This window comes from Suncus etruscus, chromosome 14, assembly GCF_024139225.1.
Source record: "Suncus etruscus isolate mSunEtr1 chromosome 14, mSunEtr1.pri.cur, whole genome shotgun sequence".
Taxonomy (NCBI): domain Eukaryota; kingdom Metazoa; phylum Chordata; class Mammalia; order Eulipotyphla; family Soricidae; genus Suncus; species Suncus etruscus.
Genome location: NC_064861.1, coordinates 79,594,363 through 79,666,024, shown reverse-complemented (window position 1 = coordinate 79,666,024; position 71,662 = coordinate 79,594,363). Strand labels below are relative to the sequence as shown.

General features: G+C 51.1%; 1 protein-coding gene across 1 annotated transcript; it reads right to left on the bottom strand.

The window, feature by feature from the left end:
• Positions 1-18,422: 18,422 nt before the first annotated feature.
• CHST8 (carbohydrate sulfotransferase 8) lies at positions 18,423-69,874 on the bottom strand (the record flags this gene model as incomplete). The annotated part of the gene is made up of 3 exons (XM_049787448.1): positions 18,423-19,802; positions 20,861-20,898; positions 69,727-69,874. Coding segments are annotated over 3 exons (1,269 nt in total), but the record flags the coding sequence as incomplete, so codon positions are not given.
• Between the last annotated feature and the right edge of the window lie 1,788 nt (positions 69,875-71,662).

Sequence of the window (71,662 nt, the reverse complement as noted above, 5' to 3'; positions counted from 1 at the left end):
TGACTGCTGCTGCCTCCAAGGCTGCCTCTGGGTTCCAAGTTCCATCCCCTCTCACCCTGCCCAAGGCAGTACCCGCCCCCCTCAAGGCTTTCTGTGTCCTCAGGGCAGCAGGAAGGGTGTTTCTAGAGAGGAGAAAAGCTCTCAACATCAATTTGAAGAGATATAAACTCCCCCATATCCTTTGTGTTATAAACAATACTAGTCCTTGCGTTTCTTCTTCATCACTGAATGGAAAACCCCTCCCTACGCCCATCCGCTACCCCTTGCTCTGACTTCAGTGACTACTTGACTGAAGGGAATCAGGGTCACTTTTTTATTTTTTGATGATGGGGGGCACATCCAGCAGTGCTCAGGCTTCACTCTTGGTTCTGTGTTAGAAAGTCATTCCTGGCAGGCTTGGGTAACCATATGGGATGCCAGGGATTGAACTTGGGTTAACAGTGTGCAAGGCACTACCCACTGCGCAATCGTACAGTCCTGGGTCACCTTCTTGACCAGAGTGGTGGTATTTGTCCCTTTAATGTCAAAATCAGACGATGAAGGAGCCAGGAGCAGGCCCATGGGTGCCCCTGTACCACACAGCTTTGCGAGGACTGTGGTCCAAACCCTGCACTCCCACTCGCTACCTCCTCTTGCTTCCCAGGCCTTGGGATCTAGAGCTGAGACAGACCCAGGGAAATATCACAGTCAGGCTTGTGTGGGATCCCTGTCTATTATCGATTTCAATGATATGTTTGTGTAAATTTGTCTGGACCATACCTGGGGTTCTGGGTATGGACCAGAACACTCAGGCCTTCAAGGACAGAACATGTGTCTCATACCTCCAGCTCTCTCCCAAGCCCCTTTATTGATGAAATCATGCACTTTTCTCTGGAGAATAGCCCACTCTCTACGAAAGAGCACTTGGGAGTGAGCACTTGGTCGGCCTGGAACAAGTCCTCCTGCCTCTATTGCCCGCCCAGTTGCCTATACTTCCGGGTCATGGTGCAGCCAGGCCTCGGGGAGAGGTCAGAGAAATAAAAGACAAAAATGTGCCTTTAGTTTTCTTTTTTTTTTTTTTTTTCTTTTTTGGGTTTTTTGGTCACACCAGCAGACTCAGGGGTTACTCCTGGCTCTATGCTCAGAAATCGCTCCTGGCAGGCTCGAGGGACCATATGGGATGCCGTGATTCGAACCACTGTCCTTCTGCATGCAAGGCAAACGCCTTACCTCCATGCTATCTCTCTGACCCCTAGCTTTCAAGGAGCCAGGATAACCTCGGGAGTTAGTGTCTACACAGTTTACATACAGCCAAGCCCCCAGCCAAGATTCTGAGCAGGATTCTCTCACTCCCTTCCCAATCATCTCTGTTATCTAAGTATGGTCTTGTGACTGTTGTCTGAGAACATGATTTTCTTACCTTCTTACCTTCCTTCCTCACCCTTGTTTCTTAGATATGTCTCTTCTGGTCTTCCTCTTTTCTTTTTTCTTTTGCTGCCACGATTGACGCCACTAGTTCTAATTTTCTTATCCCAGTCTTTTCCCCGCCCCTCCCCAACTCCAAACCTCACTTCTTGACTGTGACACTTTATTTTATTTATTTATGTATTTATTTATATATCGGTTTGGATGCCATACTCAGCAATGCTCAGACATTACTCCTGACTCTACACTCAAGGAATTATTTCTGGCAGTACTTGGAGGACCATATGGGAAACCTGGGTAGATGGTGTGGAAGGCAAGTGCCCTGACCACTATACTATCACTTTGGCCCCTTGACTGTTAAATATTTAACAGATATTTTTCCTCTATACTCTAAAGAGATTTAAGGCTTCCCCCTTCATTTTCTCCCCCAACACCGTAATCCAGACCCAGTGCTTTGCCCACCTTTGTCACCTACCTTTGTCCTTTTGGGTTTATTTACTATTAATCCAGAGTATGCCACTGGTAACCTTTCTGATTTAGTTTGGATATTTTGGTAAAATAATCTGTGTGCATAAATGAATAGTGTATTGTGACACCTATATAATGAATAAGTTTCTTTTTTGGGGGGGGTTTGGGCCACACCCATTTGACACTCAGGGGTTACTCCTGGCTATGCGCTCAGAAATCGCCCCTGGCTTGGGGGGACCATATGGGACAGCCGGGGGATGGAACCGTGGTCCGTCCTACGCTAGCGCTTGCAAGGCAGACAACTTACCTCTAGCGCCACCTTCCCGGCCCCTGAATAAGTTTCTTACACCCTTCTCTTCTCACACAAGTTCTGTCTTCCTCATCTATTGCAGTTTTTGATTTTTTTTATTTGGATTTTGGACCACACCTGGTGGCATTCAGGGGTTACTCCTGGCTCTGAGCCCAGAAATCACTCCTGGCAGGCTCGGGGGACCATATAGGATGCTAGGGATTGAACCACATGCAAGGCACATACCATATGCAAGGCAAATGCCCTAGCCTCTGTGCTATTGCTCCAGCCCCAGTTTTTGATATTTTAGACATGATTCATCAGTGCATTATTTAAAAAGAAAATTCTTTCCATCTCTTACCCTGGTTGCTCCTCATCAATATATACATGGACACACTTTCTAAAACCTTTTGTCCTGTTCTTCTACACCCAGCAGTGTTTAGGGCTTGAACTCCTAACTCTAACCACAAGGAGGTTATTCTTAGTGGACTTGAGAGACCATATGGGGTACCAGGGATTGAACCCAGGTTGGCTGCATGCAAGGCAATCAGTCATCTTACCCACCAAAAAGGGCTCCTCCCTTCTTTTCCCGATCAAAGGATCCATCTCATTTATTTCTCAGGTTCTTATATCATTAAGTCCTTTTATTTCTTGTCAATAGCTCTACTATTTACCACCAAGTAGCACCTTAAACTGTCGCAAACCTGTCCCCTTGCATTTTGTGGGTCAGAGGTCAACATCCGGCTTCTTCCTAAGTCTGGGCAGATCTTGTATCCTTGTGTGATCCAGCTTCCAGAGACCTCAGCTGTTCCCTCATTCACCCTCCATTCCAGCATCAGAGCTTCACCAAGGACCTGTGCCAGTCAGGCCTTAGCATGCCTGCTTCTGCTCTGGCACAATAGGGACTGCCAGGCTCAAGAGCTGTAATTGCTTTGCATTTGCACTAAGTCAGTTACCAGATTCACAGGTTCTCAGCATTCACACATGGACATTTAGGGACAGAGAGAGGCGGTCATTTTCCCTTACACATGGAGCAGAGACAATTTCTCACAGATAACCCACATGGCCAGCACTTCTCAACCAGGGGCCAGAGTTGAAAAATCACATAAGTTGGAGGGTGGATGGGGGCAAAGCATGAAATGTAGGAATCAGTAGGAAGGACAAGGGGTCCACAGAAGAAGATAAGTTTAGAAGGGGGTCCTGGTCAGAAAAACAAGCAAAATACGAGCCAGAGTGATAGCACAACGGTAAGGTGTTTGCCTTGCATGCAGCCAACCCAGAACGGACCCCGGCTTGATTCCTGGCTTGATTTCGGTTTGATTCATATGGTCCCCCGAATCTATCAGGAACAATTTCTGACAGAAATTGGCACAGAGCCCAGAGTAACTCCTTTTTTTTTTTTTTTTTTTTTTGGTTTTTGGGCCACACCCGGTAACGCTCAGGGGTTACTCCTGGCTATGCACTCAGAAGTTGCTCCTGGCTTGGGGGACCATATGGGACGCCGGGGGATCGAACCGCAGTCCGTCCAAGGCTAGCGCAGGCAAGGCAGGCACCTTACCTCTAGCGCCACCGCCCAGCCCCCCAGAGTAACTCCTGAGCATTTCTGGGTGTGCCCCCACAAAAAAGTCCCCAAAATAAGTGAATTAAAGCTACTTAAAAAAAAAAGAGGGGCTAGAGAGATAGCATGGAGGTAAAGCATTTACCTTGTATGCAGAAGGACTGTGGTTCAAATCCCAGCATCCCATATGGTCCCCCGAGCCTGCCAGGAGTGATTTCTGAGTGTAGAGCCAGGAAGAACCCCTGAACACTGCTGGGTGTGGCACAAAAACAAAAAATAAAAGAAAGAAAGAAAGAAAGAAGGAAGGAAGGAAGGAAGGAAGGAAGGAAGGAAGGAAGGAAGGAAGGAAGGAAGGAAGGAAGAAAGGAAGGAAGGAAGGAAGGAAGGAAGGAAGGAAGGAAGGAAGGAAGGAAGGAAGGAAGGAAGGAAGGACGAAAAAAATATCTCCCTGAGAATTCAGGCTGTCCATGTTCAGACCAGGAACATTGGCTGGTTTGATAATAGCTCATGCGAAGAAATGCCCCCACTAGTACCCAAACCATCAGGACCTGAGAGGCTGAAATGAAGATGAACCGGACAGAATGAAACTAAATCTGACTCAACTCATGTCTACAATTACATCTTAGCTTACACAGCAGGAATCTTGCCTTGAACGTCCCTCACGCCTGCCCCTACATCTGCTCACACACCTGATCCCATACCGGCTCACACACATGACCTGGACATACTCACACTCCTGATCCCAAACCTGCTCATACAGCTGTTCACAAAATCACCACATTTCCACTCACTCACCTGCTCACACCCGATTCTCACCTGCTACACACCTGATCTCACAACTGCTCATCCATCTGCTCACACAATTGCCATAGAAGGATTCACACACCTGCTCACAAGCCTACAACCATGTTTGCTCACATGACTTATGTACATCTGTACCTATACCTGACACAACACCTGTTCAAACAACTGATCTGCACCTCTTCACACACCTGCCCCCACACCTGCTGACCCACACCTGCTGACACTCCTGACTTCACACCTGCTCACAAACCTGATCCCACACCCACTCATAACAAATCTCATTCACATGCTCACACAACTCCCCCCACCTGCTCATCATGTGATCCCATACCCGCTCACACATATGCCCCCACACAGCTGCTTGTATTTTTTTTTTTTTTTTGGTGTTTGAGTTACACCTGGCAGTGCTCAGGAGTTCCTCCCGGCTCTCTGCTCAGAAATCGCTCCTGGCAGACTCCGGGGACCATATGGGATGCCGGGATTCAAACCACTGTCCTTCTGCATGAAAGGCAAACACCCTACCTCCATGCTATCTCTCCAGCTTGCATTCATTCATTCTTTCTCCTTCCTCCCTCCCTCCCTCCCTCCCTCCCTCCCTCCCTCCCTCCCTCCCTCCCTCCTCCCTCCCTTCCTTCCTTCCTTCCTTCCTCCCTTCCTCCCTCCCTCCCTCCCTCCCTCCCTCCCTCCCTCCCTCCCTCCCTCCCTCCCTCCTTCCTTCCTTCCTTCCTTCCTTCCTTCCTTCCTTCCTTCCTTCCTTCCTTCCTTCCTTCCTTCCTTCCTTCCTTCCTTCCTTCCTTCCTTCCTTCCTTCCTTTTTTCTTTCTTTCGTCACACCCGGCAGTGCTCAGGGGTTACTCCTGGCTCTACGCTCAGAAATCGCTCCTGGCATGCTCAGGAGACCATATGGGTTGCTGGGATTTGAACCAACCACCTTTGGTCCTGGATCGGCTGCTTGCAAGGCAAACGCCACTGTGCTATCTCTCCAGGCCCATCGGCCCCAATTCTTAATATTTTTTTGGGGGCCACACCTGGTGATGCGCAGGGATTACTCCTGGCTATGTAAATCGCTCCTGGCTTGGGGGACCATATGGGACACTAAGGATCAAACCCAGGTCCTGGGGATGGGAAGGAAAAAAAACAAAAAACAAAAAACAAACAGGTTTATCCTGGGTCAGCCACTTGCAAGGCAAACACCCTACTGCTGTGCTATCACTCTGGCCCCAATTGTATTCTTTTTTTTTTTAATAATATTTTATTTATACACCTTGGTTACAAACATGATTGTGGTTGGGTTTCAGTCACATCACCAGTACAACATTCCCACTACCAATGTCCCAAATATCCCTCCCAATTGTATTCTTGATCCCATACCTGCTTGCATACCTGACCCCACAGATGCTTGCACACATGGCCCAACACCTGCACATCCATCTACTTACATAATTGCTATATCCTCACACACCTGACCCCACAACTGTTCATCCACTGTTCATATAATCACCACACCCCACTCATGCCCTTGATAACACACCTAACACACCTGCCCCCCATTTCACACAAACATGCTCCCAGTCCTGCTTACATACTTGCTTCATGCCTGATCACCCACCTTACCCTATATCTGCTCACACACATGATCCTAAACCTGCTCACACTCCTCACCCCACACCTGCTCACTCTGCTAATCACATAATTGCCACATACCCACTTACAGACATTCTCTCACACCTACCCCCAAACCTGCTCAAACACAAACCTGTTCATACATCTGCTATTACAGCTACTCACATACCTGACCCCATAACTACTCACACCACACACCTGATCCCTGGCCTGTTTACAACCTGATCCCACACCTGTTCATCCACCTGTTCACAGCATTGCCCCAGACCCACTCACACACCTGCTAATATGCTTTTTTTTTGGGGGGGGGTCACACCCAGCAGTGCTCAGGGGTTGCTCCTGGCTCTACACTCAGAAATATCTCCTGGCAGGATCGGGGGACCATATGGGATTTCAGGATTCGAACCATTGTCCTTCTGCATGCAAGGCAAACGCATTACCTCTATGCTATCTCTCCGGCCCCAGATGCACCATTTTCTTTCTTTCTTTTTTTTTTTCTTGGTTTTTGGGCCACACCTAGTGACGCTCAGGGGTTACTCCTGGCTATGCGCTCAGAAGTCACTCCTGGCTTGGGGACCATATGGGACGCCGGGGGATCGAACCGCGGTCCGTCCTAGGCTAGTGCAGGCAAGGCAGGCACCTTACCTCTAGTGCCACTATGCTGGCCCCCCCTTTTTTTTCAACTACATTTTTTTTTTGTTTTTCGGGCCTCACCTGTTTGATTCTCAGGGGTTACTCCTAGCTAAGCGCTCAGAAATCGCCCCTGGCTTGGGGGGACCATATGGGACGCCGGGGGATCGAACCATGGTCCTTCCTTGGCTAACGCTTGCAAGGCAGACACCTTACCTCTAATGCCACCTCACTGGCCCCACCATTTTCTAATGGAGGGTGCTCTCAGTTTACTTGGTGTGATGGGCCTGGCAGACCAGCTCATGCTGGACATTGTTCATCATAAACAAGTGCCCAAGAGCAGATGAGCACACACCAACATGGACACATATCTACATGTGCATGAACACACGATGATTTAAACACACACCAATATGAACACATATGATGACACACATTAATACATGCTGACATGAACACACATCTACATACAGACAAATATGAACACGTGCTGACACAGAACACATCTACATGTGGGCACACATCTACATGAACATATGCTGACAGGCATGTTAAACACACATTCATTCCCATTCATATAAAAAGCCGTCCCTGAGATGCATGCTGGGAACAGGGGTGGAGGGAGGACAACATTGGTGGTGGGAATGCCCCTGATTCAAGTCACTATGTACCTAAAATATTACTGTGAAATATTTGTAATCCACTGTGGTCAAAATAAAAATTATTGGGGCTGGAGAGATAGCACAGCGGCGTTTGCCTTGCAAGCAGCCTATCCAGGACCTAAGGAGGTTGGTTCGAATCCCGGTGTCCCATATGGTCCCCCGTGCCTGCCAGGAGCTATTTCTGAGCAGATAGCCAGAGGTAACCCCTGAGAACCGCTGGGTGTGGCTCAAAAACTAAAAAAAAAAAAAAGAGCCATCTCTGAGCTCTTATGGACCAGGCCACTTGGCCACGCTGAACCTGGCCATGTCAGGGCTGGCCCTCACTGCCTCGGGCTCTTGCCTGCATTGTCCTGAATGAGCCACGTGCAACCCTGTAGCCAGCACATTCCTGGTGCTTGGTTATCGGGCCTTGACTGGGGCATCCTGACAGTTGCACCCAACTTTCTAGCCTCCAGGAAGCCTATTTGACAGGACCCTATGTCCTTTCGCACTGCCTCACACCAACTCAAGCACAGTCAGGAAGTGGGGTCTGTCTAAAAGCATAGCCTAGATTTTCCCAAGCTGCTGGAAGCTTCTACACAGGTTTTGTGGCCCCTCCTGGACCTTGAATGAATACTGCACTTGTGCCCCAGAGGCTGTGCTCACGACAAGGGTCTCCAAGTCTAGGTGCCCTAAGGCCTCCCAGCTCGACTCAGCGTGAGACCCACTTGTATGCTCCTGGTCCACCCAAGGTCCACTCTTCACAGTAATGTTGGGTTTGACCCTGACCCACCATCTGGTGGCCAGAAGGGGGCGCAGATGGCAGGAAGACTGCACTGGCAGGCAGAGACCTGCTTTCCTTTCTTTTTCTTTTTATTAAACTTGAATCATTGTGAGATAAAGACTTAAAAAGTTGATTATGGTTGAGTTAGTCATACAATAATTCAACAACTATCCCTTCACCAGTACGCATTTCCCACTACCAATGTCCCCAGTTTTCTTCTTGTCCTCCTATTACTCCTGTCTCCACCCCCATTCCCACCTCTTGATTTTTTTTGATGGGACACTCTTGCTTTTGTGGGGAATTGGATGTCACACCTGGCAAAGTTCAGGAGTGGCTCTTGGCTCTGAACTCAAGAATCCCTACTGGCAGGCTCAGGGGACCAGATGTAATGCTGAGGATTGAATTCAATTATCTGTGTACAAGGCAAGTGCCCTATTCACTGCACTATTGCTCCCGCCCTTTTCTGCACTCTTGTTCTGGAGCCTTATGGCCTGGCCCTTTGCTCTGTGGCTTGAATTGCCCCTAATGACATTTCTTTGTTGTTTTTTTTTTAAAGACTTTTTTCAGGGTTCAAAACACATCGCTCAGCATCGTGCTCCCTTCTGCGGGCAAAGACCATATCCAGCCAAGCCCACTGGGGCAAACACCCACAGGCCCTGGGGCTGGTTTCTAAGCTTCTCCATTACTCCTGCTGTGTATCGCTGGTACCTCAGGGCAGCAGAACTCATCAGATGCCAAGGCCTTTGTTCAGGGAGTAGCTGGATTCTGGTGCCAACTGGTTTGGGGGTTTGCTATCACTCCCATCACTTCTAGACACCAGCATTAGTCACTCCTTTCCCAGAGAGGCCCAGTAGGGCTGTGTTTCTTTCTTTTCTTTTTTTTTTTTTTGGTTTTTGGGCCACACCCGGTGATGCTCAGGGGTTACTCCTGGCTGTTTGCTCAGAAATAGCTCCTGGCAGGCACGGGGGACCATATGGGACACCGGGATTCGAACCAACCACCTTTGGTTCTGGATCGGCTGCTTGCAAGGCAAACGCCGCTGTGCTATCTCTCCGGGCCCAGGGCTGTGTTTCTTCTGCAGGGGTGCCCAAAAGAACCAGTGTCCTTCCCTTTTCTGGTTTCTGGAAACTTCCCTTTCTTGAGGATCTGACCTCTCTGCCTCTGATTTTGACCCTTCTGCTCCCTGCCATGATGATTGTTGGATTACTTTGTGCCCTGCTGGATAATCCAATTATTCCCTACATGCTGTTCCTTTATAAGAGTATGGAAAAATCCCTTAGCATGAAAACATGTATTATGTATGTGTGTGTACATGAGCATGCGTGTACACACAGACACTGGAACATCTGTCCTGGACTCTGGCCCTTTCTGCAGCTATGCTGACTGGTCAGTGGGTAGTGGGGAACTCTGAGTGCAGTAGCCCCTGGAGTCTGGAGCCATCTGTTTTGAAGGGACCATGTGGGCATCAACCCTGCCTCCTTTATCTACCTTCACCTGCAGCCTGTGACCCCAGAACATCAGTAAGTGCATTTCCCTTTTTCTCCCTCACCTCTGTACCTTCTACTCCTGACTCCATTACCATTTCCTCCAGGAGGCCTTTCTTGTGCCAAGCCCCATAGTCAAGGGGTGAAGAGAAAACTGTGCACAGGAGCCTGTGGGGGTGGGGTGGGGTCAGGAGCCACATTGGACCTTTTATTTGTTTGGTTTTTGTTCTTGGGCCACACCTGGTGGTGCTCAGGGCTTACTTCTGACTCTGGGCTCAGGAATCCCTCCTGTAGGTCTTGGGGCACTATATGGGGGTGCTGTTGATTGAGCTCAGGTCAGCCTGTGCAAGGAAGGCAAGAGCTCTCCCCACTGTGCTATGGCTCTGGCTCTTGTGAGTCTGGCTGGATCTATGACTGGGTCTGTGGGGGAGGCAATAGCTTCATGTCTGAGCCGTGTGTGGCTCAGGCCCTGTTCCCACAGCATGGCAGACCCAGGCACAGTGGGCAGGCAGTGCTGTGGTCCTAGTGGGTGCCAGTTGATGGGCTGGTACTGAGCCCAGAGTGCTATTAGTCATCACCAGTGCCAGGGCAGAACCCCCAGCCTGCCTGCTTAAAAAAATTGGTGTCTGGGGCCGGGAAGGTGGCGCTAGAGGTAAGGTGTCTGCCTTGCAAGCGCTAGCGTAGGACGGACCTCGGTTCGATCCCCCGGCGTCCCATATGGTCCCCCCAAGCCAGGGGCGATTTCTGAGCGCATAGCCAGGAGTAACCCCTGAGCGTCAAACGGGGTGGCCCAAAAACCAAAAAAAAAAAAAAAAAAAAAATTGGTGTCTAATTGGCATCCCTTCTTCCTCAGTGCTGGTCTTCTGTACCCTTTCCTTTTCTCTATTGTAGTGATAAGTGGGGGGCAATTTTTGTCATGGGGTCCTCTGTGCCCAATGTCACCACTGCGGTGCCTGGACTCCCAGATAGTTGAGCTGGAAGGGGCTGGGGATCAAACTCATGGCCTCACACATGCAAAACAGGAGCTTTTTACCACTGAGCTACCCCCCATGTTTCAACTTTGACCTGGAAGTGGAATTGTGATACTTCCCTTCTCACAGCACCCCAGTGGTTCCCACTCTTCAGCACAGAGCCACCGCCTCAAACCTGCACCTGAGGATTGCAGGATCTGGGGGACCCTGCTCCCCAGTCACTCAAGGCTCCTCGAACCCCACTGTCACTGTGTCCATGTTCTCACCCCCAGAGGCAGCGCAGTGGGGTACACAGACCTTATCAGGTGCACAGGTGGGGTCTGGAGGCCGAGCCCCATCCTTGAGCTTTGCCCTTGGCCCCCCCCCCCAGTAACCAGCTTGCCCACCTGACCCCATTAGGCCAGCACCCCGTGGCTGTCCCAGGTCGGTCGGCCCTCCCCTGACGAATGATGGCGAGCCCGTCCTGTGCCATTAATCCTCCTGTGACCGTGACCTTCCCCCAGGCGGGCACAGTCGCCTGACGGATGGCGCCTGCTCGGTTGGGGGTGTGGGTGCTGGCAAGAGGACAAATTATCCCATGTTGAGCTGCGGGGGGTGGGGTGGGGGTAGGGCCCCGGACCCTCATCCCAAGGGCAGGGCCATGGGTTCTCCCCAGGGCCCCCAAAGTTTCCCAGAAAGGGTTGCCTGTTTCCTGCCTGAAACCTCCAACACAAATAATTTTCAATTTGCCTGAGAGTTTCAATCGTACAATCCAATGTTAAATAATAGATTAGTGGCCTCAGGGAGAGAAACAGGATTTAAGAAGAAGAAATAAATAAAAGGAAAAGTACAATTCAGCACATGGGCATGGGAGCCAGACACAGACGGCCTGTCTCCTCCTGTTCCCCCTCACCCCGGGGCACCCCAGGAGCAGGTTCCAGGTGCTGGCGGGGCCCTGACCAACCCCCACACCCCTGCTCTGAAGAGTTGCAGTCCCGGAAAAACCCATGACAACCCTGGTGACCATCTCTGGCCCAGGCACCCAGCCAGCCCAACGGTCACAGAGAACTGGACACAGATAGCTGTACTGGATGGGTGGGCACAGACAGTGCAGAGTCTGCTAGGTTGGGGTCCCCTTTCCCCTCTGTGAATTCTGTCCCCCCCATCTCCAAGGTCACCAGCTCCTCATGCCTCCACTCTGCCTCCTTGTCTCTCCCCCACTCTCCTAGTCTCCCCCATTTCTAGCCACCCAGCCCTGAGAGACTGTTTTTGTTCCCTTCCTCTCCCACCCCAGGGCTCCAGTTCTGCCCTGGATGATGCAGGGACACTAAGCAGAACCACTAGGCCAAACTGGCAGGGACTGGCCCCTCAATGTCCTCTGAATGTTGGGTGAGCTTGAGCAAGTTGCCTCAGTTCCTTTTCTGGAGTATGAGGAGGAGGCCCTCAGGACTGAGCTAAGCCCAGTTTAGAGCCTTGGCCTTGCTGTGACAAGGTCATGGGTTCAAATCCCACCGGTCACATATGCACCAGGCGTGGCTGCTATGAGCATTCTGGACTCGGCAGCTGGTTTCTGGTCACATAGCAGCCAGGTGTGTGAGCACTGACTGGTGTGATGCTGCTAAAGAGCAGACACGCCACGGCCTAGAACTGCATCCCCTAGCAAGCACATGCGTGGGTGTCACAGCGCCCCCTGGCGAAACCTGCAAGCAAGACTCCACTAAGAGCTCCGGCGAATACTGAGCAAGTAAAGGAGTGAAAACCCCTAAACCTGGAGTAATAGCACAGCGGATGGGCGTTTGCCTTGCACACTGTGACCAGGGATGGATTCGGGTTCGATTCTCAGCATCCCATCTGGTCCCCCAAGCGCTTGCCAGGAGTGATTTCTGAGTACAGAGCAAGGAGTAACCCCTGAAGGCCACCCGGTGTGGCCCCAAAACAAAAAAGCAAAAAAAAAAAAAAAAAAGAAAGAAATGAGAACCCTAATGGGTGTATAGGCACTATGGCCTCAGGTGTGATCCCGTGGTGAGTGCCAGAGCAAGAAGTGTGTGTGTGTGTGTGTGTGTGTGTGTGTGTGTGTGTGTGTGTGTGTGTGAGAGAGAGAGAGAGAGAGAGAGAGAGAGAGAGAGAGAGAGAGAGAGACTGACTCTTGATCAACTCAACACTCATAACAGCAAAGGGATGGACATTAAAACCCAGTGCGGAGTGAAAGTGAAATGATTAAATGATTGTCTGCTGAGCAGTGGCCGGGCTAGAAATTCAAATGAGAGATTCTAGTCCAGACAGACCTGAAACTGAGCTTGAGTGCTGGCTTTGGGCCTGGACAGAAGTTGAGTGGAAGGCCCAAGGAGACAGAGGAACCCCTCATAGATGGTGAGAGCCATGTGCCTGAAGGGGGGACCTAGGGCCCTTGAGGGGCAGACAGGACCCCAAGGCCCAAGGAAAGAGATGCAGGAATGTGTGAAGAGTCAGAGCCACAAGAGAGGGCAGAGGGGCTAATAGTCAGGGCTGGGGTACAAACTCAGGGAGTATGCAAACAAGGGTGCCTGCCAAACTGAGCACGAGGTCTCACTGGAGATCTGGATGAATCTGTGGGAGTGGGACTGGAAGGCAGATGGGGCCAAGAGGAAAGGTGGGGTGGTGTGGGCAGCAGGGGCTGTTCGGATGGTGAGCAGAGGCCGGATAGGAAAGGGTAGGGGAAGTGCAGGGTGACCCTTTGAGAGGGCAGAGATGGATGAGGGGGCAAGAAGTCAGAGAAAGAGAAGAAATGTCACTGTGAGGTTACCAAGGGCTCCCTGGTTCTTTCCATGTAGCAAGAGGCTCAGTGTTAGTTGCATGGTTTTGCGTAGGAGTGATCATGTGAGCTTGTGTGAGACAGGATGTGAGGACATGTGAGTGCATGGAGCATATGTGTGTGTGTGTACATATAAGTGTGTGAAGGGCCGGAGAGATAGCATGGAGGTTTGCCTTGCATGCAGAAGCTCATTGGTTAGAATCCCGGCATCCCATATGGTCCCCTGAGCCTGCCAGGAGCGATTTCTGGGCGTAGAGCCAGGAGGAACCTCTGAGCGCTGCTGGGTGTAACCCAAAAACAAAATAAAACTAACAAACAAAAAAAAGGTGTGTGAGAGAATATATGGAAGCCTGAGGGAGTGTGTGAGTGTGAGAACTTAAATGTGTCACCTGTGGGTGCAAAAGTGTGAGAATATGTGAGTGTAAGTGGATAAGAGTGTGTGAAAGAAAGCATAATGTGTGAGCGTGAGAATATGAGAGGGTTGTGAGTATCTGAGATTGTGTAGGATGTGTGAGTACCAAAGGCGATGGGAGCATGTAGGTAAGAGTGGATATAAGGGTGTGTGGTGCCACACAACTTGCCTGCATCTGAGTGCATGTGTGGGGTTGTTACCTCATGGGAACGTCATGTGTGTTTGCGAGGAAGAGTGTTGTGGCGTTTGTGGGTGTTGGGACTATTTGTGGGTGTTGTGGCTGTAGCCCAAGACAGCCGATGTCATCCTGGGGACGGAGAACCAGCAGGTTGTCTGTGATGGTGAGTGGAGGTATGAGTGGCCTCTTGTTGGGGGCGGTTGAAGGGGTATGTCTTGTTTTTTAGGGAGACAGAAGAGAAATTCAGGGGCCGGGAAGGTGGCGCTAGAGGCAAGGTGTTTGCCTTGCAACCACTAGCGTAAGACAGACCACGGTTCGATCCCCTGGCGTCCCATATGGTCACCCCAAGCCAGGAGCGATTTCTGAGCTCATAGCCAGGAGTAACCCCTGAGCGTCAAACGGGTGTGGCCCAAAAAACCAAAATCAAACAAACAAAAAAACATTTAAGAAAGGGGCCGGGGGGGCCGGGCGGTGGCGCTGGAGGTAAGGTGCCTGCCTTACAAGCGCTAGCCAAGGAACGGACAGCGGTTCGATCCCCCGGCGTCCCATATGGTTCCCCCAAGCCAGGGGCGATTTCTGAGCGCATAGCCAGGAGTAACCCCTGAGCGTCAAACGGGTGTGGCCCAAAAACCAAAAAAAAAAAAAAGAAAGGGGCCGGGGAGGTGGCGCTAGAGGTAAGGTGTCTGCCTTGCAAGTGCTTGCCAAGGAAGGAGCGATTTCTGAGCGCATAGCCAGGAGTAACCCCTGAGCATCAAACGGGTGTGGCCCAGAAACCAACAAAAAAAAAAAAGAGAGAGAGAGAGAAACTCAGGCCTTACTGTGGGTGAGGACGCACTCCAGGAATGGGTGAAATCCAGTGAGACTCCGGGGTTCCCCAAATGATAGAGGACACATGGGTCATCTAAAATTTGTGGATTTGAGATTGACACCCCTGGTCTCACTGTGACTCTGGAAGAGGTGGAGACAGGAGCCTACAGAGCCCGGGATGCTGAGGTCTCCTGCAGCACAAGGATGCACGTCTTGGAGCTGCAAGTGAGGTTTTGCTGCCACCTAATGGCTAGATTGGGGATAGCCAGGTCGCTGTTCAGGAGCAAGGACTTAGCGTCCCCTGGTGGCTAAGTGTTATTTTTGCCAGGGCCTCTAGCTGGCGCAGAAGTGGTCTCCGGGTAAGTCTACCTAGGGAGTGGCACGGGGACCCCATTCGGTCCGGGATGCAAGCCAGGTGGGCTCCCTGGGCCCCAGGAAAGATGCACCTATGAATTCTGACCCTTCCCCTAGTTGTCATACACCTTTGGTTCCCAGGCTTCTGGCCATTTTGCTTCCCTTGACCTGAGAGTTGCAAAAGGCTTCTGGGCAGCTGAGTGAGAGGTCTGAGTGGAGCAGCCCTGTGGTGGGGTTGTCGCTATCAGTGCTAAAATTCCCCCCACTAGCCCTCTGAATTCCCACCTTACTTCATGTTACCAGTGGGTGGGGACCACAGCTCCACCGTAGCCAGATCAGCTGGGGAAAGCCTCTGGGGAGACACCCCTGGGGTTTGTTCCCCACCCAGGAGATCAACTAACAGGTTCTGCTGTTGGGGGCAGTCCTTCTCCTGCTGCACCCCATCATGTGCCTCGGGACAGTGGTGGATAAGGTTCCAGGTTCTCTCTAAGAACTCCCAAGGATTCTGGGGCACATGGGCCTGAGGATGTCCATTCTCAGGGCAGGTGCCCACTGGAAGTCTGGGGCTGGTAGGTTCTCACTGCAGTCCCAGAAGGCTGGACTAGAGGAACAGAAGGCGGATGCATGGGCCGGAGAGGTAGCATGGAGGTAGGGTGTTTGCCTTGCATGCAGAAGAACGGTGGTTCGAATCCCGGCATCCCATATGGTCCCCCGAGCCTGCCAGGAGTGATTTCTGAGTGTAGAGCCAGGAGGAACCCCTGAGCACTGCCGGGTGTGACCCAAAAAGAAGGTGGGTGCTCCTTCTCCATCTGATGGGCCTGCACCACTTCTTGGGGCCCTGAAGCTCCATTCTCTGTAGGACACAAATGTTTCCTCTAAACAGGTGGACAGGCAGCACACAAGGCTCCCAATAGCCAGGCTCACAGGTATTCATATTCACATATTCACATGCTTCCATGCTTCCGTGAAATTTCACTTTTTACACTCACACATGGCTATATTCACATCAACACTTTCACACTGACATATACTTGCCCATACTCACAGACTTAGACAATCATACCCACATGTTCTCTCTCTCTCTCTCTCTCTCTCTCTCTCTCTCTCTCTCTCTCTCTCTCTCTCTCTCTCTCTCTCTCTCTCTCTCTATCTCTCTCACACACACATACCATTGACTCCAAGACCAGAAATTTATAGACAGAATAACCAAATAGGGGCCGGGCGGTGGCGCTGGAGGTAAGGTGCCTGCCTTGCCTGCGCTAGCCTAGGACGGACCGCGGTTCGATCCCCCGGCGTCCCATATGGTCCCCCAAGCCAGGAGTGACCTCTGAGCACATAGCCAGGAGTAACCCCTGAGCGTCACCGGGTGTGGCCCAAAAACCAAAAAAAAAAAAAAAAAAAAGAATAACCAAATAACCAGCACATTCTCTCTCTCTCCACTCACTCACTCTCTCTCACTCTCTCTCCTCTCTCTCTCTCTCTCTCTCTCTCTCTCTCTCTCTCTCTCTCTCTCTCTCTCTCTCTCTCTCTCTCTCTCATGCACACATACATACTCACAGTCATGGTCTTTTGTTGCCCCATGGCAGAGTGGGCCTCAGTCTGGGATGAGGGGTGTAGTAGATAAGTTTGGTGTCTCTAGATTCAGTTTGAGGGTCACTGTCTGACCCCTTGTTCTTGAGTATCTCCTTGGAGAGACTCCAGGGGTAAGCCCTGGGAGTCCAGTCTGGTTGTCTCTGACCTCACAGCACACACTATCATAATATGTCAGATCCCTGCTGTGCCCATGGTTACAGATCCCTGCAGGCTTCAGAAAAGCCAGCGATCCTACATCCAGTTTTGCAAATGCCTCATCCACTCCCCACTCTCATGGGAGCATTCCTCACTGTCCCTCCCCAGGCCTTCCTGCCTCCACTCTCTGACTGCCTTGCCTGGCATGGCCTGCCACTCTGGCTCTTGGGTACCCCCTAGTGTCCTGTGAGAGAATTAGGCCCCCCAGCTTGTTACACTCCCCCCCCCCTTTCTTCTGGGGGAACCAACCCAGGAGGCCTTCTTGCGTGGGTGAACCCAGCCCCAATGTCCAAAGTATAGACAGGGGCAGGGTGGGGAGCCCTGGAGATATGAGTCAGCCCTGCTTGTTGTTGGGGACCAGTGATGCCTCTCCTGGGACCTGCGGCACTGTCCATAGCAAGAGGAGGAGCAAAGGGAGCAGGAACACAGAGGAAGGAGCACAGGGAATAGGGGCACGGGGAGCATAGAGCAGGAGTCCAGGGGAAAGATGCTTGGGGGGCACATAGAGGAGCGCCGGAAAGTCTGAGGTTAGACAAGAGCCCTAAGCAGACATGGTGACAGAGACCCTAGCAGGCAGGAACAGAATAGTGCCCAGATTCAACCAAACTTCCCAGGAGGCCTTGGAAGCATGAACCTTGGAGCACTGTCCCCACATGTTGGGGCCATTTCTTCTGCAGCTCCTCCCTAAGCTGCCTAGTGTGGGTGTATGTAGGGCCACAGCTCTCTGAGGTTGTGCACCCCTTGTATGCAAAGGGACCTGAGGGTGGGGTCTGTGACCCAACCCCGCCCAGCCCAGAAGCTGAGAGGACAGGCCAGGAAGCCCCACTTCATGGACACTCATTTATGGCACCTCAAAAGGCTTCAGAAGTCCCTGGGCCAGCCCTGGGGGTCAGCCATGGGCCCGAGGATATCCATTCTCAGAACAGATGCCCCCCAGAAATCTGGGATGATGGGTTCTCACTGCAACCCAGAAAAGCCCAGAAAAGCAGGGAAGGGGCCGGAGAGATAGCACGCGGCGTTTGCCTTGCAAGCAGCCGATTCAGGACCAAAGGTGGTTGGTTCAAATCCTGGTGTCCCATATGGTCCCCCGTGCCTGCCAGGAGCTATTTCTGAGCAGACAGCCAGGAATAACCCCTGAGCATCGCAGGGTGTGACCCAAAAACAAAAACAAAAAAAAAAAAGAAAGAAAAAGAAAAGCAGGGAAGGACAGAGGGGAAGTGCTCCTTCTCCATCTGATGTGTCTGCACCCCTTCTTGGGCCCCTGAAGCCCCATTCCCTGCAGAACACACCTACAAATGTTCCATCTGGATGGGGAGGTAAGGAAGGGAGGCGGAGCCATCGGCCTCTGGGATGAGTCCAGGTCACCCCACTGAGCCCCAGCATGGGAGGCTGCCTCCCGTGCCTCTCCCATCACACCCACTGCAGAAGGCGGCGCCCTGCACTGTTCAGACAGGCCTGGAGACCCTGTGCTTTATTTGGAACCTCTCCGCTGCACCCTAGAAAAGCTGCAAACTGCGGGGTTTGGTACAAGGCAAAGGCAAAGGGACTGTGGAGGGACCCTTATCATGGGGACCCCGAGGCCGTTCTTGGGGCTTCAGGCTTCCCGGGGCCACCTTGATTCTTGGCAAAGCTGGGTGGGGGCCCTGGGCCTCTTGGGGTCCTGGGGGTTTTCGGTTCATCACTCCCCCTCCTCCCTCAGGATGGAAGGTGAGTCTGATAACTTGGCCAGAGACAGGCCTCCCCCCCTGCCACCCCTCAATACAAGTCGTCAAAGGGTTTAGAGTAGTTGAACATGAGATAGTCCATGTAGTAAAAGTCGTAGGCGTGTTGCCGCTGCAGCGCCGACAGTTGCGAGAAGTAGCCACGCGCAATGGGCGCGGTGGTGCGGGCCTCCTGGGAATGCCGGTCCTTGAAGCGTGGGAAGGTGAGGTTCTGGGGCGCACGGATGAGGCGCAGGAAGAAGTTGGCATCGTCCTCCATGCTCTCGAACTTGCCCACGAAGTCGTAGTCGATGAGGCAGGGGCTGCAGAGCCGGCCCACATGGTCCCAGTGGATGTCCATGCCCACGGGCTGGTGCACATCCAGCAGATATTGCATGAACTCGGGGAAGCGAACCCCCTCGCCGGTGCGCAAGGCCTCCCGCGACGCGTTGGCACGGTAGCGTGCTAGGATGGCCTTGCCGAAGACGGGGTGGTAGTAGCTGTTGGGGTGCTCGAATTTGTCGCGGAAGGCGGACACCAGCCGCTCGAAGGGCTCCCGGACGAAGAGCATCTTGGTGTAGGTGCTGAGTCGGTGCAGGATGCCATGACGGCTGAAGGTGTCCAGGCGACGCAATGCGCCGCCGTAGTGCACCGTGTCATGCGGGATGTCTGCAGTGGACGAGGCCAGCCCGGCCAGCACCATGAGGACCCGCTTCCAGTTGGAGCAGCCGGCCTTGGGCACCTCGCAGTACAACACTCGGTGACGGTCCTCCACGAAAATGCGGGACACGTGGCGGGGTGTGATGGCCCGCAGGCTGCTGCGCGCTCGGTACCTGGCGCAGGCCTCCCGCATCAGTCTTTTGCGCTCTTGCTGCCTGTGCTGCTGGCTGGCCCAGGCGTCCGCGGGGACCCTGCTCCCTGGCCAGGCCAACGAGCCTGCAGAGTTATTATTGGCCACCAGTGTTTTCATGAGGCGCTGCTGCCGAGGGCTCAGGTGAGCTCCCGGGCCAAGGACTGGAGGGGGCTCAGGCCCCTGCAGGTGGCGGCCCCCCAGAGTCTCCCGGCCCGACATGTTTGGGGAGAGTTTCTCTGAGGGTCTTCTCAAGTCTCCATCTTGGGCACTTCCTGGTGGGGGTTCCTGAGATAATGAGAGATGCAGTTAGAGGGTGATCAGGGGCATCAGGACAGAGAGAGAGAGAGAGAGAGAGAGAGAGAGAGAGAGACAGACAGACAGACAGACAGACAGACAGACAGACAGACAGAGACAGCAAGAAAGACAAAGAGAGGGGCCGGGAAGGTGGCGCTAGAGGTAAGGTGTCTACCTTGCAAGCGCTAGCATAGGACGGACCACGGTTCGATCCCCCGGCGTCCCATATGGTCCCCCCAAGCCAGGGGCGATTTCTGAACGCATAACCAGGAGTAACCCCTGAGCGTCAAATGGGTATGGCCCAAAAACAAAAACAACAACAACAATAAAAAAAGAAAGACAGAGAAAGACAGAGAGAAAGACAAAGAGAGAAACAAAGAGAGAGAAGGAGGACAGACCATGTTCAGAGCCAGAGTTCCCGCATTCCCTAAGGGCCATTGGTTTGTTTATCTAATTATTTGGGGTCCACACCTGGCGATGTTTAGGGCTTACTCCTGGCTCTGTAATCGAGAATTAATCTTGGTGGGTTCAGGGGACCATATGGGATGCTGGGACTTGAACCTGGGTCAGCCCATGCAAAGCAAATACCTTCCCCGTCTATCTCTCTGGCCCAGGTTCTGGAGAAATAGAACGGGACTGATGTCACTTGCCCTGAATGTGGCAACTTCCGCTGACCCATTTGATCCCTGGCATTGTACATGGTCCCCCTGAGCATTGTGTGGGTGGCTGAAAAATAGTTTGATGCTGTTAGGTGTATATTATAGTCCTGCTTCTGTATTCACCTTTTCTCAAGCTGAGTGTCCCACTAGCCACCAGATGGCGCAAACCTCCCAGGAACCGCAGCAAGCTGGGGTTTGATTTGCCCAGATCTGAGCATCTCAGTCCCTGTTCAAGGGAAAGGCAAATCCAGGAACCACAGCCCAGCCTGGTTCAAGGGCTGCTGGGAAGATCCCACCATAATTTATCCCCCCCACTCGCCCCACCCCGGGGATTCTGTGCAAGCCGAACACTTCCCTCTGGGCATCACCTGCTCTAGGTTCAGAACTCACCTGGGGCGGTTGCTGTGGCCGCAAGCTGAACTTCAGTCCTGGAAAGCAAATCGGACAGCGTTAGTAGCAGAAGTTCCATGGGGACTGAAATTTCCTGGCAGGGCTCTGGGGAAAGACAGCAGGGGGTGTGGGAGGAGAGGACCTGGTACCATTCAGGCATACCCCAAGGTAAGTGGAGGTGTACTAGAGATCCTATTTGTTCCTACTTTTGGAATCACAGCTCCACCACGGGAAAGCTGTCCATCCCTCTCCAGAACCTCGAGGATGTGACTTTCCGGCATGCTCCTTCTCCAGTGGCCCCAGGGAAGTCCTTCAGTCAGTGTCTCTACTTCTTGGTGTGGCCATTGCTGCCAGGCCAGATCAGAGCTCAAGGGCCGCTGACTGCTCATCTATTCTCCCTTCCACAGTGCAGGACAGAGCTGGGCATGAATGAATTCCCAATAGGCATAGCCCCTCCCCCAAGAGGGCACCCAAACAGGCCACCCGAGGAGGGCTTCAGGCTATTGGTCAGGGACCAGGCACATGCCTAGCACGCAAAAGAGCCTGGCCCAGTCCCTGGCAGCAGCAGCTCTGGGGTGGTCCCGAGCACTGCCAGGGGTACAAGGGTTGTCCCTTGGGCTTGTCTCTGCTTTCCCTGGACTGGTCTCACCCTGGGCCTCTCTCTGGAGTGCAGAGGTTTGCTCTGAAGAGTGACCACAAGCCATGCCATAGTTGGAGGTGACCCCTCTCCTTCTCATGCTCAAATCTGCAGTTGGAGTGCTGGTGTCCTATCTGTACTGTCCACATAGGGATGACTGGAGGTCCAGCATGTGTGCTCTGCTACAGTCCAGTAGCTGTGCCCAGCTGGCAGAGGGCTTGGGGACACTGCCAATATCTCTGCAAGGCATTTCTCTGATGATGGCTACAGTGACCACTGTGACACTTTGTGGGCTTCCTCTGCCCCCACCTACAGCCTCTGGGTATGCCTTCCATATTGGCAGTAATTCCCTAACTGTAATCTGGTTGCCCTGCCCTGGGCAAGGGGCAGTGGAACCTCTTCCTGGGCACTGTCAAGGCTGCCTGTATGTGCTTGTGGGTGAGCTAGGAAACAACTTCCACCAGCAAACAGGTTGGGCCCATACAGGTGGGTGAGCACCTTAAATCTTTGAGAACAGGACCCCATTATCAGGGCCCTCCCCGTCTCCCTCATCCTGTGCCGGTTGTCTCTCTACCTGTTGTCCCTCAAACTGTCTTTCCTTAATCATTTTCTGCTGGCAGCGGATGGTCAACTCTCCCCACCTCAGCGTCTGCTCTGCCTGATCCTGCCAGCCGGGATGGGGGCAACCAGCTTATCCATGAACCTTATTGTAGCTCATGGCCAGCTTTGCTCATGGGGTCCCTTTAAGGCCAGTGGTCATGGGCCCCTTCTCATGGACAGCTGTGCTTACAGGACTCCACTCACAGCCAGCTGTGTGTCCAGGCCCACTGTGTGTCAGTTTTCGGCACTGTCCCATCATCCCATGTGGCCACTTGCAGAAACATCTGGGTGGAGAAGTTCCTGGAGGGCCCCTTGCAGGGTCCTGCCTCAACCTTCCCATGGAGGAAGCTGCTTTTCCTCTGAGCCCAGCCCTGTCACTAGGCAAGTGGCAGCCATGAGCCTGGGCACCTGCAGGCAGGCATGAGTTCCTCCACACTCTCCAGGCTGCAGAACCCTGGACAGCAATGCAAGTCCCAGGCAAGGGCAGTGGGAAGAACCCAGCAGTTTGGAGCTTAGAGGAGGGGCCCAGCCCCCCCAAGAAAACACATAAATCTTGACAGGAACAGCCCCACCCAGCAGCCCACATGGGTTGCTCCACCCCTGTGTAGCTTCCTCCTGCTTGGATGGAGGATTCCAAGGTCACAGGCACAGGCTGCCTCCCTGGGCAAGCTACAGTCACGAGCTATGGTCCCCTGCTCTCCCATAATGGGGCCCATCGATAAGGTGTGCCTGCCCTGCACGGTACGAAGTCAACAGTCACTTTCTCTTCTGGACAGATGACATTCGCCAGCAGCGCGATTGCTGCAATCCGAGGCGAGTGAGCGCGGGGACAGGAAACGAGGCATGAGTTATGGGCACTGCCAGGCGCGCTCCACGCTGTGAACTCTTCATTGGCGTATCTGGGCTTCTGGGTGTGTGGCTCAGATGCTGCCTGGCTCCCTGAGAGAAAGGTGCAGAGGAGGAGATAGAGAGGCCTGGGGTGCCAGGATGAAGTGGACACACTTGATGGGCAGAACTAGGGAGGGGACTTGACTGGCACATGGGGGCGTCTTTGATTCCAAATCAAAGGCTCTAGTTTCAAAGCCCAGATAAGATGGGGTCAGAGACCAGCCCTTTGGGCAGGCTGTGTAGATCAGCTCCACAGGCTTCAATCACCAAGGCAGGTGGAAATTGGTTCAGAAGCCAGGGGCCTGGCTGGCCTCTGCCAACCTGCCCTGCCCCCAGGTCAGTCCCAGAGCAGGAGAGCCCAGTGCAGGATCAGATGGGCAGGGTCGGTTGTGGATAGGCAGGGCTATCTGTGGGGGGTGAGATGCATAGCTGAATACAGGAGAGGGTGGCGTGTGTCCGAATCCCACAAAAACCCTGACCCAGGCCCTATGCCTAGATCGGCCCTAGCTGAGCCCAAGTGCCAAAGTGCTAAGCAAGCCCACTCATTCATACTGCCTACTGGCATGTCCACTGACACTGCCCCCAGGCCAGCAGATGCCCAGCGATTTCACACCAGCCTGAGCTTGGCCAAGCCCAACCCTGCCCCTCTCCGCTGCCTCAGCAAGTGCAGTTCTAGGTCCAGATTTGGTCTTGCTGGGATAGGAAGGTTTGGCTATGCTGCTGCTGGAGTGATGGTGTTTGTCCAAGCAGTGGGCAGACCCCCACTCCATATATGGTCAGTCAGCATATGAGATCTACAGGGGGCTGTGTCTGCAGACCCCCTTCATTAAATCACTGTGGGATGCAACTACAAAGTTGTTGAGAGCTGAGTTTCAGATGTGTGTCTAGAGGGTGCCCTTCCTTGCCCTGTCCCACATGTTCCTCAGCTTGTGGCCACCATGGTCAATGTCAGCTTGGCCCACAGGGTCCTTCTCCCCAAGTCTGTCCTGGCATGGCTCAGTCATGCTGACCCCAGACCCTGCCCCTGCAGATACCCCAGAATCTTCAGGGGACATAGGAGTTTCACTCTAGGAGTCTCATGTCCCGACAATCACAGCATCAGTCACCCCAGGAGTTGGCCAGAAGGTGCATGTCCAGATGTAGGCATGGACAGAAGGGGCAGCATCTCTCTGGGCGTGTGCCCTCTTGGCCTCCTGCTGTTCACTGAGCATAGTTTTCTGACGCAGGTGAGACACAAATCCACATCCCTACACATTCACAGAGGGGCAGCTGGGCCTCACTATGGGGGTCCTGCATCAGGGCCTCACAGTCTCATTTGTTTGCAGGAAAATAGTAGGAGCCTGGATGCCAGGCTACCTTGAAGCACAGCTCTGGGGCCAGTTAAATCACAGCAAGACAGGGGTGCATGGTCCTGGGACGAGGTTTCACCCACAGAGATCTTTGGCTCAGTCCAGATCCAGGGCTTCTTCTTTTCCTTACCCCCAAAATTTACAGTTGGAGTTTTTATTTATTTTTTTGGGGGGGGCCACACCCAGTGACTCTCAGGGGTCACTCCTGGGTATGCATTCAGAAATCTCTCCTGGCTCAGGGGATCATAGGGGATGCCAATGATTAAATTCAGGTCTGTCCCTGGGCAGCCGTGTGCAAAGCAAACACCCCACCACTGTGCTATCACTCCAGCCCCCAGATTGGAGCTTTTAAAATGGGGTCCAGGCTGAAAAGAGAGAGCAAGAGCTTATCCTAGTGCCTTGTGGTCTGTGCAATGGACGATGACCAGTTTGCAGGGGCACAGACATGCCAGTGAGTTTGGTGTAGGATATGAAGCTGCCAATTCTGTCTGTTCTCATCCCCGGACACCCCCTCATCTTCCTGGGTGCTGTGAGGGCCCCTTTGCAGGGAGGGGAGCCGGAACCTTCAGTCTCGGGCTGCTGGGTACCTGACAGCGCATGCAGGAATGCTTCCCGCTTTGTTTAGTAATTCTGTTCTCTCACTGCAGGATTAGGATCGGCAGTTCTCGGAGCGGTTCCCTCCTGTCAGCTCAGCCTCGGTGGTGAATTCCCCCAGAGCTGCCGCCTGTCAGCCAATCCGCCACTTAGTGGACAGCAAACCCACAGCCGCGAGGCCCCTCGACTATGGCCCAGCTCAAGTCACTAGGACAGCCGCCGGTCAGTGCCAGAGCCAAGTGCTCTGCTGTGTGCCGGAGTGCCCCCAGACTGGTTACTGCTCCCCTCTGGCAGGGGAGAAATACAGAACTGGCAGTGTGCAGCACAACCATATGCATGGTGTCCCCGGGGCTGTGCCCACTTGGACTATTGGCAGCAGTGGGTGGTGGCACAAGCATTCTGCCATCAGGACAAGAGCCCAGGTGACCAGCACTAAGTCACCATGCTGAGATCTTCATGGGGCAGAGAGTGCATGTTTTCAACGGAGGAGGATATGATGGGGAGGGGACACTTTGCCAGAGATTGGCCACACTGAGCCCCAGATGGTAGATTTGGAAATGCAGATAATCTTTTTGAGAAACAGAATGCTCCTCCTGCCGACACTGAACCTGCCCCCATCTGGGAGGCATAGACCCCTCGCAAAGTCTGCATACTGACCTTAACACACCAGGCCACCCCAGTCTCTGGAAGACTAGGGCACCTTCCCCTCCCCCACCAGCTCCAAACATAGGCTTTGCAGACACTAATACTGTCAAACAACCCATAATTCTCATCTGGCTTGGGGTCTCGGGTATGCCCTAATCTTCTAGGCAGGCCCCCAGAACCTCCTTCGAAAAGCAACATTTGGGGGAAGGTTTGCCGGGTTCCCTGAATGCCAGCACCTCCCCCAAAAGCAACTGAGCCAGGAACTGAGTCCCCCCTGCCCGAGCATCTCAAGTAGGATGCAGACCAAGTAAAGGACCTTCCTAGGGCTTCTCCCATTTGCTGCTTTGAAGTTCCATTTCAGCTGTTCAGCAAAGGTGAGGGGTCAAGGTCACTCACAGGCAATCTCAGAGCCCTCTCAGCATCCCTGGTGACCAGGGGAACCCTTTGTATTATTTATTGCAACAAACTAAAACAGACTTTTCCTTTCCTGTCAATGTGCAGGGAGATGAGGGCTGCTGTGAAGACATATGTGTGTGAGTATACATGAGTATACATGTGTATGTATGCCTATGTACACACATGTACATTGCAAAAACATGTGTGTATGTGTGTGTATGTGTGTGCACGTGGCTGTGTGGTATGGGCAGAGGCCACCCTAGAATGAATGATTCTCTCCCTGGCTGAGGGTGGTTCTGCCCACCGAGGCTTCTGCAGGATTAAACGTCGTTTCTTCTAATGGCTTGATTTATGTCTGGAGGCTTTACTGCTCCAAACAAAATATTGTGATGACAGCAATAAATCACGCTGGGAATGTGGACGGCAGTGGCGAGCATGTTTCTGTTTGTCAGGGGGCCGCGGTGGAACAGCACTGTGGACAGCGAATGCTAGCTGAGTGGTGTGGCATGATGTTCCGGACAGGGCTGGGCAAGAGCTCGGGGTAGCAGTGTCAAGAGCCTGAGCATGTCAGCTCCATCCCCAGTGGAGAGGACAGCTCTGCAGCCTGGGTTGACTTCCTTCCCATGCTCAGGGCAGCTTCTGAATCACGATGGGGCACTTCTGGTCAGTGCCTGTCCCAGGAATTGTGGTTCTGAAGAACTGAGCTCAGAGGAACAAGGCCCCTTGGGGTGCAGGCAGGTCCCAAGCTGGAAATCTCAGGCGCTGGAAGAGCAACCCCTGCAGAGATCACTTGAGGCTCTGCAGTCTTGGCATTCCCACTCTGTCCTTTGCTGACTACTGCCAGAGATGCCACCAACCTCTCTGTGTGGGGTGGAGCTGCCCCGTGAGGTGGGTGGCTGGAGGCACGTCCAGCAGCCCCACTAGCCCCATCAGGTCCAAGAGTTTGTACTCTGCATGGGAAAGTCTTGGTCCCTATTAGAAGGTGGAGGCCTGAGGAGGCAGGACTGGGGCAGGTGGGGGCAGGTCTGTTCTGGGACAAGTGCCCCATTTTTCTCACAGGCAGCTTTGGGACACCCTCTTGGGTAGTTCAGAGGGATGTGTTCTCAGAGAGCCCCAGGTGCAGCAGTCAGGCTGGAGAGGCAGCACAGGGTCACAGGCCAAGGATGGAGCCATTTGGGGTTTAGTGGGGAGGAGTAGGATGGAGGCTCATGCACATTGAGTGCCCCATGTAGTGTTTGGTATGCAGGTGATGAAGTGATACTCTTGGTGGCAGCTTAATGGCAACTGGGATGGTGATAGTGGATAGAATGAGGTAGAATGAGTGTGTGTGAGTGTGTGTGTGTGTTGATTGGTGGGTTGGTGATGGTAGATAGTAGTGGATGGTAGTGGGTGGTAGTAGATGATGGGTAATGGGGGGCTGATAGACAATAATGCACAGTGGGGGTGGTGGATGGTAGTGGATGGTGGTGGATAGTGGTGAATGGTGGAAGATGAGGGATGATAAATGGTACAGAATGGTGGATGGTAGTGGTTGGTGGGGGATGGCTCATGACAATGATTGGTGGGTAAGTGATAGGAGATGGTAGCGAATGGAGTTGGGAGGTGGCATGCATGATGGGTCAGTGGGTAGCTGTGTAGAGATGGTTCAAGGTCCAGAGAAAAGGAGCTGACATGAGAGTGAGGCAAAGGTTTTTTGGGTGGTTCCCTACAGGGTCCGGGATCTGGTCCAGCTGCAGGCATACTCCTAATAGCTCCTGTCCAGAGGAGCAGCAGCCAATTTGCCCCTCTGACAAGGCCACAGAAGCTTGGACCTCCCTGTTATAGGCCTCCATGATGCCCAGGAGGGGACGGGTGGCCATAGTGGCAGCAGAGTGAAGGCCGCAGGCATCTCCGGCTCCAGGGGTAAAGCTGCCTCTGCCGGAAGCAAGGGCATGAGAAGAAACGCTGTTTGTTTTAAAAACCTGCACATTTTGATAATGAAACCTTTAGAACACAGAATACAGAAAGCTTTCTAATTCCAGGCAGATAAGGAATAATGGTAACGTATTTCAACTTCAGAAGCAAGAAATAACCTTTTATCACCTAATTTAAGAACGTTCTGGGAAAATATGTTCGGAGAATGTAAAATGTTATTTCAAGGATAAAATATGCCGTCTTGGGTGGCAAGGGTTTTAATTGCCAGCATCAGAGTCCAAACACACTTCCACGCCAGGGCTGACAGACACCGCTAATGGCACATGTCCATGCAGGGCGCAGGGGTCAGCCCGATCCTGCCAGCCCCCAGCTGCCAACCCCACAGCTGTCTGGCTCCGCACGGTGACATTCCCGCCCCTGCCGCGTGAAGGAGGAATCGGTTCACATATTAATATTAATCGGCCAACACATTAATATTAATCAGTTAATATATACTTCGCATGACAACAAGAGATAAAGGAATCTTATTATGAGGCGGATCAGGGAACAGGGAACAGCTAAGTGGATTTCCCGAGGACGCGTGACACAAAGGCCCCTAAGCCGCTTACGCGTGTCGCAGAGTGGAGGGAGCCGGGCCCTGTGGGGGCAGAGTCCACGCAGGACAGCCTCTAGAAGCAGCTCCAGGTGGCCCCTCACCCATTCCCCTCAAGAGGCCCCCATGCAGGAGTATACAGGAGGCCCTGCCTGAGACCCATCCTAAATCTGGAGCAGGGGAGCACTGAGCCTAGAGTCAATCCTCTGGGTTCTGGGAACACAGAGATGTACCAGCCCTTCCAGCCCTGGCTGCAGGAGGACAGTTAAGTGTCCTTCGGCCGACTGGGCCGATGGGAGGCAGCTCTGCCCGGGTTCTACCCACTGTGCCCAGGTTAGTGCTGACCTGAGCTGTGCCATCAGAACGGGCACTGGGGCTCTGCTCTAGGACTTCCTGGCTGAGGTGCCAGTGTGGCTGGTGGCAGGAAGTATAGTGGGGGTAGCAGAATTGGGGTACCTTCCCCAGCTGGGGTTACCTTTCCACTAACTGGCAGACGCCTCCCTCTATCAAAGGCACAGCTGAGCATGAGTGACTTTTCAGCGCTGATTATTTTCCTTGGGTGTCTAAGTCTGAGATCTTCCATTTCAGTCTAATTGGAAGAAAATGGTCACTGGTTATGGCTCAGCAGGAGGGCGGCGCCTGGCTTCCTTCCCTAGTTCCCAGCCCAGCTGCAGCATATGGATTCTCCCCACACCCTCCGGGCAGCTTTCCTTGCCAGGAGGGTGTGGTGGGTGGGCACTATGCACCCAGCCCCACCGGCCCCAACATCTGCCAGGAAGGTTCAAGGGCTGAGTCTTTTTATCTTCCCTGTTTTGTTCCAATTTTTGCAACAGCATCTGTTGCAGAAAACCAAGCGTAAGAGGAAACGGGATTCCTTATTCAGATGAGGGTTTAGAATGGCCTCTCATGCCCCAAACCCCTTGGGAGCAGAGTTCACGAAGGACAGCCCCTGAGAGCAGCTCTAGGTGACCCCTCACCCCTTCCCCTCAAGAGGCCCTCACGCAGACAGGCCCTGCCTGAGACCCATTCTGGTTCTGGAGCAGGAGGCACTGAGTCTAGAATCACTGCCCTGGGATCTGAGGCCTCAGAGATGCACCAGCTCTCAGCCCTACCAGGCCAACTGCGGCTGCAGGAGGGGACAGTTAAGTATCTGAGCTTATGATGAAAGGTCTTCATGGCATGGGGCACTAAAGTCTCTCCTTTCCCAGAGGTGCCTGCGTGTTCAGGGGCTCACAGGAAGACCAGGAGGCTCAATGGGGAAACCTACCAGTTATCCCCCCGGCCCACATTCACTGCCCTGCTCGGAGTAAGAGGAGGAGTCAGCACTGAGACTCTCAGCACCACTCCAGAGATGGACCCCCCCAGCCTCTCATGTGCCCCAGCCTGCCTGTCACCTTGGTGCTGAGTGTCTTTAACTGCTCTGGTTTGGGGTGTGCTCACATCCCACAGATGCTGTGTCCAGGAAGCTTGGGGTGCCCACCACAGAGCAAACACAAAACTCAGGGCTAATTGCAGGGACAGCTCATCCAGTGGGAGACCACCTACTGGGAGATGTTAAACAGGAATGAGTCTGTCAAGTGACGTCTGATATCTGTGGCAAGGGGACAGCTGGCAGCCCCCAGCTGGAAGCACCCAGATATGGATGACATGTCTTGCCTGGGCACCTAAGGTCCCCTGAGCCAAGGTGTAGAAATGTCCAGTCTTGAAGGGCCTCCCTGAATCCAGCACAGTGCCCTGGTTTTGGACTTTAAGGTCACTGCTTGGAGAAAGCATGTCCTCACCCTTCACTGCCTTGTTTTGACCTGAAATAATTTATTATTAGAGGAAAGTGATTTTTTGAATCACATGGGCACTCACCAATAGCTGGGCAGGCCTGCCACTCTGTGCCTGTTACCCAGAACTATGGAGGATTATACAGAGGACAGCCTGTCAGCTTAGGGAGCACTCCAAAAGAGTGCCCAGTGCTTAGGGTGAAGGCACGTCTTGGGAAAACTAGTACCCAGTGAACCAGCACCTCGGCCAAACATTTGCTTCTCTGGGCCTTCTGGCTGAGTGCTGCAAGGTGAGGGACCGACTTTCAGCTCAGGACAGATCACATTCCTGCAGGGACCCACTGAGGACAGGGGGCCTCATGTCCAGGAATGTGTCACAGTGACCTGAAAGAGCAGGGCCCTTCACCAGGGCATTAAGGTTTCACCACACAGGCATGCTCTGGCCCATGAAAAGGAATGGATGGACCATCATATATTTGACAATACAGAAGCTTGTGAAGACAGTAAGGCTATGGGGCCATAGAGATAGCATGGAGGTAAGGCATTTTTGCCTTGCATGCAGAAGGACAGTGGTTCGAATGTCAGCATCCCATATGGTTCCCCGAGCCTGCCAGAAGCAATTTCTGAGCATAGAGCCAGGAGTAAACCCTGAGCACTGCTGGATATGACCCAAAACAAACAAACAAACAAAAAAAAACAACAAAAAAAAGACAGTGAATCTAGGCTCTCCTCGACAGAAAATTCTATAGCAGGAGGGCCGGAGCAATAGCACAGGAGGTAGGGAATTTGTCTTGCATGCGGTCAACCTGGTTTCATTCCCCAGCAGCCCCTATATTCCCCTGATTCTGCCAGGAACTATTTCTGAGAGCCAGAAGTAACCCCTGAGCACCGCTGGGTGTGGCCACAAACCCAAACCCAAACCTAAACCAAACAAAATACAAAGCTACAGCAGGGAGCAAAATGCATCTCTAGCCAGGGCTGAAGACTGGTGGTTGACAGGGAGCTGGTGGTGGTGGGTGGAGTGAGCTGGGCAAGAAGACACGTTGGTTCTAGGGCAAGGAAAGTTTGTAGGTTTTGGTGGAGGTGATGGTAGATTTTTGTTACAACTTCCTCTCGATGCATGGGTTCTCCGCTTCGTGAAACTTGCTTCAATTACATTGATAAAAACCTCGTCGATGTGTTTTGGAATGCTAAAGTGCCAGGTGACAAACTGCTCTTTCAGTTTTGCAGAGAATATGATTCTGTCTCTGCACCTAAATGACAATCCCCGAAAGGAACAGGTTTTTTAGAATGTGGGAAACAGAAGCAAATGCGGTAGCAGCGGCTCCGTTCATTCTTGGATCCTTGAGTCAGCAAAGCAATTTGGAAAACCTGTGTCTCTGCACACCCCTTTAGACAACCTGAGTGGCAGGAAGGGGCTAAGAGAACAAGGGTCCTGGTGAGGTGAAGGGGGACACAGTGACACAGCGACACAGCTCACAGATAAGAGTCCCCCAGGAAGCTGAGCCCTCTCCCTCGCTCGACAGCTCACAACTTCCAGGGGCTCACTGATTACTGTACCCACAAAGACTCAGTGCCTTTGTTAACATGGAAATGGGAGCCACACCCTGGAAATGGGGTGGGGGAGTAGTGAACTCCCTGCCTGACCCCAGCCTCTATCTTTTCCTATAGGTATGAGTGCACAGACACCCCTACTCTTAGGCACCCCTTTGGAGTCTGCTCAGCAATTTGATAGCACCTGCTGGTACCCCAGGGGAGGTGAGTCACTTGAAGAAAGAGGAAAGAGATGGCTCTGAGAGAAGGACCTTGAGGGGGCCTGGACCACTGTGTCTGGAGATAGAGCATGGGTTGGTCCCCATGATGCCCCTCTGAGACATTCCAAGCACATCAGGCTTCAGCAAAGGCAGACAGGACAACCGCTGAGCAGCCAGTGGGGACTGCCTGGGGTGCATAGGCCACTGAGAGAGCACAGTTACCTGAGGGTTTGAAACCTCTGCCTGCTAGCTGGGGCTTGTTGAGGTTTCTTGTCTAGAGTCACAGCGGACTGACCTGCACAAAAGAGGGGCCACTGGGGCTCCCCCAGGCAGGGAAGAATGTGAAGATGTCATGGGCTTAGGGGTCCACAGGACCCTAAAGTCACAAATACTAGGATAAACATGTTGGGGCACAGAAATCTCCACGAGGCACCATTGGGGGAGCAAACAAGAGCAACTCCTCAAGTACAGGCGACAGCTTAGCGCATGGTGTGGATGGAGCCCCCCTTCCCATGGCCTGGGGAAGCCCATAGAATGGGGGTCAGAGTTTTCAGTGACTGAAAATGAGAAAAAGTACTCAAGAGGGAGAATCCCATTACATTATGACAAATAAACAGTAAGGACCCTGCCCTACCAGCCTCCCTCAAAGGGATTGAGGCTTCTTGGTTTGGATAAGAGGAGTCTGGCTGAGGGACATTTCTCAACTCTGGGGACTTGTACTTTAAAACCAAAGACATGCTGTACCCTTCAGGAGTAAGTGAGGGAATATGGGGCCCTGACTGGTTCATATGGGGTCACAGATACCCCATCAGGGGTTTCCCTTGACTCATATTCTCTCTGCCCTGTGAGTACCAATACCCCAGCTACAGTGTGTGTGTCCCAGCAACTTCTACAGCCAAGTGCACACAAGCCCCGGCCAGGAAACAACAGAGAAAGGGAAAGAGCTGGGGTGGGGGAGAGAAAAACAAATCAAGATCTAAAGATGCAGGAGTCATCACTCCCATCCTGTCTCCTGCCATTCATGAGTCGACTCCCTCTGCACGTCGAATGCATCCGTGCAATACATCCGCATTGCACACTTGAATCAGGTGCCGTAAGCTCCGTATCTCTGACAGATTGGCAGCCTCTGTGCGGCACGTGACCGCTGGTCTGAAAAATCAGCTCTTTCCCTGGCTGTCAGGACCAGCGAGGCTGAGTAGGAACAGACACCAGGCGACGCTTAGTCTGCTTGGAAGCTACTCTGACGCCCCTCTCCTGTCAAAGCTGTCTGAGCCTGGTGGCCTGATTTCCCTGCGGAAGCCACAGGCAAGCAGCTGAAACAAACACAGGGCAAGCCAGGAGCCAAGTCGGGTTTAGGGATGCCAGCACTCCAGCCACATGAGCAAGATCCCATAGGGTAGAAACCCAAGGTCAGATATCCGGTGGGACCTCAGCTGGACCAAACGGCAGAGTCACAAGCAATTAATCGGGTGATGAGACTTAGGCCAAGCCAAACTACCGAGATGGCCAGGATGAAAGTGTGCGCAGCCGAAGAAGGGAGGCTATTTCCAGGAACATAGTAGACACCAGGCCCTGTGCTACTGCAGAGAGCCCTTGAAAGGTAAGGTATGGGGCCAAAGAGATAATATAGTGGCAGGGCATTTGCCTAGCAGGCGGCAGACCCAGGACGAACCTGGGTTGGATTCCCGGCATCCCATATGGAGTGATTTCTGAGCCCAGAGCCAGGAGTAACCCCCAAGTGCTGCCAGGTGTGGGCTCCCCCCAAAAAAAGAAGAAAAGAAAGAAAGGTAAGGCGTAAGGTCTTGTCAACTGTAGATGAGCCCACAGGATGGCCTGGTATGACTGACAGAGTGACCTTCACGAGTGCCCTCGCTTACACATGACAGCTCAGAGCCAAGATAACCTGCCGTGGCACCAGCTCACTGGGTTAGATACTAATATAGAAACAGCTGAGAGGGAGTGGGTGGTGCAGCAGTGAGACCAGGTCCGTGGGCCTGAATGACATGTCAAAATAAGAAGAGAAGAGAGTCCAGTCATGGCTCAGTTCAACGGGGCTTCAACCTTTAAGCTGTTAAGCAAAGTATGTGGTAGGGGTGAATAGAAGGAGAGCTGTAAGGGTATGGGAGGAAACAGAGTGGAGCTGGGGAGTGGGAAGTGCAGAATTAAAATGCATCTTCAAGAAGGCCACTGGGAGGGCTTCTGCCTTGCATGCAGCCTGCCTGGGGTCAAGTTGCAGCATCCCTGGAGCTCTGCCAGACATAATTCCTGAGTGCAAAGGCAGGAGTAATCCCCAAGCATTGCTGGAAAGGGTCCAAAAACCAAACCAAGTCAAAACAAAAAAGTCTGAGACTCTGAGGTTTAATCCACTGATGCCAGAGCTGTAATTGGTGTTAATTAAACCACATTTGGGGCCAGAGATAGCATAGCTCAAGCCTCAGCACAGCATAGGTCCCCTGAGTTCTGCCAGGAGTGATCCCTAAAGGAAGGGGTAAGCCCTAAGCACTGCCGGATGTGGGCCCTAACCAAAATTAATCACATTCCAGGGGCTGGAGAGGTAACATAGTGGTAGGGCGTTTGCCTTGCACACAGTTGCTCCAGGTGGGCAAGACAGATGGTGGTTCGTATATAAATCCCAGCATCCCATATGGTCCCCAATGCCTGCCAGGAGCGATTTCCGAGCAAAGAGTCAGGGGTAACACCTTAGCGCTGCCAGGTGTGACCCAAAAACCACCCCCTCCCAAATATCACATTTTAGTGTGAGCCACTGGTAGTACACAGAGGCATTAATGTTTCATCATACCACCTAAGAGGACACCTCAGGTCACAACTGGTGTGTGACATGAGCCACTCTTCTTGAGAGTCATCTCCTAGGACCCCTTCATGGAGGAGCCTGCCTCAGACCAAACCCAGCCTCTCACACAGGCATATCGAGAGACTGACTTCTGGGCTACAGAACAGCTGCTGCTCAGCCTGGCTGCTGCAGACTCTGGACTCTGCTTCTCCTGACCCACTGCTAGGGGTCAAAGGAAAGGCCTCTTAACCCGAGGGGAGCCCTTGGGCCCCCTGTGAGGTCTCTTGGAGGGAGTTTCTGAGACTTGCACCCAGACCTAGGCACAGACTGGCCCGTCTCACGAGGCTGCCCTCAGGCTGCAGCAGGATGAGCTACAGGGCTGATGACATGGTGAGTCTAGACTCAGACCATGCCTGTGAGGGGAGCGCATGGGAGACCTTGCAAGAACAAACTGTGTCCCCACAGAGGCCTCCTCCTGTGGACTGTGGGCTGGTCTTTATGGTACCTCATGAATCAAAATTATCACCTTGTTTGTTTGTCTTTTTTTTTTTTTGCCACACCCAGCAGTGCTCAGGGGTTACTCCTTGCTCTGCACTCAGAAATCGCTCTTGGCAGGCTAGGAGGACCATATGGGTGAGATGCTGAGAATCAAATCTGGTTCCTTCTCCCAAATCAGTGGCATGCAAGGCAAACACCCTACCACTGTGCTATTGCTCTGGCCCCAGAATTACCACTTTCTAAGAGATGCTCAGATCCTGATGTAAGAGAAGAAAGACCTTGCTTTCTTGTTTTTGTTTGTTTGTTTTTGGGGCCACAATGGGAGCTGCTCAGGGCTTAGGGGTTGCTCCCAGCAGTGCTTAAGGGGCTATACAGGGACTCAAAATCTGGGTATCCTGTATGCAGAACCTGTGCTCAGCCCACTGAAATAGCTTTTCAGTCTCCACTATTTCTCTTTATTGGGGTGGTACATCTGAAGGTGTTCAGGGCTTACTCCTGGCTCTGTGCTCTGGAATCACTCCTGATAGTTCTTGGTGGAGGGGTGGGGTGGGGTGGTCATATGGGATGCTGGATTTTGAACCTAGGTCAGCCATGTCCAACGTGCTTTATGTCTCTCCAGCCCTTGACTTGGCCTCCTTGTGACCACCCCTCCTTCCAATCAGGCTATGGTGACTAAGCTTATAGTCCCGGATACCAGCTCAGGGGATTTCTGAGCAGTCAGAGCCTGATATATTTATCCAGTCGAATGTTCTCGAGCGGCATGTCATATCCTCATCAAGAATGAGAAAGGGTAATTGGATTTAAATGTCAAGATGTTCTCAGCATTGGCGGAACGCACATATCTATTTTCCCAGCTACAGTTTTTTTTCTTCTCCTGGTCACAAGATAATGAAAACGGCGACCACTTGTTGCGGGGGATGACAGTAGAACATTCTCCAGTGTTCACAGGGGCAGTTCTCACAGGCACAAGCCACGCAGGAGCCAAGGTGTGGTAAGGGCTAAAATGGGAAGAAACAGAAGAAACAGGAACTGCCTTTTTTAAGGGGCTGGGACCCCCACCCTGGGAGGAGGGGTCACAAGTTCTGGCAGCCCAAGGGGATCATTCTCCAAAGCTGGTTTGGATTTCTAAATGCTCACAGGACCCCAGAACAGGTGTGTGTGTGTGTGTGTGTGTGTGTGTGTGTGTGTGTGTGTGTGTGTGTATGTGTGTGTGTGTGAAACTGTCTCCCCAATTTTCCTCTTCACTAGTCCTATGCACTAAAGGTGATATATGGGGACAAGCTATGAGTTATCTCCCACATGCCCTAAACCCCGATTGGTGCATGGGAGGAAGAACCACTCTAAGGTTACCTCTTCAACACAGGAAGGGACCCCAGGGATTAGGGACACCACCCCACTGATGCCTTCATGCTCACCTGCATGGGAGGTGCTGGACGCTACATCTAGCCTGAGTTTAAGCAGACACCTATGACCTCAGGGGACTCACGGGATCTCCCTGCATGTGCAGTGAGACAGGGTACCCTGTGAGTGTCAAGGTGCCCCATTTGCAGGAAAAGCAGCTCTGGGAAACCAGATCTAGCAGTAGGTGGGTGGCAGTAGCATACCAGGAATGGGAAGCCCTTGTCAAGGTTCGAGGAATACCACCCCATTGCACCCCACCATTCTGAGCCATGGGTGGACACCCAACTGCATCCATCATGTTGACCCAAGTGGACACCACACTGCACCTCGCTGTGCTTAGCCATGAAGAAACCCCATGGCACCCTGCTATGTTGAACACTCATGAAGATACTCTACTGCATCCCACCATACTGAGAACCCATGATGACACTCCTTGGTACCTTACCATGCTGAACCCCCATGAGGCCTGGCTTTCCCACTCCCATCAGTGCAGTGGCAGGAGTGGGTCATGGCTGTCAGAAGCTGGGCTGGAGCAGTGGAGAGTGGATGCCCATAGACCCTTGGGCATGAAGAAGCCCATCTCACGGGCACACCCATCTGTCTCCTTTCTTGCCTTTCAAGGTCCCAGTTTGAGAATCAAGAAACAACACTGACATAGGCAGGAAGTAAGCATGTTATAAGCCTGAGAGCAGGATTTGGGATGTTGCCAGTCTTGGCAGATAACCTGGCTGCTGTCTCCCCATCACTTTTATACAGATCTGGGGTCCCAGCTGGAAGGGATATGAGGGGCCCTAAGGAGAGGGCAGGGTTGATTGTCTGTTTTGGTCACAGGCTTCTGTCTGGGCTAGGCTAAGCACACCTGAGGCCATGGAACAGGGAGCAGTGGCCCATTTAGGCAGGGATGGTGGCTGAACATGGAGAGTTGCACCTCAGTGAGGATATGTGAGTGTACATGTGTCTCTGTGTGTGCATATACATGTGTTTCTGTGTTTTATATGCGTGCCTCTGTGCACTTGTGTGTCTGTGTGTCTCTGTGTGTGCACAAGCATGTGTGCGTCAATCTGTGTGTTGTGCATAGGGAATAGGCCCTCAAAAGCAGGCACCAGAGTGACCCCCTGATGTATCTGCTCTCCTGTTCCATTCAGTCACTGTGAGAAACAGGGTCACCTTCCCTTTCACTCTCCGGCCTGGTGCCCCAGCACCCCTCTCTTCTCCAAGGAAGCAGAGCAGGAACCTTCCCGGGCAGTCCCCATCCTTTCTCTCACCTCAGTTGCTAGCCAAGATGTTTCCAGAGACTGTTGGGCTCTGCCAACAGCTGGGGTTTTCTGATCCAAAGCCAGACCTGGCACTGCTAGCTGCCAGCATGCTCATGTCTTACAGGATACCTGCACCTTCCCCAGATGGGAATCCCCGAACCCCACTGGAATAAGCACTAAAGGCTCGGGCCCACCAAGGCAGGGAAGACTCACACACTGTACACCCTTCTGACTCCCCACTGGGCTTATGTAGGAGTAAAATACAATAGGTACATGACTATCATAGTCCCCAACTCAAGCTGCAGGGCATTCACCCACTCCCCTGGTCCTTTTCCCAAGCTAGGAAGGTCTCGAGAGAACCCCTGAGGAATAGGATTCAGGGGGAGGACCGGAGAGAGGAGGGCACACTGCATGGGCAGAAAGGAATGTGCCATTTCTCACCAGCTGGGTAGTGGGTACAACTGGAACTAGAAGTCCAAGTCTGGCCTGCTAGCCCCAGCCAGTCCTGTGGGTTGCCAACACTGACACCAAGAAAGGAGCTTTGTCTGGGGATACTGCCCCATTTGTTGGGTCCTGTTCACTTCTTTGTTGGTTGTTTGTGTATCCACAAAGAGCTCCCAGAATGAGAAATTGATTCCCATCCCCTTTTCCCCTTTTGGGGGGAGATCTTGGCAATATTTATCACAGCAAATAATCCACACAGACAGGAGGGTTAAGGGGTAAAAGGTTGGGCGAAGAGAGTCCTTTGTCAGCCTGCAAAACACACCTAGAGCCAGTCAGCCAACTCTGGCAAAAGACCCTGAACGCCTCGCTCCCAAACTATTTATTCGGCTCTCAACAGCGTCCCTACCTGGAAGGTCAAGGTGGGACAACAGGCAAAGAATAATCTTACAGAAATATTTTCATATACAACATGGGGAGCCTGCAAGAGGAGGCAAATCCCCAGGTCAGGCTGCATGCAAAGCACAGGGACCTCAGGAAATTTATGTGATGCCTACAGGAAGCTGGGGCTTGGGTTCCATGAGCCACACAGCCCTGTCCCTTCATACCCAGCTTGTGCCAAGAGGAGAAAAGACTTACAAGGGCCTTGTGGCACCAATGAAGAGTGGCAATGATGGGGGAAAACAGGAGAGGGACAGAAAAGAATTCCCAAGTAAGGCTGGGCCATTACCTTTTCTAGGAGGACTGGGGGCAGGGCAGTGGAGTTGTGAGGTAACAAAAATCATTACCTGTCCTGGCCCCTAGATTTTCTAAAAGTTTAGCTTCTGTTGTGCTAATGAGAGGACTCTGGGCAAGAGCTGGTCTCCAGAAAGATATCACACACACACAGACACACACAGACACACACACACACACACACACACACACACACACACACACACACCTTAAAAGGGTGCTAATGAGAAGACTCTGGGCAAGAGCTGGTCTCCAGAAAGATATCACACACACACACACACACACACACACACACACACACACACACACACACACCACACTTAAAAGGGTGGCAACTCTCAGGGTCTGAGGCCCAGCCAGTGATTAATCAGTCTCACAGATGTATCTGAAGTCTTAGTGGAGCTCAGGTCAATTCCTGGGGGAACACATTGGGGTGCTGGGAGTGGGTGCCCCTAACTCCATGGAGGTAGGACATTCTCAGGCTTGGTTTGTGAGAATTCTTATAATCAAAACCAATTACATGGGGCCAGAGAGATAGCATGGAGGTAAGGCGTTTGCCTTTCATGCAGAAGGATGGTGGTTCGAATCCCGGCATCCCCGAGCCTGCCAGGGGCGATTTCTGAGCATGGAGCCAGGAGTAACCCCTGAGTGTTGCCAGGTGAGACCCAAAAACAAAAACAAAACAAAACAAAAAAAACAATTACATGTAGGTTTTCCTGGTGACCAAGACAACTGTCCACTGATGGAGTCACTTATGCCAAACCCCACATTACAGAATTGAGACTGAATTGCATTTCTGGACAGAACTGTCCAGCAGGATTTTCTTGGCCTGGTTTGTCAGGTACTGCCCTGCAGATGCCCACTTCCTCCCACAGAGACACTTGCCACAGTCATGTAAATTAGGGTCCTGTGAGCTTCTAGGAAATTCTCATGCTTGAGGGAGTTATGGAAACACCTAGGCCAGCACTGTGGGTGGCCCAGGGACCCCATTATCTACTAATGTCTGTTAGTAAATGTCATATTGTGAGGTTGTGCCCTTCTTTGTTCATGATGCAGTTCCATTGTTGATTTGGGAGTCAGTTCTGCACTGCTGTGCACTGAACTCTCTATCAGGTGTGAGCTGCCAAGGATCATGGCTCTCGGCTGAGGTGTTAGGAGGTGTCTCTCTGGTCATAGGCCACCACTTTTAAGTGAACAGTCATGGAGGCCAGGAACGTTCAAACCCTCACAACAGACTCAGCATCTTGAAGAAGACCTCACCTCTATGAGTGGGGCTGCCCAGGTCCACCCCAAGTGGAGGCTCAGCTGCTTGGGCATGTGGGTTTAGGGATGCCCTATCAGTGTGTTGATGTATATTAGTTGGACTTGGCCACACCCCTTGGATAACCCCAATGTAATGACAGTTGAACCTGGACACGCAGCCAGGACACACCCCTTTGTCATGCCTGGTATAAAATTTGGACAGTTGCAGGGGGGCGCAGGATAGTGACCAGAGCAGCACCTGGTAGTCAGCAGGGTGCCAGAGATAAAGCATCAGAGAAATGCTCTCTGCTTTGCATCTACTTTTTCTTTCTTTTTTGTATCAGGGCCTCCCATGGCCACCTCTGGCCAGTGAATTTCCATTTAACTCTCTCTTCCTCTCCCTGGAAAGCCTGGGCGGTGGCAGCAGGCCTCAGACTGCAAGAGGAATAAAAAGAATACTTAGTTTTCTCTCTCTCTTTCAGTCCCTAGCAGGCAGTCACTACAAGTTGGCATCCCTGTGAGGGCTCTTGGGTCTCTGCAGCCTTACAGCAGCTGAGTAGCAGGAGAACTGGCAGCTTACTGCAGTAACTGCAGGGTGGGATTCTACAAATTTTTACAAAATTAGTGCACCTGACTTTCTGCCATGGACCTAGGGTGCTGAGGCAGCTCCCCTATTTCCCTAAAGCAGTGAACTATGGGGAGTGAACAGGAGAGGCAGTACAGTAGATAGGGTGTTTGCCTTGCAGGTGGCTGACTAGGGCTCAATCTTTGGCACGCCAGTCCTGGTACTTCCAGGAGTGATCCCCACACACAGATCCAGGAGTAAAATTTTGACTGGTGTTTGCACACATGTAGACACATAAGTCATGCCCAGGGAGGTTCAGGGAAGTATACAATTACCCTAAAGAGGGGGCAGAGCTGACCCCCTACCGACCCAGACTCCACCATCGCATTCAGTTCTCGAGAGAGCCTTTGGGGAAAACTCTTTTGTCTGTCATCCATCCATCCCATGGAGAGCTAAGTCTCCCTGTGCCTGTCACCTGCTTGTCCTCCACGCAGCAACCATGTCTGTCAGCATGTGTCATCACCTTAGCCTGGTGGCACCTGAAGTGTGGCTGTGGAGCTTTCACAGTTGCTCAGGATCTAAACAGGCTAGTGGAGATGGGAGGTGTGTGTGTGTGTGTGTGTGTGTGTGTGTGTGTGTGTGTGTGTGAGTGTGTGTTGCTTCTCAGCCCTCCCCCAGGGCCCAAAGAGGTCAGACCACAGAATGTATGAGCATGTCTGACCAGAGGCCCAGCCTCACTCTGGAGTCAGCCCCTAAAAGGTGCCTTCTCTTCCTGGGGTCCCAGCTTCCCCAATCATTGGAGCTGGAGGGGGGGTCTTCCCCTCCCAGCCTGCCTTCTGTTACCCCTCCATAACTTCCTGCCTAATCTCACCTGGATGGCGAGACCCACCCATAGCTGAAAGGTGTCTGTAGTTGGTAATTTAAGGAGTTGCTTAGGGGGAAGGGGAAAGAGATGGGACACAGGAAGGATGCTTGGAGGGCAACTGATGGAGAATGCTTAATAAAGCTTAGCTTAGAGGCCATGTGAGAAATATGAACATGTCGATTAGGGCCTTGAAATAGAGCTGGATATCTCCTGAAACTTCAACTGACTGCCTGTGGATCATTTCTTTGCCGTCACCCTGAAACCTACAGACCTGCTGGCCGAATGGGCTGCAGGCACTGGGCTGAGCCAAGACAGGCCTCACCATCCATCCAAAACTCTAAGCCTTTATAAATGATAATTAATATAACAGCCCGTTTCTTTGGGGGAAGGTGCACATCTGAGCATCTTTAGCTAGTTCAGGGGTGATAGGGTCATGGGGCTAAGCAAACCAAGTGTCAGGGGACAGGCTCAAGCTCTCTCCAGGGTGAATGCATCTTTATCTCCTAGCCTGAGACAAGCTGGCACTGCCCTCGCCTTGGAGCTGGGCAGTTCCCTTGAAGGGCACCAGTAAGATGGTGTGACATGGGCAGATGCAGATGAGAAGCATCTACCTTTGTTTCCTCCAGCAGCAGGGGTGTTCCTCAAAAGGACACGGACACCTCCTCTGGAAGAGCATGCTCCTTTTGGGGGGACAGGGCTTGAGAATAGCTAGTGGTGCTCAGGGATCAGTCCTGGCTCTTTGATTAGGGATCACTAATTCTGTGCTTAGGAATTACTCCTGATTCTGTGCTCAGGGATCAGTCCTGATTCTGTGATTAGGGCTCACTCCTGGCTTTGTATTCAGGGCTTATTCCTGGCATGGCTTTGGGCACCATGCCAGGTGCTGGGATCAAACCTGGGTCAGCCACATGCACATTTGCCCAGGAAACCCGGGGTTGAACTGAGCTTATCTGTTAGTGCACTCGAGCTCACAGCCACGAGGTGGGCTGGGTTCTAGGAGAGTCTCAATTGCCTGGATATAGGGGATTTCTCCCCTACCACCCCCACCCCCCCAGCTCTGTGAGCCCTCCCAGGGTGCAGGTGCAGTACAGAGGGATGACAGTCCCCTCTGTTCAGTCAGGCCTGTCACCCGGGGCAGGAAGCCTGAGTCTGTAACACAGCAGCGACTGGCTGGACGGCGGCCACCAGCCTGCGATGGCAGAGGCTCCCCCGGGAGCAGATTCGCTTGGCACCGGTCACGGCAATTACTGCTGAACTTTCAAACCTAATGCAGCAAAACCGCAAATATTTAACATGTGCTGCAACTTCAGGGCAGCGGGGAAATGAGAGCAAAGGGCTAGATTCTCCACAGGGACTGCCAGGCTGCTTGGGAAGGCGGGGATGAAGCAGCCAGCCTTTCGGGGGGCAGACAGCCCAACCCACACAGAGAGATGCCCACCAGTGTCGCAAGAGCATAGAAGGCAGGAGCCCAGAGATGCAGCCCAGATAGATCCTCACCGGAAAGGAGGAGCCTGAGATCAGAGACCCCCCCCCACCTGTTCACAAAAGGTTCTGTTGTTGGGGTGTCCCAAGTAGGGTGTGAGAACACTCTGACTTGTGGGACCCATCCCACATCACCACACTCCCTCATCGCCTCCATGCACCGGAAGAGGATGGAGTCTCTGCACAGCCTTGAGCTGTGATGCCAGGAGGTTTATTGGGCTCTGAACAGTCAGGGATCCTGGGTGCGGCTACAGCTCAGAGGGAGGATCCAGGTACCCCTTGCTGGTACAGTGCATTTCAAGGGGTCCTCCCTGTCTGGTGAGTGATACCATGGAAAAGGCAGTGCCTATAGGGTTTTCTGCCTGGTCCTTGGCAGTATCCAGGCTTGTGTCTTCATGGGGCCCCCAGATAGCCCCTAGGTACCCCCTGGGGCAGATGTCAGGAGAAGGGGCATCCTGGAGAGACTTCAGAGAGGGGAGGAGGAGACGGGCAGAGCAGAGAGAAGGGCAGGTCGGGCCTGGCATCTCCCACCAGCAGTAAGGTCTGTGCCAGCCTCTGCAGTGCAAGAAGGAGAGAGAGGTATATGGGTTTGTTGGGGCTATGGGATCCCTGCCTGTTCTCATTCTCGGGCTTCCATTATTCATGGCAGTTCTGAGCTGCCTGCTGCTACCCAGAACAGCCCATTGAATTGGCTTGGGGCCCCTCTTTCTGTGTTCCAGGGAGGGGGCTGTGTCCTCTATGGGCAAGGAAGATGACTGAGGAAAGGGAGCCCTGGCTGACCCTGGAAAACAGAAGTCATCATGGGCCAGGTTCTGCTAAAAATGAAGCTAGATGGAAGAGTGCAGGTGCCCAGGGCTGGGCTTGGGAGTTGGGTTCAGAAACAGGAGCCACAGCAGGATCTGGGGGCTTTTACTACCAGCTGACCAAGCCACGTGGCCAGAGGTCAGGGTCATCCAGAGCTTGAAGCTGAAGCAGCTTTGTGGGGTACAGGTGTTCTTCTGGGGTGCATGGAGGGGAGCTGCCCTGATAGAGCTGGGCTGAGACCCTAGCGAGCAACGTGTCTGCAGCTGCTACTGCATGGTGCCCTGTTGCTCCAGACACCCCTTCCTTGTCAGCCTCCCACTGCTGACCCTGTGATTTGCTCAGGGTGACCTCCCCCAAACATAGATGGGGCTGACTAACCAGCTTAGCCCTCGCCCAGTCACAGCAACTGGCAGAGAGGGTCAAGGTTCAACTTGAGGGTGACCGTGGATGCTGATGGTGTTGACCACCCTTGGGGACAGGTGGGCAGGAGGAGGCCATAGGGAAGGGCCAGGGCAGCAGAGAGGTTGTATTCCCACGGCAGCAGAGAGACTGTGTTCCCACGGCAACTCCCTAGAATGTTCCCGTCCATCTAACACCACTCTTCACGCCTCCCTGCTTCCTGCCACCGATTTCCCCAACAAAGCTTCCTGCTCCAGCCCAGGAGTCCTCACAGGAGCTGCAGCCCATCCCTGATTGACAAGTGCCAACACATACCCGGAAGTTTACTCCCATGGTGACACACATAGTCCATTTATGGCCACAGAGAAACACATGCAAACCCATGCTCAAAAATGTTTCTGTGCATGTGCTCAAAGTCTGCAAAGAGACACTCCCACATACGTCTGAGGCTGGGCCCCAGTCACCTCTAGACTCACACTCACACGCAAGCTCCCAGCCCAGTATGCACACAGACCTGAGGGGCCACATAAGGCATAAATCCATGTGTGTGGAAGGTGGTCAGGTAGGTGAACAGCAGCAGCTGGTATAGAGCAAGTTGGGCAAGGGGCAGGGAGCTCTGACCCACCTGGGGTCCCCGCAGCATTGGAGCAAGTCCATGCATCACCGGAAAGGTGAAAACCAGGTGAGAAATGATTAGCTGCCACTCAGCACTTGATTGATGCGACTAGCTCTTGGCAAAGGGCTGACACATTATTGATCCACTTAGTATTCTACCGGCTGCCCAAAACCAGCAAGCTCAAGAGCCTTGGGAGTGGAAGGAAGGGGCCATGTAGGCTACAAGGCTGCAGACAGGTGGACCAGCAGTTACACCTGGGTGGGGAATTTCTTTCATCCACAGGTACCTGACCTGTGCACAGACAGATGGCCTTCTGGACTTGTTTCTGGTCATGAATGCTCAGCTCAGAGCTGAAACTGGAACAGGGAAGCCAGACCTCAGGCTAGCTGGGCATGGGTGCTGCTAGGAACTATCAGCATCTGGGCCTTTTGCCTGGAGATGTGAAGCTCTCTATTTCCTGAGAAGTTAGTATATAGCAGGGACTATGGTTTCAGTCTATCAACAAACCTTTACTAAGCTGACATCTCACTTTCTTATAGTATATTCACCCACTCACACAACTGCCTGTCCATCTGTCCATCCACCCAACCAGCTAGTTATTGCTTCATCCAACATCTATTGATCCGCCCACCACCCATCCATCCATCTACACGCCAATCCACCCACTCTTCCTTCCTTCTATTCATTCTTTCATCTTTCCCTTTCCCTTCCTCTTTCTCTCCCTCCCTCTCTTTCTTCCTTCTTTCCTTTCCTCCTTCCTTCCTTTTCTCCCTCCTTTCCCTTCCTCCTTCCTTCCTCTTCTATCTCAGTCACTCAACAGACATTTTAAGCACCTCATATGTGCTAGGTCATGTATCCTTTGTTATATTGCTGGAAGTTGGCTGGACATGGATGGACAGAAACAAACCTGGGCTCTATCCTGATGGAGTGGGGCAGTCTCCAAGGACCAAGGAGCATGAACTTTGTGAGTGAGCTCAGCGCGCCCTCTCCTGGTGACAATGCAAAACCACATTTCTAAAGCCAATACTGGCCTCTGGGCTTCAGGCTCCCAAAAGGATCTCCAGAAGCCATCCTCTGACCCTATGGCCTCTCATAAAAGTTCCATCCTTGGGGCCGCATGCGGCTGACCCAGGACGGACCTCGGTTCAATCCACGGCGTCCCATGTGATTCCCCCAAGCCAGGAGTGATTTCTGAGCGCATAGCCAGGAGTAACCCCTGAGCGTCATCTGGTGTGCCCCCCGGGGTCCCCCCCAAAAGTTCCATCCTTGTCGATGCGGACTTTGGATTTCCTGTTGCCACAGAACAGAAATGATCTATTACTAAAGGCCTTGAACATGGGACTGGCAAAGCCATAGACTGAGGACAAGCTCTGTTCAGACCCGGCCTCAGCACCAGCCCTCCCTGTGTCCTGGCTGGGCCTGCACAGTGACAACCATCTATGCTCAGCAATGACCAGCATGGCCCTATGAAATAGACTCCCAGCTGCCGGGGAGGCTGAACCCTCAGGTGAAGAGAGGCAGGAGCAGCCTTGAGAAGAGGGTCAAGGACCTCTGGGCACCTCGGGCCTCTCATGCTTCTGCCCTGCTGCTCCTCTTACTGGCCCTCCAAGGACTGTGCCTCTGCAACAGGGCAGGGTCAAGGCTGGGGACAGTGGCCATGTGCAAGTGTGACCACAACTGTGTATATGTTTGGCTATGTGCTGGTGAGGAGTTATGATGGAAAGAAAATGTGAGGTTGTAGATGTGTGTGTGTGTGTGTGTGTGTGTGTGGTGTTGCATGTATGTGGGGTGTAGTTGGTAATGTGTGCTGTGTTTTTGGTGTGTGTGTGTGAGTGCACAGACTGTCCCTTTCTGCTTTTCTCCAGGGTCCAAGGAACTCCAGAACCCTCTCTAAGATAGCTCTTGGCTAGAAGCTGGTAGTGTGATTTTGGGGTTCAAGACCAGCCAGCTTCCATAGCATGGCTTCAGAAAGTTTCTGGAATTTGGCTTGTGAAGGAATGGTGCCAAATCTTCACAGCAGAGAGGTTAGTCTGTGGCTCCTCAGTGGCTCCAGCCCTCCCACTGCCACCCAGAAACTGACCGGGGGTGGGGGGAGAGGTGATCTACAGGTGGCAGATGGAGGCCTGCCTATAGGAGGGGGCCCCCATGCTGAGAGGCTGGGCCTGGCATGAACGTTTAGGACCCACTGTGCATGTCAGCTAAGCTAGACCTGCTGTCTCCCCCCATTCCACCTGAGCATCTGTCTTCTGTCATCCGGACCCTCCAGTATACCCCATGGTCCTGTCACCTCCCTGAGCTTGCCCCCTGCCATGCAAGAAAGCCTGGCTTAAGAACTGAACATTCAATTCTCCAGCTCCTGCACAGATACCTTGAGACAATTCTGGGGTGAGCCGAGGCTTTCCAGATGTAGAATACATGGTACACAGCAGGGCAGGGGGCTCATCTCAGATACATCTGCTCCCCACAAGATACCAGGAGGAGCATCCAGGACCCTTTTTGGCAGGGGTCACCTTACAGCCAATCCTGCAGCCCCCAGGTCTGTCCCTCTCCAGATGCCGTGGGGGGGGGGGGGCGGGGATGAAGCTTCAATCTCCAGGCTGTTGCTCCCATCTTGGTGGCACCCCCACCCCGCACCAGTAGCAGAAGGTATTTGCCTCATATCAAGGGAAGTGTAAAGGCTTTTAAAAAACATTTTAGCAGCTTCAGCAACAGTTTGGAAAACAGTATTATTTGGAAGGTGTCAGACGCCCGCCCCTTGGCTGGCTCGAGGGTGTCACACCTATGACATCACCAGGGACAGGGCAGGCTGCGGAGGCTTCAGGCCCTGGAAAGAGGCTGAGCCTGACATGCAGAGCAGATGCACCCCTGGGGGGCCCAGCCTGATCTCACCTCCCAAAGGCTGCAGTGGCCTCTCGGTAGGCTGTGGAGCTGGGAACTGAAGGGAATGACAGATCTCAGCCACCCCCAGACCAACACAACAGCAGCTAAGGAATAAACAGCTGAGGGAGGGAGTGGTACTGAAGACAGGCAGTGTTTTCAGGGCAGGAGGCCCTCAGAGAAGGGCATCTGGAGTCTGCAGAGACTGCACATGGGATTGGGGTGCCCCAGCTGGCAGGGTAGAGGTGGGGTTTGCTTCCCTGCAGCCTCATTCACTCCTACCTGGCAGGAGATGTAGCATGTCCCAGAGGTGTGGGATGTGTGAAGGGGACAGAGGGACAGAGCCTCAGACCCAGGACACCCTGCATGGCCCAGTCAGGCTGTCTCCCGGGGCCACAACAGACACCCACATTCACAGACCCACATCCCTGCACAATGGGTATTTAGAAAGGTGGTAGAATCAGCAAGAATTAGAAATGATTAGAAATAATTCTCTGGGCTGGAGAGATAGCATGGAGATAAGGTGTTTGCTTTGCACGCAGAAGGATGGTGGTTCGAATCCCGGCATCCCATATGGTTCCCTGAGCCTGCCAGGAGCGATTTCTGAGCATAGAGCCAGGAGTAACCCCTGAGCAGTGCTGGGTGTGACCCAAAAACAACAACAACAACAACAACAACAACAAAGGAAATTATTTTTGGCATCAGAATCTGCAGCTTCATGTCTGCATATTATCTTAAAAAATAATCCAGGGCCCGGAGAGATAGCACAGTGGTGTTTGCCTTGCAAACAACCGATCCAGGATCAAAGGTGGTTGGTTCGAATCCCGGTGTCCCATATGGTCCCCCGTGCCTGCCAGGAGCTATTTCTGAGCAGACAGCCAGGAGTAACCCCTGAGCATCACCGGGTGTGGCCCCAAAACCAAAACCAAAACCAAAAACAAAAAATAATTCAAATTTATGGGTTCAAAAAAAAAACTGCACCCCACATTCAGCTCAGTATTCTTCTCAAAGTCCAGACACAGAAACAGCCAAAGTGATCATCTAAGGATGCGGATGGAGGAATATGGCACAGAGGAACCAGGTCCATGACAGTGAGTCAATGCCACCTTGGTGATGCTCGCCAAAGGAAGAACCAGGCCAGGCATGCGTCTCTAGGAAACTAAGCAACGTGGAACTCCACGTTGACATGGAGTGACGTGTGGGCATCTGTGACAGCAGATGTGGATGGGCCCCAAGATATGGGGCTGAGTAAAATGAATCAGGCACAAACATGCCATAGGATCATTTTTTAGGAGAAGCTAAAGGCAAGCCAAACCCTCGCGCACAGGCACAGAAAATCCAGCTGGTGGTCGTCAGCTGGTGGGTACAAAAGACAAAGGGAACCAGGCATGACCTTCACTGAACCAGCCCTGAGAGGCATCGTGAGAGGCCCTGAGCATCTGACAACTGCCACAGGAGGGGAGATTTTTGATTCTGGACCACACTCAGCAGTGCTCAGGGCTGGCTTACTCCTGTCTCTGCACTCAGGGACCACCTTTGGCAGGAGGCAAGAGACCCTATGGGGATCAAACGCAGGTCAGCCACATGTAAGTACCCACTGGACTGTCTCTCCGGGAATCGTAAGTGTCACTACTTTAGGGGGTGACGATTTCACAATATGGAGAAACACTCCCATTGCTGTACATCTGACCATAAATATTTTATGTTGGGTCCAGAGCAGTATCACAGTCGATAGGGCATTTGCCTTGTATGCTGCCAACCTGGGTTTAATCTTTGACATACCATATGTTCCTCTGAGCCTGCCAGAAGCGATTTCTGAGGGTAGAGCCAGGAGTAATCCCTGAGCATAGTTGGATATTCCCACCCCCAAAAATACCCAAAAACAAAATAATACCTATAATTTTTTTTTGTTTTTGTTTTTGGACATATCCGGTGGCACTCAGGGGTTACTCCCGGCTCTGAACTCTGAAATCACTCCTGGCAGGCTCAAGGGGCCATATGGGGTGCTGGAAATTGAACTCAAGTTTGTCCTGGGCTGGGCACGTGCAATGCAAATGCCCTACCACTGTATTATTGCTCTGCCTGTTTCCCCCTCCACCCCCATTAATGTTCTATGTTGATTGTGTCTCAATTTCAGTAAAGGAGATTGTCAATGTGGCTCCAACCCAGTGTAACAGGAAATCCAGGTCCTGATAGGTTTGAGGAGATGCAGAAAGAAGACAGCCATGGAAGGCCAGAGCAATGCACCACAAGACACCCAGACTGCTTCCTGCTTTTCCATTTCCTACCTCTGCACAGACTACCCAGGAGATGGCAATTGGCAGCAGCTCTACCCAGGCTATCCCATGAAACGTTCTAGAAAGATAGCTGGTCCTCTTCACACAACTTGGAGTAAGTTCTGTCCTTAAACTACAGAACCTGGGGTTTGGTCTCCACAAGCTCAAGGACACCCTCTAAAATAGCCAGAGGAAAAGAAGATGGTGGAGGAAAGGAAAATAGTTATGAAGTCACCAAAACAGTAGTCACCCAGACTCACCCAGACAAATGTATAGGGGAGGGAGGCGTGTCCCGAGTCCTGCAGCAGTCAACAAAGACCCAAAGCTGCTAAAATGGAGGATCCTTGTGGGACCAGGTGGAGCACATAGCAGGAAATGAAAACAAGACCAAATGTGGAATGTGATTAGGTATGTGCAAATTACATGCATGTAAAAAGGGTCTGGCAGGGCTGTAGACCTGATTACAGTGGTGGGGTGTAGATAGTAGATCTACCCATGACCAGGTAAAAACTCCTTCTAGGCCTCCTGGTCTCATAAAGGTGTGACCGTCCTGGGAGGCAGGAGCACAACAGCTGCCTGAAGGGGAGCACTGCTAGGCACCCAGCAGGGGCTCAGTGTCTCCTTCCTGCATGACAGATGGGTGGCCAGTGGGGGACCAAGCTGCCTGGCTGTGCTCATATGATCATGCTGAGGATCTGCACATCTCCTGGGTCCTGTCACCTCCTGCCCAAGCTCACACCAATGCCCAGAAAAAAACTTTCACCTCTTGAGTTACCAAGGCAAAAGGAGGTGTGAATGGATGTGAGTCATAGCCCTCAGGGAGCCTGTCTTTCTTCTTAAAAGGCAGGCCTGGCCCTCTCAGGTCAGAATGCAACCCTCAGGGTCAGCTGCAGGGACCCCCAGATCACCAGGGCTCAGCAGGACAAGGGCTCAAGTGGATCCCTGAGACTTAACCTTATCAAACTCCCAAGTTACCAAATTTGTTCTACATCTATTTCTATAGATCCTGGACCTCATGGCCACTCAGCCCAATGGGATCACATCAAGTTTTTTGTTGTTGGTGGTGGTGTGTTTTTTTTTGTTTGTTTGTTTGTTTTGTTTTTGGGTCACACCCAGCGGTGCTCAGGGGTTACTCCTGGCTATCTGCTCAGAAATAGTTCCTGGTAGGCACTGAGACCATATGGGATGCCGGGATTTTGAACCAACCACCTTAGGTCCTGGGTGGGCTGCTTGCAAGGCAAACGCTGCTGTGCTATCTCTCCGGTCCCAATGTTATTGTTTTTTGTTTGCTTTTGGGTCACACCTGGCAGCACTCAGGAGTTACTCCTGGCTCTAAGTTTAGAAATTGCTCCTGGCAGGCTTGGAGGACTATATGGGATGCCGGGATTCGAACCACTATCCTTCTGCATGAAAGGCAAACACCTTACCTCTATGCTATCTCTACGGTCCCCACATCAAGTTTTTTTTAATTATCTTTATTTAAACACTGTGATTACAAATAATTGTACTTGTATGATTACAGTCATGTAAAGAACACCCCCTTGGGGCCGGGCGGTGGCGCTAAAGGTAAGGTGCCTGCCTTGCCTGCGCTAGCCTTGGACGGACCGCGGTTCGATCCCCCGGTGTCCCATATGGTCCCCCAAGCCAGGAGCAACTTCTGAGCACATAGCCAGGAGTAACCCCTGAGCGTTACCGGGTGTGGCCCAAAAACCAAAAAAAAAAAAAAAAGAACACCCCCCTTCACCAGTGCAGGATTCCCACCACCAATTTCCCAGATCTACCTACTCCCCACCCCACCCACACCTGTACTCGAGACAGGCTTTCTTTTTCCCTCATTCATTCACATTGTTATGATAGTTTTCAATGTAGTTATTTCTCTAACTGCACTTATCATTCTATGTGGTGAGCTTCATGTCATTAGCTGCACCTACATGGGAGGATGGGGGGAAGTAAGGGTTGGGACTGAGGCAGTAAAATATTAGAAATGAGCTTTGTAGGGCAGTATCAAGGTCCCAATACAAGATGAATATTATGGATATATAGAATATATGCACATCAAGTTTTGATGGGAAAATTACACAGAAGACCACCAAGCACAGTGAGCCTAAGAGTAACACAGAAGGTTCAATCTCATCAACCACTCAGCCCAGTAAATCCTTGGACGATGACTTTAGTAACACCAGGGAGAGACTTAACAATGATTTCAAATGGACCCTTAGTGATGTAAGTTTTGTTATATATTTTTATACAATATTAAGTAAATTTGTTTGTGCTGAAAGGGGAGGTAGGCTAGGATATTGGGTAAGAAATTGGGGACACTGGTGAAGGAAAGATCACACTGATGATGGCATTGGTGTTGGAATTTTTTTTTTTTTTTTTTTGGTTTTTGGGTCACACCCGGCAGTGCTCAGGGGTTATTCCTGGATCTATGCTCAGAAATCGCTCCTGGCAGGCTCACGGGATCATATGGAATGCTGGGATTTGAACCACCATTCTTCTACATGCAAGGCAAATGCCCTACCTCCATGCTATTTCTCTGGCCCCAGTGTTGGAACTTTTAATGCTTAAGATTACTACATTATGGGCCCAGAGAGATAGCACAGCAGCGTTTGCCTTGCAAGCAGCCGATCCAGGACCAAAGGTGGTTGGTTCAAATCCCAATGTCCCATATGGTCCCCCGTGCCTGCCAGGAGCTATTTCTGAGCAGACAGCCAGGAGTAACCCCTGAGCATCGCCGGTGTGGCCCAAAAACCAAAAAAAAAAAAAAAAAAAAAAAAAATTACTACATTATAAGCAACTTGGTTTAACTCACAATGTTATAATAAAAACTTAAAACAACAACAACAATAATACTATCACCATCTTCCCAGCAGAAAAATGACCCAGTTTTTCTACCAAGCTGCAAAAGAAAATAGTGAGTGCTGAGATATCCCAGGTAACCTGATCCTGAATGATTCCTCTGTGGCCTTCTCAGAAAGCCCTGTGAGGTGGCATGTTCTCCTTTTTGCATAAATGACAGCAGCCTAATGCCACCTCTTATACCTCCAACAGAAACGGCAGCTCCACGATTTAACCTTCTAAGCCATCAAATTTGTTTTAGATCTATCTATAATTCCTGGACCACATGGCTGCTTGTGGGCGCTGCACGACACCTCAGTACTTTATACAAGTGTCATCCCATCTCTTCTTGGCCTTTTGGCTAAGATCAAGTGTAGGAGTGTCTGTCATCCAAGTAGGATCACAGAAAATCTGATGAGAATATTACATAGAAATCTTCCAAGTTTAAGGAGCCTAAACAGTAGCACAGAAAGTTCGACTAGCCTCAACCACAGCCCAGTAAATCCTTAGACACTGACTTTAGTAACACCACGGAGAGATGGAACAGTCACTTCAAATCAACCTGTGTTGATCTACGTTTCGGTAATTCCACTTGCCTCTGTGTTGTAATAAGAAAAATTAAGTAAATTTGTTTGTGCTTCCATAGGGAAGGTCACATTGGTGATGAAGATTAGTGTTTGAACATTTAATGCCTGAAGCAACTGTATTATGAACAACTTGGTAACTCAAAGTTCTATAAAATTTAAAAATTAAAAATAAAGTTAAAATAATACAGAAAGAAAAAACAAGAACAAATTGCAAGGGCTCCACATCTTCTGGGGTATTCTGAATATCTAGGCTGTACTTGGCTTAGCACTTGGTCAGCAGCCTCTACCTATTTGTGAAGAAGAGTTCAGGCCCGAGGGAGAGTTCCTAGGATAGCTCTGTGGGGTCTTTAAATATATTCTCCCAAAGAGCAATGACAGGAAAAGAAAAAAAAAAAAAAAAAACCTCTCATTTCAGGGGCCAGAGAGGTAGTCCAATGGGCAAGGTGGTTGCCTTGCACAAGCCAACCTGGGTTGAATTCCTGGTACCCTACATGGCCCCAGAGCCTGAAAGGAGTGATCCCTGAATATAGATGCCCAGAGCACCAGGTATTGTTATAACACCCCCCCCCCCCAAATAAACCCCAAATCTTTCATCACTTTAGAGCTCTGGAATCTTTCTTTGCTTGATTGTTTTTTGTTTTTAAGCCACACCTGGCAGGGCTCAGGGGTGACTCTGAGCTCTTTGCTCAGAAATTGTTCCTGGCAGGCTTGGGGGACATATGGGATGCTGGGAATTAAATCTGGGTCCATCCCAGGTTGGCTGCATGCAAGGCAAACACCTTGGAATCTAACCTAGCAAAGAGTTATCTGAGAAGACTGACTACCCTCAGGAAGTACAGTATAAGGCCATGGTGCTCAGACCACACTGCTGCCTTCACCCTAACCTTGTTCCCTGGCAGTGCCATTGTGCTAGGATGCTAGGGTGAGGTATTCCATTAATTGGCCAGAAAAGCCCTCATCTATAATCTCATGACAGGTAATTTCTATACCTCTGTGAAAGACTGTGACACAGGCCTGGGCCAGCAATTGGTCAGATGACTGTCATACTGTGGAAGGAAAATGTATGATTGATATGAGGCAGCTAAAGTGAACTGGAGACAAAACAAGATTTTGAGGGAAATTCAAAGCCATACCCTTTGTAGTAGGAAAGAGCTTCTATTCAGAAAGACATTATTAAAAAAGATTTGAAGAGAGCTCATACTAGAAAAGATCTTACTACAAAACAGCCTGAGCTTCTGCCTTAGAAAGTAGGACAAGAACTAACTAAACTCAAAGCAGGCAAGAAGGAAAAATCAATACCAGCAGCAGTGAAATGGAAAGCAGTGAAAAAAAAATGAAAGAATGAAATAAATAGGAGGTTCTTTGAAAAAGACTAGTAAAACATATAAACTTCTAGCTAGATTTACAGAGAAGAAAGAAAAACTCAGGAACAAGTGAGGGGACTAAATCATATTGACATGAACAAATGAGACAGATGGATTAGAATGAGCACAGCTCAGGAGAGGGGTGTATTGCCTTTTTTTTTGGTTTTGCTTCTGGGCCACACTATGCGGTGTTCAGAGGTTATTCCTGGCTTTGCACTCAGAAATTACTCCTGGCAGGCTCAAGGGACCATATGGGATGCCAGGGATCAAACCCGGGTCAGCCCCATGCAAGGCAAATCCCCTACCTGCTAAGCAATCACTCTGGCCCCAGGGAGGTACATTTCTAAAGGTGATTCAAGACAAAACTAGAAATTTGAACAACAGTACAGAAAGTCACACAGCCATTTAAAAATATTCCCACAAAGTCCCAGCTAATCTCACTAGTGAGTTCTACTAAATATTTAGAGAAGAAATAGTGTTCAGAAATTCTTCCTGCAAAAGGGAAGAAGGAAGAAAAATACTTTCCGAACCATTTTAATGCCCATAGTAACCTGTTACCTAAGTCAAGCAAAGATATTTCAGGAAAAGGATAGAACAATCCCTTGTAAATAAAATATCTACCACACAATTTAAGTAAAATGAATCTGACAACACAGAGAAAGGATTAAACACAACAGTCAAGTGGGACTTAGCTCAAGAATGCATGCAAGGTTGTTTTTACTAAAACAGCACACTATCAGACAGAACAAAGGATCACACAACACAAATATCTCAATAGCTACAGAACAAGCATTTGACAAAATTCAACTCCAGTTTGTTAGTCCCCTCTCCCCAAAGATTAGTAATAGAAAAAAACTTTCTCAAACTGGTTTAGGTTGTCTAGGAAACTCTCCATCTATTATTATTCTTTATTTATTTATTTATTTATTTATTTATTTATTTATTTGGTTTTTGGGCCACACCCGCCGGTGCTCAGTGGTTACTCCTGGCTGTCTGCTCAGAAATAGCTCCTGGCAGGCACGGGGGACCATATGGGACACCGGGATTTGAATCAACCATCTTAGGTTCTGGATCGGCTGCTTGCAAGGCAAACGCCACTGTGCTATCTCTCTGGGCCCCTATTATTATTCTTAATTGTGAAAGGCAGAATGTTTCTTCTCTCAAGGTCCAGGCACCATTCTTTTTACAAACTTTATTTAATTTGTGCTACATTGTCTAGCCAGACCAATCAAGCAAAAAAAAGAAATAAAAGTTTTATTTTTTTATTTCATCAGTATAAGATGATGGAACTATTTTGAAAAGTGCTACAGAACTTCCCAAAAAATCTAAAGTGTCAAGGAGGGTGTTTGCCTTGCAAACGGCCAACCAGGTTCAATCCTTAGCATCCCATATGGTCCCCAGAATACTCCCAAAAGTAACCCCTGAGCACTGCGGACACATAACCCCCCAAAATAAAAGAACCAAAAGCTGGAGGCAGCAAGCCCATTTTTGGTATCTGTCCAGAGAACATGAAAATATTAATACCCAACAACAACAACTAAAATTTCGGGCTGGAGTGATAGCACAGCAGTAAGGTGTTTGCCTTGCTTATGGCCAATCTGGGACGGACCCAGCTTCAATCCCCAGCATCCCATATAGTCCCCCAAGCCTACCAGGAGTAACTTCTGAGTACAGAGCCAGGAATAACCCCCAAACAAAAAAGTATCAATAGCCCAAAGAAGAAATTCTGTTATATGTCAAAAGTTGGAAGGAATCTGGGGAACTAAATAAAGTAAAAAAAAAAAAAAAAAATAAAGAAGGAAAGAATAAGTATTGGATGATTTTACAACATGAAAATACAAGTTCAAGGGCCCGGAGAGATAGCACAGCGGCATTTGCCTTGCAAGCAGCCGATCCAGGACCAAAGGTGGTTGGTTCGAATCCCGGTGTCCCATATGGTCCCCCGTGCCTGCCAGAAGCTATTTCTGAGCAGACAGCCAGGAGTAACCCCTGAGCACCTCCGTGTGTGGCCCAAAAACCAAAAAAAGAAAAAAAAAGAAAAAAATAAAAGAAAATATAAGTTCGATAAACAGACAAAATAAAAATGCTAATCAGTAAACACTGATCATGAAACTCAGGTTACATAAGCAGAAGGGAGGCTCCTTTTGCAAGCATGACTTTGTATTTATAAATCTTCAGGACTCCCCCAAAGAACTACTAGCCTTGATCAGCAAGTTGTTGGGTAAAAGTTCAAGATAGAACTTAATCAACTGCATATCTTCTTCTTCTTCTTCTTCTTTTTTTTTTTTTTGGTTTTTGGGCCACACCCGGCGGTGCTCAGGGGTTGCTCCTGGCTGGCTGCTCAGAAATAGCTCCTGGCAGGCTGGGGGACCATGTGGGACGCCGGGATTCGAACCAACCACTTTAGGTCCTGGATCGGCTGCTTGCAAGGCAAACACTGCTGTGCTATCTCTCCGGCCCCTCAACTGCATATCTTTGTATCAACACTGAATAACTAAAAAACAAGCAATCCAGAAATGAATTCCATTCATGATAGCGTTTAAAAAAGAAGATACAAGGGTTGAGAGATAGCACAGTGGTAGGGCATTTTGCCTTGCATGCTGCCAACCCAGGACATACCTGAGTTCAATTCCCAGCATCTCATATGGTCCCCCTGAGCCAGGAGCGATTTCTGAGTGTATAACCAGGAGTAAACCTGAGCACCATCGGGTGTGGCCCCCCCAAAAAACCCCAAAACCACCACCACCACCACCACCAACAACAACAACAACAAAACACAAAAAAATATGTAGGAGTAATTCAATAAAAGAATAAGGTTTCTGGGGCCGGGCGGTGGCGCTGGAGGTAAGGTGCCTGCCTTACCTGTGCTAGCCTTGGACGGACCGAGGTTCGATCCCCCAGTGTCCCATATGGTCCCCCAAGCCAGGAGCGACTTCTGAGCGCATAGCCAGGAGTAACCTCTGAGCGTCAACGGGTGTGGCCCAAAAACCAAAAAAAAAAAAAAAAGAATAAGGTTTCTTTTTCTTTCATCGCTAAATATTACAGCTAAAAATATTGCCAAGAAGAGCAAAAGAAAGGGGAACCAAATAGAAGGACCATCCATGCTGTTCATGGACTGGAAGACTCAATATTGCTGACAGGACAATTCTTCCTGAAAATATTGTTAAGCTCAACAAAATGCCTGTAAAAACCTCACTAGACTTTTTTTTTGTGTGTGTTTGTGTGGGTGGGTGAACTGGCAGAAATCAACAAACTGATGTTAAAATTACCACAGGCCCTTACAAGGTCTTTACAACGAGCAGAAAAGACTTAAAAAAATCTTCAGACAAGAAAACAATGCTGAGGGCTTATATTTCTTTTGCTACAATTTGGTAGGAACCTACAATTTCTACCTAGGAAAGACAGACAAACCCATAGGACAGTGGCACCAGAACTGACCCCGCCCATTTATGGCCAATTCATTTTGACCAATTTATTATGATCAATTATGATCATGGAAGTTCAACACAGGAAAGGGGAGTGCTATAGATGGTGTTGGGACAACTGTATATCTACTTGCAAAAAAATATCAATTTAGAATAATATTTCACATAAAACATAAAAGTTAACTCAAAGTGGATCACAGGCATAGATATGAGCTATCACTATCAGGTTTTTAATTTTTTTTGACCTTTTATTTTGGACCACACCCAGCGATGCTCAGGGTGTACTCTCTGACTCAGTGTGCAGAAATTACTTGTGATGGTGCTCAGGGATCAAGCCCAGGTCAGCAACATGCAAGGCAAGTGGCCTACTCTTTGTACTATCGCTCTGGCCTCACCAGGTTTAGAAGAACACTATGAGAAATTCTCATCCTTTGGTTAGACCAAGCTGTTCTAAGTTACAACATCAAAAGCATGATCATCCACAGAAGAAAAGAGGGTGAATTTTGCCTCTTTAAATGGAAAACCTTTATGTACTAAAAAAAAAAACAAAACAACCCACACCATTAAGAGGGGCTGGAGCAATAGCACATCGGGGAGGGCATTTGCCTTGCACATGACCAACTCAGGTTCGATCCTCAGCATCCCATATTGTCCTCTGAGCCTGTCAGGAGTGATTCATGAGTGTAGAGCCATGAGTAACCCCTGGGTGTGGCCCAAAGACCAAATACAAAACAAAAAACAAAAACAAACCAAAACAAAAAATACCATTAAGCAAAGGTGACCCACAGAGGGGGAATTCATTTGTAATTCTAGTGAGTACTTGTATCTAGAATATAAGAATAACAAAATGATAAAATTCACTGTATAACCGAGGTAGTCTCCTCTGAAGTCTCTACAGAAGAGAAATGAAAACATGGTCTCCCTCAGAGCAGCTTCCAAGTATTCAGAATCGAATACCTGTCAACTGGTGGCCAGATAAAGCACTGGGCAGGATCTGAAACATGAAGCTGTGAGGTAAATAGAGGCCTTTGAAATAGTTCCTATTTGTATCTTAATTATTTTTCCGTTGGTCTTGTTTTCCCATTGCCTTTCATCTGGTTTTTCCCCTACCCTGGTTGGGGGGCAGGGAGAGGCTTTGTTTGTTTGGATCTCAATAAAAAGGAGGCAGGAGAGCTTAGCAGAGAACTGCCATCTAGGCTTGTGGTTCCTCAAGGTGGAGCAACTAGCTTGTGGGTGAACAGCGTGCAGTTTCTTGCTTGCTAAAATCTCCATATCTGTGTGAATTAGTTATTGCGGGAATTACTACTGGACCAGTCACTCCTATCCTCCCCAAATAGTGGGTATGGGATTTCTCTTCCCCCATTGGGGACTATGGAATGTTCAACCTGAATAACTACATGAAGCGACACCGGAGAACTACTTACTACCAGAGGATGTCTCTTAGACACATGATGCCAAGTGAGAGAGGCCAGTGGCAAGATTGTATAATGACATTTATGTGGAACGTTTGGGAAGATCAGTCTACAAAGACAGTAAGTTTGAGACCCAAGCAATAATATAGTCTTGCACAAAGGTCAAAGTGGGTCTGATCCCTGGTGTCTTCTATGATTTGCACCAAGAGTAATTCCTTAATTCAGAGTTAGGAGTCAGCCCTGAGCACCATTGGGTGTTATTCAAAAGGGGTGCTAAGGGGACACCCTTAGCAATGGTGGAGGGAAGGTCACAAGAATGGTTGGATTGGTGTTGGAACACTGGATGCCTGAAACAACTGTAGTATGAGCAACTTTGTAAACCACAGTGTTTAAATAAAGTAAAATAAAAACAAACCCAGTAGATTAGAAGTTTCCTAGTGGCACTGTAAAGACTTTTGAAGGAAGGCAATGAAATCACCCTTAAGGTAGATGGTGATTCTAAAGTGCACACTGGAGGGACCGGAGTGGTAGCACAGTGATAGGGCATTTGCCTTGCATGCAGCTGACCCAGGATGGACAGGGTTCGATCCCTGGCATCCCATATGGTTCTCGGAGCCAGGATGAACATGGGTTCGATCCCTGGCATTCCATATGGTTCCCAGAGCCAGGGGCACTTTCTGAGGGCAGAGCTAGGAGTAATCCCTGAGTGCTGCCGGGTGTGGGCCCTCCCCAAATAAAAAAATAAATAAAGTGCACAGTCAGGCCGAGTCCCTCTAGCTCCTGAGATGGGCTCCCCCATCCCTCCTGGTGACACCCACCTCTCTCTGGGAGTATTACAAGGGCACAGGCATAATAAACTCTATCTATTCTACATCTGCCTGAATTCTAGGGTTTGGGAAATCTGTGCTGTGTGGGCAGGGAGCACTTTCTGAGGGGGCTGCACCTTCTCCACCAGGAAGCAAGAGGCGAGGGAGTGAGGTGGGACACAGGACAGAGGCTGGGGAGGGGGTCTTCCCTTCTCTGATCAGTGAGAGGTTGCATGAATCTCAGACTCAGCTTTGTCAATGGCAAAGGTACCTCTAAGGAGAAGCTGGCTCAGTGGGAAGAAAGAGTCCAGGAGACAATGAGAATTCCTCACACTCATCACACTCTCCCAGCAGGTGGGGTCCCCAGTTCCTGTCTCTGCAGGAGCCCAGGCCTGGGGCAGATGCCTGTGGAGCTCAGGAGATATTGCTCAAAAAATGAATGGCTCTAGAAAGTTGCGTTTAGAGCCCCATATTTCACTGTATAATTGTTGCCACTGCGTCACTGTCATATCCTCCTTTTTCTATCCTTCTATTATTTTTTTTTGGTCCAGTAACACAGGCACAATTAATTTTAATAATAAAAAAAGCTTCACTTAATGTTCAGAGCCCACTGAGGTGGGGAGGGAACTGGCATAAAACTGCAGCAATTATGTGGTGAAATATGGTGGAAGCCACCTCCTTGCCATATCCTCTACTCCTGTCACTGTCCTCTGTCCCCAGAGAGGAGACACTTCTGCCTGCATGCATTCGACAAGTCCTGTGTCTTCTGCAAGCTTGACGGACGGCCAGACTTGGGGCAAGCCCAGAAAATTCCTTAATGACTCCTGCTCCTTCTGGCAGGGATCTGGAAAGGAACTAATTTGAGCAGAGCTCACTCAACCTGAAATGGGATGAGCATAATTTCATTATTTCGTCTGCCTGGGTGGCGGCCATGGGGTGACTGTAGATGGTTTGGCTGCTTTCCTCTCGGAATGGCGATTCTTCACCCCTGAACTCTCAAACAACTCTGCCTGCCCAGCCTGAGCCAGGCTGTATGATCCCAGCCTAATCACAGCCAGTTTCCATGTCAGTGAGCCCCAAACTAGTGGAAAGAGTCCTCCTAGCATCCTGAGACAGTGCACGGGGGTCACCCAACCCTACTCCAGGATGGGGCTGTCTGCACTTCTCCTGAGGAGAGGACTCGGTGGCTTTGCAGTCGAGTGGCCCCACTGCAGATGCTGGCCAATGATGGGCACAGATGTGTGGGTGCTGGGGGGCCCAGAGGACAGCATGAGGACTCAGATAGTGTGGACTGTCCCCTCATGCCCAGGTTCTGCCCCTGTGGACTGTCACCATGCTCCAGTACCTAGACTCAGCTTCCGGTGTGTGTGTGTGTGTGTGTAGTCTCAGGGTTTCAGACCTGATTCATTTGGGTCATTCTCCTCACCAAGTCTTCCCCATGGCAGAGAGAAAGAGAGAGGGAGAGAGGTCCTGCACACCAGGCCCCATGCCAGCCTGAGAGACACGACTCACCCCAGAAATAGTGAACAGATTCAATTCACCCCCCTCATGGCCCTGCCCCAGGTGAGGTCTGGTAACAATCGGCAGCTACACAGACACAACCTGAAACCAAAGTTCCCTCGGGCCACCATGGAACACGGAACTGGCCCTGCCCACCTCGACACAATGGGAGACCCAGTTTTGGGGGGCTGGAACTCTAGATTTCTTTATTGGGAAGTCACTGACCAGACACAGAGGAGCCATGCACTGGGATCAGGCTGCCATGGAATCTCTTGGGGGCATGGGGAGAAAAGGGCCTGGCAGTAAGCAGCAGTGCTGCTGGACTGTCGGGCAGCCCTGCCTCATTCCTTTCTGTATCCCAAGTCCAGGCTAGGACAGTGCTGTAGCCTCCAGGGGAAGGACCATGAAGCTCAAGTTCTGGGTAGTGCCAGGTGCTAGGAGTGCTAAAGACAAGTGGGGAGTCTTCGAACCCTGATCACATGGTCTTGCTCTCACAGCCATGGAGAGTCCTAGCCACCAGCTCATGGGCCATGCTCCTGGCCCTATTTTTATTATTTTTCTTTTCATTTTTTTGTTTGGTTTTTGGTCCAGACCTGACAGCACTCAGGGGTTACTCCTGACTGTGCTCAGAAATCGTGCCTGGAAGACTTGGGGGACCAAATGGGATGCTGGGGATCGAATCCCGGTCTGTCCCGGTTGGCCACATGCAAGGCAAATGCTCTACCGATGTGCTATCGCTCCAGTTCCTGGACCTATTTTTAGCCTATCTCTGTTCCCTTCAACCCATCTCTGCTGAGGGAATGTGCTTCTGCCATCCTGCCCACTCTCCTTATTCATTTCCCCGCCCCTAGGAACCTGGAGCACAATTCTGGGACTGTTTTCTATTAATATCAATTTCTAGATTACAGTGATATGCTGTCTGTTTCCTAATTTAATTAAGTGATTCCTATGACTAGTTCCTACATGCTCATTATTTTCCACTTAGCATATTTAAATGCATCGTAGGAGAGCAGGGCCTTGGCTCGAGACCCCCAGGACACTTTTTGCAGGTGGGGTGTGGGTGTGCAAAGTGTGTCCCCTCCTGTGGGATGGTGAAGGCCCAGGAAATTAGGGCCACACCAGAAAAGTGGTTGTCGGGCCCTGAGACTCAGGCTGCTACTCAGAATGACTAGTTGCAGGGAAGACAGAGCCCAGGGAAACAACCTAGAGGTTCATATCAGGACCTCTTAAGGGAGAAGGATAGGGGCCTGGAGAGATAGCAGAGGCCCAGAGAGATAGCACAGCGGCGTTTGCCTTGCAAGCAGCCGATTCAGGACTTAAGGTGGTTGGTTCGAATCCCCGTGTCCCATATGGTCCCCCGTGCCTGCCAGGAGCTATTTCTGAGCAGACAGCCAGGAGTAACCTCTGAACACCGCCAGGTGTGGCCCAAAAACCAAAAAAAAAAAAAAAGAAGGGTAATGAGGGACCCCCGAAAGCAGATTCCAGATAAGGACTATGGGGAGACAGCCCCAAAAAGCAGTGTATTCTGGCATAGCCCCCCTTTCTGTACTCACTGGCTTAATGTCAAGGGGTCCCATGTCTGCCCCTACCATGCTCATGGATCAACATCCACTGGAAGCCAATGCCACACCATAGCAGCATTAAACACAGTGAGAGTTCAGAGTCTGTGAGCTTGGCCACTGAACCCCAGGTTCTGGATACCCCCAGCCTTTACACCTTGTGTCCACCCTGTACTCTGAGACCCCTGCTTTACTCCCCTCCAAGCACAGCCATGGGGCTCAGTGCCCTGGTGGGGTTGCTGAGGAAAAAATGGTTGTGACTACAGAAAGGCCCTGGTGTGAGGAGGGGTGCTTTAAACCCTTTGCAGGGGTTTGGAGAGGGTTTGAACACAAGGCAGGTGCATTGTTTAGAAATAGTGGTCCCAGAGTCCCAACACTGCTGATTTTGCGATGAGACGTTGCCAGCTACTTAACAGGATGGATCACTGCAATTACATGTCACTTCTGATATTCACAGTCACAACAAGGAGGTGTCAGCCTAGCAAGGGCTGTGGGATTCGCACAAGGAGGCTAGAGGCTCAGGGAACAGACACAGGAGGAGAGGATAAAGTCCACCTGCCCTTGGAATGGAAGCCCTACTTAGGAGTGGTGAGGCAGGAAAGAGCCAGGCACTGGCTCAGGGCTTAGAACAGCTCCCACTTCCCTTCTGCCAGCTCTAAGGGGTTTCAGCAGTTGCTCCTGTCAGTCTGGAAAGAGGGAGGGAGGGAGGGAGGGAGGGAGGGAGGGAGGGAGGGAGGAAGGAAGGAAGGAAGGAAGGAAGGAAGGAAGGAAGGAAGGAAGGAAGGAAGGAAGGAAAAGGGAAGGAAGGGAGAAAAGGGAAAGAGGTAGGAAAGAAGGAAGGGAGAAAAGGAAAGAAGAGTGGAAGAGAGGGAGGAAGGAAGAAATGAGGGGAGAGAGGAAGGAGGAAGGAAGAAAGGGAAGGAGGGAGAAAGAAGGAAGGAAGGAAAGAAGGAGGTTGGTTTATTGTGTATAAGCAGAACCTTCATCATAAGATCGGTCCCATTTTTCAACCCGTCAGTGACTAAAAGGATCAATCCACCATTCACTTTGGCTTCACGGGTCACTAACAGCTCATGCAGGCCCATTAAACCTAAATGCATCCCACTTAGACTGGGAGTGTGGCCTGGCATCCACCCAGTAGGTGGAAGGACCGCAGCCACTGTCTCCAGACAACAATGACAAATGGAGAGAAGGGCCCCTCCTAGGAAGCCCTCAGCACCGCATGCAAATTCCTGTCCCCTAAGAAGAAAAGTGCCCAGATCCTCTTTCTGCTAGAGCTACTGATTTGCCTGGTTAGTAGCAATGACAGGGAGGGAAGACAACACCAGAAATTCCAACAGGCAGCCCGAGCATGGGCACACTCATGAAAGGAAAGGACAAGGGACTGTTTCTTTGAGCAGAAATGCGTGAGGAGGGGGAGCTTTACACACTTGTAGAGACAGATGGTCACCGCACATACTTGCTCCATCCTGGAGAACAGAGATGCAGACTGGGTGGGGGTGGGAACAGCCTAATATGCTTGGGAACTGACACTCTTAGAGAATTGACTCATGTTAGAAATTTCTGCTGGGGCAGGAGCGATAGTACAGCAGGTAGGGCATTTGCCTTGCACATTTCCAACCTTTCATCACCAGCACCTTACTGGGTGCCAGGAGTGACCCTTGTGTGCAGAGCCAGGAGTAAGACCCAGCACCAAGAATAGCCCCAAACAAATAGCAAAAACCAAATACAAAAAAACAAAAAACAAAAAATATTTGTGGTTGAATTGATATGGTAACTGGTTTCAAAACCAGACAGGAGGGGAGCGGATATGGGTGTGGATAGAGTCAGCCTGCCCAGATGGGGGTGTTGTGAGGTTCACTGTATCACCCTAATCTACTAGAATGTGTTCAAATTCCCCATAATAAGTTTCTAAAACTGGGTAGAATGTCCAGACTGGCAGAGCACAGAGCTTTCTTGCCACTTTCTTTTTTGTTGGTTTGTTTTTGTTTCTTTTTGGTCAAACCCAGCGGCGCTCAGAGGTTACCTACCTCTACACTCAGAAATAGCTCCTGGTAGGGCCAGGGGACCATATGGGATGCGAGGAATCGAACCGGGGTCCGTCTGGGATTAGCCATGTGCAAGGCAAATGCCCTACTGCTGTGCTATCACTCTGGCGTCCATGCTCAGTGTTACTCCTGGCTCTGTGCTCAGGGATTACTGCCAGCAGTGTTCAAAGACCAGGTGCCCCAACACTTGGAGCTATCCCTCTGACCCCAAAGATCATGAGAAACCATCACTAATCCTATTGTAAGCCAAAAATAGAAATAATAAAATTTAAAAATATTACTTGGGACAAACACAGTCACCATGTCTGCTCCTGGCCATCTCCTTAGACTCACTCTGTTCTTGAAAAAGATGTAAATAAAGCTGTGAGAAATTATGGGTATACCAACCAAGCAGCTGAAAGCTGGCAATCTCAGGAGGAGAGCGTGGGCTGAGTTTCCACCCTGCTAAAAGTCACACCTGCTGTCACCATCACTGACAATCACCACTTTGCCAATGGCTCTGCTTCACCATTTTCTGCTTTCTACAGAGACATCAATTTGACCCAAACTCTAGGTATGCTGGTGTTTGGGTTGCTATCACCAGGGCTTTTTTGGAGTTAGTGCAGTCACTTGCCTCTGCCTTCTCATACTTCCGAAAGCTCTGGAGGCCTAAAATACACCCCACAGTATCAGCAATCGTGCTTGGAATTCCTGAACCACCAGGCTGCATTCACAGCCACGTGATAACTCCAATATTTTATACTGTCATCCTAAGAGGAACACATCAATTTAGACGCCAATGTGTATCTGAAGCTACCTAATGTTCAGAAACAAATAAAGTAACAGAATGATCTACTAGGAACAAGAGCTTACTAAACATTCTGACAATGACTTAATAACCTCATTAGAGATACAATAATTTTCACAATTTTTTGTTGTACTCTTTATTTATTTATTTATTTCGGTTTTTTGGGCCACACCCGGCGGTGCTCAGGAGTCACTCCTGGCTATCTGCTCAGAAATAGCTCCTGGCAGGCACGGGGGACCATATGGGACACCGGGATTCGAACCAACCACCTTTGGTCCTGGATCGGCTGCTTGCAAGGCAAACGCTGCTATGCTATCTCTCCGGGCCCTGTACTCTTTATTTTTTGCTTTCCTCCCATCTTTCTTTTTCTTCTCTAATTATTTCACTTCTGTTTACCTGGAAACAAATGTATTATGATCAACTATGTCAATTATGTGATACATGCTCTTTAAAGAAATTAAATTTAATTTGAAAATATGTCTTGGGACCAGAAAGATAATAAAGCAGGTAAGGGATTTGCCTTGCACATACTCGACCTGGTCCAATCCCCAGAACTTGTCTATGGCCCAGAGCCCACCCAGGAATGATTTTTGAGTGAGAACTGGTGGGTATGATTCAAAAATGAAAAATAAGACATACGAAAAATCCTTGCAAAGATAGCATCTCCAGGCTGGAGCAATAGTACAGCAGGTAGGGCACTCGGTCTGTATGTGACCAATCTGAGTTTGATGCCCAGCTTCCAAACACTGCTAGGAAGGAATAATTCCTGAGCGCAGAGCCAAGAGTAAGCCCTGAGCATTGTTTGGTCTGGCCCCAAACAAAACAAAAGGATGGTACCCCTCCATCCTTTTGATTCATCGACTACATGAGCCAGGCAAGGCTTGTGGTCTGGTCCCTGAGAAGCACAAGTTCAAACATCATCAACATCTCCAAAGACACTGGATCCCTTGAGAAGTTTCCAAGGCAGTGACAGTCAGACTCTCTTGTGTGGAATTTCTGCTGGAGACTCGCTCCTTGTGGCCTCCACAGGCATCCACAGGGGAAAAAAAACTTGTCCAGGGCCCTGGGACCCACCCACCCATGCAGCTGGATACATACACTTTGTAAGTACTGGTTTCCAACAGATAAATGTAATCAAGGTTTATATGCTCAGAGAAGCCAACAGGATGGGATTGTTTCACTTGAAAGATCAGAAGAAAATTGTAACTAATGTTGTGGAAAATTACTTTGATATTGCTTTCTTGGTACCGAATCACAATTAGGCTGCTGTGAGAAGTACAGGGAAAGAATAAATGAATAGTAACAAATCAACACAAGCAGTCCGTGTCACAGGCACTTTGCTCGGGGACAGTAACGGAAGCATTACTTAAAGTTTCGTGGTGCCGTTGGCTGGGATTTACCCAAACTCTTGAGGTGGCCCTGCCAGACACACACGTGGTGAGGGTGGGCGGGCCAGGTTCCTCCCACAGATAGAGAGCTCAGGCCAAGAGAGCCCACAGTGTCTGCATCCCACTTGCCTTACCAATCCCTGCTCTATGCTTTTCTGCTGGCTCCCACCCCAGTCCCTATCCTGCGCATCCCTTATTACAAGGGACCACACATGATGCACTGGACAATACTGAGCAGCTCCAGGGCTGGAGGTCCTGCCACAGACAATAGGAAGGACAGAAGTAGTAACTCAGCGCAGTCCATAATGTCCCTGGGCGGCCTTCTGTCATGGACCTCAAAGACGCATTCCATAGATCCCAGGCATGGGATATGAGACCCTCAGCCCCAGTGTGCACCCCAACTACATCCGCACCATCTGGGGAGCCCTCAGAGGTAGTTTCCTGGTCCGCGACATGTGCAGGTGGTGAGAGTCCAGGTGGGATCCCAGCTATATGTTTCTCCCAATGAGCCAGTGAGCAGAAAAGCCCTGGAGCCTTGTTGCATCCCAGCCCTCTATGGAGTCTTCACTGGGAGATTGGGACAAAAGTCTCCAGGGAACAGGTGTCTCAAAGAAATGCAGCAGGGGAGCCGGAGAGATAGCACAGTGGTAGGACATTTGCCTTGCATGCAGCCAACCTGGGAGGGACCTGGTTCGATTCCCGGCATCCCATATAGTTCCCCAAACTGCCAAGGCTGATTCCTGAATGCAGAGCCAGGAGTAACCCCTGAGCATGGCCAGGTATGGTCCAGAAACCAATCAATCAATTAATCAATCAAGTTAACAAAAAAGACACACAACAGAGCTATATAGATGTCATTCACCCAAGTCGGGTTCCAGCACCCTCTTTTTACTGCTTGCTTCTGCGTGGAAAACACACACTGTGGGCACTCAAGCTTGGCCTAGCCTGCCTGTGCTGTCCTGTGGGGTCCTGTGGGGTCTATGAGGGTCCAGTGTCACAGACCTGGCGGGATTTTCAGGAGGCAGCTGATGCCCCTGCAAATGCCGGCTTCGTCCTGTGCCTGCGCTTCTCAGAGCTGGAGGCAGTCAGGCCCACTGTGAGGTCTGGCCTAGGTGTGAGTCAGCCGGTGACTCACCATGTCTCCAGCTGCCTCCGGCTGTGCCACAAGCCAACTCACGGAGCCCCAGCCCTGGCTTCCTCCTGCACAGTCCACTCAGAATGGAGGGGAGCAGGGCTGGGGCTTCAGGGTGCAGGTAAGGACGGTGCAGTGCTCTGTTGCTCTCTCCCTGCTACCCCTTCCCACCACTCTGACCAGGAACCTAGACGCTTGGGACACCCCAGCATTATTGCACACACTCAAGCAGGAAAGGAGCTTTCCCTGCCTCAGAACAAAGTAGAGGCCCAGTGCCTATAGCCCATCCCTGCACCCCAGCTCAGGGGCCCAGCTCCCTCTTCCTATCCTGCCCACAACAGACCTCTGCAGGGGCTAGTGGATCCTCCCAGTGGAACCATGAGGGAAGGGAACAATGAAGGAAGAGACCTGAGGTGTCACCAAAGTGGACAGAAAAACAGTCCCTGGGAACATATGCTGTTGACCTCAGATGTCTGAGACATGGCGAAGGGGCCACAGGAGGGGCAGAATTCCCCTCAGACCCGAATCTCACCAAAAGGGGCTCAGACAGGAAGTGTGACCATTGATCCTGAGAGCAGTGGCCTGACAGAGGTCAGAGGCCAGATTCTTACACAGGCAGGGTGGGGCTCACCTGACAGCTGCTGGGGTGCCAGTTCCGTGGGCTTCTGCAGGCTGAGGAAGAGCAGGAGGCCTGCGGCCCCGAAGAGCAAGATGGAGGAGAACATGCAGGCCAGCCGCATGGTTTCGGCTTGCGGGCTCCGCCCGGGCTGGCTCCGAGGGAGGCACGTACTTTCCTCATCCTCCACGTCGGGCATCCATCAGGCCAGATTCTAAGGGGCAGAGGGTAGAGAGATGATAAGTATTGAGATGTAGGGAAGTGGACAGGGGGAGCACAGCCCAACAGATCCCAGATTCTGCCTGCCAGATGCAAGCATGTGCACCCCAGAGCACATGTGGGTCCTGATGGGTACTCAGAGTTGAGCCTCAAGATGTAGAGCCAGTGGCAGCCGACTCTAGCAACTGATTTCCTGGTCCCTCACACACAGGTGTACTCTCTGGAGCAGGAGTGAAGGTATAGTGGGATCCAGTTGCAGGTTTCTGGAGATGAGCCCAAGACCTTGCTCCATCTCTGTCCTCTAGGAGGCTAGGAATGGGTCCTCATAAAACAGGTGTTTTGAGAAGGACCTCAGGGCTTAGTTGATGTCAGAGGGAGTCATAACCGCCTCTAGCCAATGTTGCCCTCCCATGAATGGCAGGGCTTGTGGGCTGCTGGATGAGGTGATAGGTGGCCTGAGCTCTGGACAGACCACCCTGGTCCCAGCTTGTGAGGAAAGGCATGCGGCCCCATATGTGTCTGCTAGCTGCCATCTCAGTGTCCATTGAGGTGTGGGGCCCTAGATGGAGCCCGGTTGTAGATCCAGGACCTGCCCATGTAACTACCTTGCCCATGTGACTGCCGTGTCTTGTCCAAATCCCAGACTCCAGCCAATAACCCCAGCTTGGCCAAGTGGAAGTCACTGATGGGTACGCAATGTTACTTGTCCAGAGCAAGGATTCATGTTCCCATGGTGGGGGCTGAGGAGAGCCCCCACAGGAAGCACACTTTGCTCTCCCCTTTGAAGGGTCCATATGTCCTGTTACTCTCACCAGAAACTGACCAGGACCCAGGGGGAACACCTTTTTCTATCCAACAAGTACCATGGGGAGCCCCTGGTCTATGCATGAGGCAGCATCAAAAGGAGAAGCTCCCAGGAGCCTCTGCAGGCAGAGCTGGTTGTCTGGGGCCTGCTGTGTAGACTTTTCCCACTTTTGAAGAGTCTCTGGGGACCTGGGGGGGGGGGGGTTGTCCTTCCACTCCAGCCTGTGAGGCAGGAAGGAGGTAACAAGAGACATCCCACCCCCTTCCTGCTCAGACAGTCCCCAGGACCAGACAGGGGAATCCGCAGAGCTCTGGGGCTAAGCAACGTTAAATTACAGGTTTGGGTTTCTCTTCTCTGCAGTCTCTGTAATTATTTTTTCACTCAGTTAACTTTAATTAACCTGCCCCAGGCCTCCAGGCACGGGGAATGTGCCTGCACGCCAGGCTCTCGGGCTGTGTGGAGCAGGTGGTTCCCACGGCTGCCCAGCTTTTGTGTTTAGTACTGAGCTGGGCTCCGTTCTGGCCCTGGCACTGGCAAGGCTTCAGACTGGCCCTCCATACTGCAAGGGCCCCATCCTTAGAAAAGAATAGTCGTGTCCTGCAGTGGGTGACAGGGGCCATCATACGGCCCCAGAGCTCAAGGCCTAAAGTCTCAACTCCTCAATGCCTCTGCAGCCTAAGCTGGGCTGGCCTCATCTGGCCAGATAGAGCAGGCAGGTCACCATGCAGCTGACACTGGCACTGTGGCTGCATACAGAGACCATGGTGTCAGCCTAAAGATGACGAACTTAGAGCTTTCCTATACACAGTGTGGATTCACTGTTAGGGTGTCCAGACAGACCTATAGAGTGGGGGTGATAGCATGCATGTAGACTCAGAAGGGGACATGGAATGAGCTTCTGAGAGAGGTACACCTGCACTCAAACAT